Source organism: Phoenix dactylifera, chromosome 4, assembly GCF_009389715.1.
Source record: "Phoenix dactylifera cultivar Barhee BC4 chromosome 4, palm_55x_up_171113_PBpolish2nd_filt_p, whole genome shotgun sequence".
Lineage (NCBI taxonomy): Eukaryota > Viridiplantae > Streptophyta > Magnoliopsida > Arecales > Arecaceae > Phoenix > Phoenix dactylifera.
In genome coordinates this window covers 3,116,378-3,188,466 of record NC_052395.1, presented here as the reverse complement: position 1 = coordinate 3,188,466, position 72,089 = coordinate 3,116,378, and the positions used below count along the sequence as shown (strand labels likewise).

The following is a 72,089-nucleotide window of genomic DNA, read 5'->3' as shown; positions in this document are numbered from 1 at the left end:
TTATCAAAATACTAAAAACAAATTATATATGTATATGGTTAATCTTTTATATATAACAATCTGAAAAACTTGTTAATAATTAGAACCAAAATTGGATTTTTCAGATATGCACTTAATGAAGAAAAATTGATAACTACTAAAAGACTAAATCAAGAAAAGATAGATCTTGATAAGATTTTTGCATGATTAGAAGTAAAGATCACCATTATTATTTGTTTGCTTCATGAGCTTTATAATCTGTCAAATGAATGTGTAGAATTCACTCCTATGTGGTTATTTCATTAAAAAAAAGGAGATCTATGTAAAATAACCACCATATTTAAAGATTACACATTACATATATGATAAAGCAATATGTGATTTGGAACAAGCATCAAAAGCATGATAGAATAATTATTTTATCATATACCTAATAGACCAGATTGTGTGATCATTATGTGCCCTTGTGCAAGACTTCAATCTAACTCTAATGAATCATAATTTATTGATAACAAATGAATCATAATCTGAATTTTGATAGAAACAATTGTTTAAGGCAATTTGATCAAAACTTAGCTAGCATGCCTTATTGACAATTATCTTAAGCAAATAGAATCTAAGCTAAATTGATGTTGAAAATAAGAAATTGATTTGATCTTGATAAATCATTCTATTGTCTCACATGCTTGTACTTGAACCATATTGGTTAATGAAACCATCTCTTTAGTTCAAGTGATATGTGCTTGCTTATACTTAGGGAATCTCTTGAGTAAAGTGACTCAACATTCAACTAGTATCATATCTTATATCGAGTCATCTAGTTAAAAATATGGTGGATGAATGTTTTGTATCTTGAAGAAACTAATAACTTTCTTTCAAGGAAGAAAAGGAGCTTGCAGGATCCTTGAGCAAGAAAATGAGAGATTTCAACTTGAAGGATATCTCCACGTAAGATACAATAAACATTCTCATGCAAACAAGAGAGAGGACCTTCTTCAGCCAAAAGTTCATACATAAGAAATCTAGTAGGTATTTGACTGAAGAATGCAGAATGGATTGGTAATTCTAGATACCTCTCTCATAAATTAATTGAGCAAAGTCAATAACTTAAATCTTAGTATGGCATGGTTAAAATCTTTAATTATTAATTCCTTGATATCATGTCTATATATATGTATTGATTGACTTATGCTTTTAGAAATTGTTTCATGGTTTGCCCAAACTAAAATATATCTTTGCCTATGTCATAACCATGAACTACACAAGTTTATGCTTAAAATTTTTGATTTAAAATGACTTGTGAGAAGCTATGAATTCTTGAGCATAATGAAAATGTTGTTTGCATGATATACCTCTATATGATACATTTGATTATTTCTTTATTCTGCTCTTTCAAGTAAATTACTTGAGAATAACAAAGAGAAAGAGAGATAAAGAAAAGATAATGGATATTATTCAAGAGAAGTAAAATCTAAGTAAAGGCAAATACTCCAATCTTAAGAAAAAGCAAAACAAGCATAATATATTCAGCACTTGTGTGAGCATTCTTTTGGAAGGATAAAATCCGTAATGAATTACACTTAAATAGAGGGAGAGTTTAAAGTAAATAGTTTAACCTTTCTATATTGCTTATCATAGGGATGGTGCCAATGGGGAGGCTAGTGGTAGTACCCGGCACTATTTGACCCAACTATTCGGTGTAGGGCATATTAGGGACGGCACAAGAGGGAGGCTAGTGGTAGTACCTCGTGCCCCTTCCCAACTCCACCGGATAGGGAGCAAATAGAGTATAGAGCATAAGAAAGTTATAAATGAAAAACAAAGTAAATGAAAGTAGAATTAAGTCAAATTTTTAATCACTTGAAAACACACTTTAAGGATGAAATCAGTGCAAAATTATATTTAAATAGGGGGAGTTTATTTGAAAAGAATTGATTTTGATCCTTAACATTCTTACTCTTAATATTCTAATGCATGACTTAACACATAATATATTTTGCATATGGCATGATGCTTTAAATTATGGATTCTCAATATTTTGTAATGCTTCATGCTTGGACAATTTGATTGATTGTTTGAAATACTACATAAAATTTTTGTTTGTTAAGAAAATTCAGATTTGTCATTCACAATCATCGTTAAAATGTGAAAGTTGAAATGAGAAGAGAAAGATATCTCTATTTAGGCAAAATGAATTGATCTTGATCTATCTTTCTACTTGCCTAACTTTGATACATAATATCCTAATACTTGTTAAAATATCCTCCATTTTGTATCGAAACTCAATACTAAATACAAAGATTCTGAAAGTGCTCTAATGTTATTGAAATATGTGTTTTCAATCTTAGTAATTTAAGATGAGCTACAAAGTAGAAGATACATATCTCAAATTTTGAGAGCCTTCTTGAAAATTCTTATGAAAATTCAGAATCTGATTTTGTATAAAAGCTTAAACTCAATATGATTTCTAAATAAAATCTTAATTTAAGAAAAACAGAATTAATTTTGATGTCTTGGCTGATTGCTCCGATACGCATCCGAAACATATCCTTTCTTATCATTAAAATCTACTAATATTGGTCTAAATGATCAATGATCTTGATTGCAAGCAAATATTTTTAAATATATGATTTTATTTTGATATTAAAAATATTTATTATGCTTCATGTATACATTGCTGAAAAACTATGATTAAGAAATTGAGTTCTATAAATATATATATTTCAATGATCATCTATATGTTTTTCTCTCCTACATTATTAAAGATAAAATAGAGTGAATGATCTTAAAGCTAGAAATATTTCAGCTCACTCAAATGATTCTAAAAGAAAGAAAATGTAAATGCTTTTGAAAGAAACTGAGCTTCAAATGAATCATTTTCTGATTAATAATTCTATACATTTTTTCTAAGATTAGGAGAAAGCATAACTTGTTCTTAAAGGATTAGGAAGAGTGACTACTATAAATTTTGAATAATTCTAGATCACTCTACACTCTCGATATCAAAAGAAAAGAATGATTAAAGAGGAATGCATCTTTTGAGGGGGAGCTTTAGATATTCTAAAGATACTTTAATTTGATGCATACCTTGAATTTTATGGATTGATTTTGATGAACCTCCTTATATTGCAAGACATGCTTTAATTACCTTGAGATGAGTTCTATAAAGGTTGTCTTATCTCAAACCTTGAACTTATAGAAAATATATTTTTGAGATTGACAATTTTATTGAACATTATCTTCAAATTCTAAACTCTTAAATGGAATGATCAATTGAGGGGGAGAAAGAAAATTTCAGAAGGAGAGGTCTTATGGAACTTAATCGCATTAATCTATAACTAAAGGAGAGAGGAAGAATACTAAATGAAAAGTGATCTTAATGCTCTCCAATATTTATCATCTGAAATTTAAATCTAAAAATTTTTATGATACACCTTGAGGCGTGTTATTTGGTTAGTATATCTCATGCATCACTCTTGAACCAAATTGCAAATCTTAAGAGCCTCTAATTTAATGAAAAAGGAGGAGAACAATGTATTAAATTTTCTTGAGTATCTCTTAGAAAATCTATTTTGAACCTCACTAATGAGTTTTAATTGGCTTACTTTTTAGAACTTCTATTTTGTGCCAATTCATTATTTTATGTATCAAATTGTGCTTATTTTCTAAAGGAATAAAAGAAAGTCTTTAAAAGAGCTCTAAGATGTATCACAAATTGCATGATTTCATAATTTGGTATTTGTGCTCAAATGCACTTATTATTATAAAGAACCTTTGAAGTCATTAAGAATTAATGACCCAACATGATGATATGTCTTTCACATATATAAGTTTTGATCTTTTACTCTGAAAATTAATCAAAATTGCTCTCATGTTTGATAAAATACTTAATAGATTGGGCAAAAGGTCTTAATTGAACAAGCTTTCATACTTATTATTGAAGAGAGGTTAGATTTCCACTCGTGTTTTCATTGAATATCATTTGTGGTACTTCTTGAATTAACCTAAGAGAGATTCCACCCACACTTGATTAGAAAACTATCTGTGGTATCAAATTAGAAAACTTCTTGAAATCACATTCAATGTGTTCTGCTCTGAAATTATCTTAATTGGCTCTGATCTGTGCTCACTAATCTGATTCCAATATTATTGCCTTGAGTTAAATGATTCATATCCTGGCAATAATATAACATTCAAACCAGAGTACAGTAAGGGAAAGAAATATTTGAGTGTTCTGATCTTTGTGCTTAATGTTTCACTATCTTTTTGATGCTGTCAAAAAGGGGGAGAAATATCTAAGTATATGCTTATAATGCTTTGTGATAATCAGCTTGAACTGAAATATATTGATTGTGTTAAGCTGATTAAATCTAAAGCATTATCATGAAGTATGTTTTGTTTTAAATATACATGTTGTCTACTTCATGCAACTTTGCTATGTAGTGATAATCAGCTTGAACTGAAATATATTGATTGTGTTAAGCTGATTAAATCTAAAGCATTATCATGAAGTATGTTTTGTTTTAAATATACATGTTGTCTACTTCATGCAACTTTGCTATGCATTACTTCTAGAAAACAATATCTTTTATATTGCATATACTCCAAGTTTTGTCATCATCAAAAAGGGGGAGATTGATGACCCAAAGATTGATTCATAGATTGATTTTGATGATCACAACACCTTGAAGTATAGATACTAATGTTTATGTTGCAAGGAGAAAGATATTTATTTTGCAAGGAACATAGCAAGTTGGAAGAACACAAGAAGGCCTCCAAAAGCACTCAAGAAAAGTTAGAAGAAAGCTACAATTCATTGGCCCAACTTTAAAGTTCAAAAGATTCAAATTGGAGGAGCAAATTCAAAGGAAAATTCAAAAGAATAGTCTTCGAGTCGACTCCTAAGGAATTCGAGTCGACTCCAATGGTTGCCGAGTCGACTCCAAAGAAAGCGAGAGTCGACTCTCAGTGGTACACAAGGGAAAACTCAGAGAAGCAGTTTTTGGACACTGAGATTCGAGTCGACTCCCACAAAGTCCGAGTCGACTCCAAAGACAGAACAACCCCAAGACAGAAGACGGTATTTTCGTCTCTGAGAGGGGAGTCGACTCCAAGACAAGTCGAGTCGACTCCAAGGCAGCGCGGCTCCAAAATACAGAGGATCAGTTTTCCGACTCTGAGATTCGAGTCGACTCCCAGACAGCTCGAGTCGACTCCAAGGCAGCGCTACACTAAGATGGCAGAAGACCAACTTTCGGAAACTGAGAGCCGAGTCGACTCCAAGGAAGTTCGAGTCGACTCCAAGACTGGATGAGCCAAAAGACAGAGAATCGGGAGTTCGGGCTCTGAGATTCGAGTCGACTCCCAGGACAGTCGAGTCGACTCGAGTGGACAAAATTCAAATTTGGATCCACGGACTACAGAGGATGAGCCGACTCCAAAATTGCCAGGTCAGCGCCAGAAGTTGGCGAGTCGACTCCGGGTTAAGTCGAGTCGACTCCCAGTCAAGACGGCAACTTTAATTCAAACTTGGAACAGTTGCCGAGTCGACTCCGGAAAAGCTCGAGTCGACTCCTGCTACAGCCGAGCCGACTCCTGATCGCGCGAGTCGACTCCAAACCCAACGGTCATATTGTCAGGAGCTGCAGACTGGTTCCAACGGCTCTATTTTTGGCTCTAACGGCTATATTCTTGTTTCCACGTTATCAAAAGCTATAAAAACAAGAAGAGAGCTAGGAGAGAACGGATGGAAGTGGGAGAAAACATTTAGGAAAGAGATTACAAGGAAAATCTCCCATAAGCACAAAAAGGGCCATCCAAAGAGAAATAGAGAGAAGAAGAGCTTCCAAGTGAATCCCAAAGCTTCCTCTCCATCAGTGTGCTGCCTCGGTGATCCTCTACTTCGTGCCAAATCAGAAGAGGGTCAAGTAAAGAAGAAGTCGAGCTCCTCCATCTTCAAAACTCGTTTGAGGGCTTCTCTTTACTCTGTTTGTTTATATTGTTATATTTGCTTGTTTAAGAAGCTTTGATTTGTTTTAAACTTTGTTTTATTATCTTGTAACTTGATTCAATCACGGGATTGAATCAAGGGGTTAAGGTTTGTTGGTGAGCCAAAGGGAAAACCAACGGTGTAAGGTTTGTTGGTGAGCCGAAGGGAAAACCAACGGAGATAGGTTTGTTGGTGAGCCGAGGGTAAAACCAACGTGAAAGGGTTTGATTGTGAGCCCGGGAAAACAATCGGGGTTGGTTCTAGTCGGTGAGCCTGGGAAAACCGACCGAGTTCGTTGTGATCTCGCAAAACAACAAGTTGGGTTGTGAGCTTGTAAAACAACCGACTGTAATCTGTAGGATTATAGTGAAATTCCCAAGAAGTCTTGGGGAGTGGATGTAGGTGCTGGGGTGCACCGAACCACTATATGTTTGCTGTGTTTGTAATGCTTTTTGTCATTATCTAACTCACACACTTACTCACTTAGATAAATTGCTTGCTTAACTATTATCCGCGAATTCTTTAGTTGCAAGCATACTCAATCAAGTCACATTCTATACATCAAACTGTCGCTAAGTTTAACTTTCACTGCGCATATATACAACTTAGCATAATTAATCAAAAAGTGCTAGAAGTAGCTTAAAAGTTTTAAAAGACCCAATTCACCCCCCCTCTTGGGTTGTATCTACTGGGCAACATATCAGTTATGTACTTGAAATAAGACTTTCATTTCACAAACCAAATTTTATTTTGGGATTGAAGTTTGTGGATAACTTCACTGCAAACCCTCACAAGACAACACTCGTCCACTAGGGTAACCTAGGGGTTTAACGGCTTGTTGCACGTGCTAAGTGCAATCGTAATGCTCTACGAAAATGAGTATTTATCTTAGTATATTTATATAATAAATTACACTTTTGCACTCTTATTTTATCATTTTCGCACTAAATTGCTAGAGACTAGCAATAAGCTAGTTGGGGGGTGTGATGAGAGCACAAAAGTGCGACCCACATGTCACCTAAATTAGTATTATTGCTAACCGATAATGATAAATTCACTGGATTAATATTATATTTGGGTTTGGCACATATTTTCATAAATTAGAAATAAAATGCACATTGAGTTCAAATTTGACTAAAGAAGGATCCCTTCCCAGATTCGACCCGGTTGAAGATCGAGTCGGGTCCGCGTCAGGGTCGGGTCCGAATCGGGTCCATTTTATTTGTGCTTTTGGAAAAGAATTTTTGGGCAAATCTAATTTGGTCATATCATAACTATGAGGTCGGGTGACCCATGACTTGAAACTTGCAATTGACCTCCAGTCAGAACAGGTGACCCGTGATCCAAATCCCAGCAGCCCAAGAGTCCCCTGGCGTCCATTTTTAGCATCCCATCTCCCGTCCGTATCCATCTTCCACGGCGCATCCAAGCCATGAATGCCTCTCCCATGATCCAAGCCGCCCGCGTCCGCATCTTCAACGCCATCATCTCCGCGATTCCTCCCAGCTCCAGCCAGGATGCAAGCCAAGTGACCATGCCAGCAACACCAAAGAAGGAAGCCCGCGTCTCTAGCCCGTCCGCATCTCAAGCTCTTCCGTGATCTTCTCTTCCGCATTCCACTCCAGCCGTCCGCAGTGCATCACCGCCCTCTCCTTCCTCCCGAGATCCCGTGCGAAAGAAGGGGAGAAGAAAGAATTCACCGCGTCCTCCCAGCTCCCTTCCATTTCTTCCTCCCGCAGTGCCCCAGCCACGGATCACCTTCCATTCCCAGCATCCCACACCTCTTGCTCCTTCTTTCATCTCCGCGATCCAAGCAGCATCCCCATCTCCTCTTCTTCCGCCCACAGCAGCGAATTAGCAGGGGATTTTCAGCAACCCCAAGCACCGCGTCCGTGAATGGCGTCCTCCCGTCGATCCCGCATCATCCTCCTTTTCCGTGATCGACGTTCCCAGCGATCACGCATCAAGATCTTCTTCCTTCCGCAATGATTCCAGCATGGCCCGAAGAAGCAAGTCCGGATCCGCATTCTCCTCCTCGTCCCAGCAACCGCGTTCTTCATGCGGTGAAAATGCCCAGATCGCCTTCCATATTCACGGCATCTCCAAGGGCTATAAGAAGAGGGGAAGAAGGCAGGCAGAGGGGAGAAGAGTGCTCGGTGGAGGCCAAGAAACAGAGGAGCTGGGAGGCGAGTGGCCGGCGGGTCCAAGGCTGGTGGTCGGCGGGTCCAAGGAAGAAGAAGGCTCCTCCCTGCTTCGGTCCACAAAGAAAAAAAAAACAGGGGAGGCCCTGTTTTCCGAGAAGAAGAAAGAAAGAAATTCTATTTTAATGTTTTTTTTTCTTCTTTTGTTTAAGTGTTTAACCGAGTTACTTGTTCTTTGTTCTTTATATTTTATTTTATTTTTTTTAATATTTTTCTTTTCTTTCTTACTCTTGTAAGCACTTATCCTTTTATGCAATCCATAAATTTATTTTATGCAATCTATATTCCAGTCTGCAATTTTCCTAGCACTATTTTCATCCAATTTATGTTAAAGCTTTAATTTCTATTGTTTTTAATTTCTGTATTTTTAAGTTCCGTTCTGCAACTTCTGTAATTTTTCTTTTATGCAATACAATTAAATCTTCCTTCATGCAATTTGTGTTCGCTTTAATCTTCTTATTTTCATCTATTTTAATTTATGCCAAAACTCTTCTTTGATTAATTAAATAAATGCTTTTCGAATCTAAGTACCTTTCTTTCTGTTAGTTTCAATTAGAAAATATTCAACATCCTCAACATAATGTTTTTCTTTTGTTATTCAAAAATCGATTTCGAATCCGAGTGAACGTTCTAATTTTTATGCAACTCCAATCGCCTCCCTGTGGATCGACCTCTTACAACTGCTATTCTTCGAGTAGGAAAGGTAAGAGTAGAATTTAAATTTAACTTTTGTTCGTCGGTTCTAACAACGATCTGTCTAGCATATTTTTAGGTAGACAGGAAAGAACGAACAATGACAACCCAAGAGGGGGGGTGAATTGAGTTTTTTAAAAATTATGTTCCCTAATTTTTACTTTGAATTGAATGCAGCGGGATGATAAGATGCTACTTTCTTAAGCTCTAGGCAATTACAAGTAAAGCAGTGAAAAATTAAGCTAGAGCAATTGTACTATGGCTTTAGGGTGCAATTGATCTAAAATTAACTTATAGTTGTATGATCAATTTTAATCTATGTGAATGGTAAGAATGGAGTGGAAGCTAAGCAAGTTCTAAACAATCACTTATAAATCAATAGGAAACAAAGCTAGAGATATTACTCGGCTTCTTCTTTACTTGACCCTCTTCTGATTTCGCACAAGGTAGAGGATCACTGAGGCAGAACACAGTTAGAGATGAAGCTTTGGGATTCACTCGGATGCTCTTCTTTTCTCTCTTTTGCTTTGAATGGCCCTTTTGTGCTTTTGGGAGGTTTCTCTTGAAATCCCTTTGAAATCTCTTCCATATAGTTTTCTCCCACTTCCTTAACTTCTTCCCTAGCTCTTCCCTTGATTTTATAGCTTTGGATGGCGTGGAAACAAAGATCTAGCCGTTAGAGACAAAAATAGAGCCGTTGGAGTTGAGAAAAAACTAGCTGTTATGCCTTCCAGCATGCTCGAGTCGACTCCTGCTTCAGCCGAGTCGACTCGGCTGAAGCAGGAGTCGACTCGTGAATAGGAGTGTGCTGGCACTGTAGCTGGGAGTCGACTCGAGCACTGTAGCGCTGAAAATCAACTCTCTGTCTTTTTATCTGTTCTCAGTCGGAGTCGACTCGCAGAGTCTCGGAGTCGACTCGAGCACTGTTCCTTGAAACTCCAGAGTGCCGGAGTCGACTCTGAACTTCCAGGAGTCGACTCGAGGACTATTCTGTTGAATCTTTTCTTTAAATTTGCTCCTCCAACTTGAATCCTTTGAACTTAAAACTTGGGCCAATGAAGTATAACTTTCTTTCAACTTTTTGAGAGCTTTTGAGGCCTTCTTCTATTCTTCCAATTTGTTATGTTTCTAGCAAAATAAATATCTTTCTTCTTGCAACACAAATATTAGTAATTATACTTCAAGATTTTGTGATCATCAAAATCAATCTTTGGATCAGCAGCATTTAAATTTTTCCAACAACCCTCCATAAAAATTTAAATAATTTTAAAATCAAAATAAAATGTTGGATATCTTATATTATGTAATAGGTGTAGGTACCTTTCAGTTTGAACCTTCACTTAGTGACAATTGATTACATCTGTGGTGCCAAGGTGGTCTTAACCTTGAACCTCAGTCCATGGCTCAGATTAAACCAACAGCATATATAATATAGCCCGATCTAGATTCTAAGCGGGTTGCGCTAATATGGCCATGCGCAGATATCTGTCATGTGCTTTTTAGAAAATTGCCCATTTTCCATAATCACAGCCTCACGACTGCACATATAGGTGAGTCTTAATAAGAAAGCTAGCAAAAAAGCTCCTGCCTCTTGGGTCTTGGACTCATTAAGAGTTATACAAACGAACTCATCCTACCGCTTGCTTTTATGAGTACTAACGCCATAGGAATGAGAAAAATATGAAACAGTGCTCCTCTTAGTCATACTTCGGTTTGTTTCTACCCATTGAACCTTTTAAGGTTAGGTTCCCACCATGGTGATCTATCTTTATGGGCTAAGCTTCATCCCCCTCGACGACTCTAAACTACTGTTCTAGACAAACCTTTTGTAAGCTGATCAGCCAAATTATTTTCTGATTTCACAAAATTCAAAACAATAATGTTATTTTTCAATTTATATCTGAATGATTTATGATGCACTTTTAAGTGCCTGTTCATTTTTACATTAGCATTTTCTTGGTTGCACTTGTCTATTGTAGATTTACAGTCACAATGTTTGAAGACAGGTGGTAAAGGTGACTCATCTACAGGAAGGTCTATTAGTAGATCTCTGAGCCACTCAGCCTCAATGCTAGTGCTATTAGTTCAGACTCCATTGTACTCTTAGATATCAAGATTTGTTTGGTGGGTTTCCAAGACACAGCAACACCTCCTAGAAGAAAGACATATCATGTGGTGGATTTAACATCTAAGGTATCGTTGATCCAATTAGCATCATTATAGCCTTCTAAAATAGCAGAAAACTCATTAAAGTGCAAACTATAGGACTTGGTACCCTTAAGATACCTAAGGATCCTCTTTAATGCTGTCCAGTGATCTCTATTTGGATTAGTAGTATATCTACTAAGTCTATTTACAACGTATACTATATCTGGCCTAGTGTAGTTTGCTAGAATCCTAGTGAGCCTATGATTTGAGCATATAGGCTTTGAAGGATAGGAGTTCTTAAGTTCTTCTTAAGGTTTTTTGAGGGATCAAAGGAAGTAGAAATAGATTGACAATCGGTATAATTAAATTTATTGAGAATCTTGTCAACATAATGACTTTGGGATAACTTAATACTATTTACACTTCTAATTATTTTGGTAATTAAAAATAAATTAGCTTGTCCCAAGTCTTTCATATCAAACTTATGACTTAAGAATTGCTTTACTTCTATTTCTCTTATCCTTATTCTACTAGAGCTATTAGCTATACCACTATCTACTCTAATCCTAAGTGGAAAGGTGTCTTCAAAATATGTTGCATCTTTGGCTTTTATGATAGTGTTGTTACTAATATCACTTTCTTCTGAATTAATTACCAAAAATCTATTGGTATTACTATTGACTGCATATCCTATGGATATGACATCCACTATTTTGGGCCCTATTTTTTTTTCTTAAAATTAGGTATTTTCACTTTTGCCAAGCATCCCCACACTTTCAAATAGCTAAGATTAGATTTTCTATGTTTCTAAACTTCATATGGGGTTAGATCATTATTTTTGGATAAGGCTGAGATGCGGATCCGGAAGCAAGGGACATGGGAGATTGCTGATTATGTAGCCCGATTGAGAGGGATCGGGATCTCTTCCATGCGGGCGGATGCATGGGATTGGACACAGACGGCTGGATCACGATCTTCTTCAAAATGGATGCACGGGATGAGACGGGAAGGAAGCTAGAAGCAGGACTCCGGAAGCTGGAAACGCTACTGATTTCTTTCTTATTTTGAATTCCAATACAGAATTCCAATGCACTCTAGGGACTGTGACGTGTAGACACGTGTTGCTCGGGTGCAAGTGTGCTTGACCAGGTTCAATTATGCTCTAGTGTAATTAAGCTTGAAGTCATGAATCATCACAATCTGTACCAAATACGCATTTAAACTCTGATTTACAATAACCTGTGCCAAATGAAATTATAATATTAAATTAGCAATTTTATTATTATCTGTTGGCAATAATACTAATTTAAGTAGTATGTAGATTGCACTTTTGTGCTCTCATCAATAGCCTTGCTGGACAAGCAAAGAGCCACTAATGAGGTTTCTCCTAACAACCGGAATAAGTTGGACGCCGTGCAGGGACAGAACTTTTCCAGAGGTAAGCTTTAAGTCTACACGTCCCACTCCTAGCACACGTGCCTCCGAGATGTTTGCTATGATCACAGCTCCTTCACTTGAGACTTGGTAAAAAGAAAACCAGGAGCGATCCAAACAAATGTGAATATCAGCTCCGATATCAATCCACCAATCAAGTGTTTGTAAAGTCATGTTAACTTCAGGAGTGAAGGAAACAGACCTGAAAGCAGTCTTAGAGGAGCTAGCGCCGGAAGTCACCATGTTGACTTGAGCACTAGTTGTGTGTGGACCTTTCTTTTTAGATTGAAGATGTGCAGTCTTCTTATAGAAGCACTGGGAAGCCAAATGGTTGGTCCGACCACACACATAATCGAAACGAACACCACCTTCCTCTTTCTTCTTCTTCTGCTCCTGGGATTGGATAGGTTTTCCATTGTGATGGCTAGGGTTTCTTTTTGTAATGCTTATTTTTGAAGGATCGGCTCTAATTTTTCCTAGGTGGGGCCTCTACATTATAAGCATCATTCTTATGTCCAGTAGAGGTTTTACTCCTAAACCTGTGCTGCTCTTCAATCCTAATGAAGTTCAAAACTTGGGTTAGGGTAAGACCTCCTTAGGTATGGTTCAGAGTCATAGCAAAATCGGACCAAGAATTAGATAGTTTATCTATCAAACCGGCTACCTGGAATAATTCATCCAAATTGGTTCTATTAGCCTTAAGCTAGTGGATCAGGATTTCAAAATCATGAATTTGGTCATTCATTTGCTTTGAATCCACCATACTAAAGTTATTGAAGTCGGAGGCCTTGAATCTCTTTACCTCAGCAATATCAAGACCATATTTGCTATCTAGGGTGTCCCAGAGTTCTTTAGCACTCTTGGTTATGTAATAAATATCATTTAGCCTCTCAGAAAGGGTACCTAGGATTCTATGGATGCAATGATAGTCTATCTTATCAGGAGTCCTAGAGGGTGTGCTGCTGAAAGCATAAGGTTCATTGTGGGAGGAGGATGAACTCCGGCTTGGGTTTGAATTTTGGCGAGTGGCAGATCGTGAAGCAGTTGGGTTGGACCCGTTATCAACTTTAGTAGTGCTCTCACCTATGGCTGAGATCAACCCTAATGTGGTGAGCTAGAACTGCATTTGGTTCTGCCACCTCCTAAACTTGTGGCTATCAAAATTTTCAGATTTGGTACTAAGGTGGTCGCTAGTGTTAGAGGCCATAGGATCAGGGTTATAAAATAAAGACAGAAACCTGAATAAAGGTAAAAAATTTATCTCAAAAGATTGCACTAATTTTTATATTGAACTTTGGATGTCTAGTTGTATATCCAAAAATAATAATAGCCAAGTCAACTCCAGATCGGTGGTGGAGTACTAGGCTCACTTAAGTACAAACCTTTCTTAGGCACGTATGCCTTTTTGCCAAGCTTTTCTTTGACACTATTAGTTAGTGGATATAATCACTAAAAATCATACAAATTCAATTTTTAGAAGAGCCTAAGTGCAAACTTAAATTGGTTATTGTGTATCAATCAATTTTCGAATTTTCAGTTTGAATTTTCCAAATTAGTAATAATTAATTATTAATTTAGTGCTAGCTAGATAATTATTGTAATTGAAATTTAATATGTCAATTCAATGAATTATATATTAAAATTGATTTATTGCCTTATTAGACTAATTGATTACTAATTTTGTGCTAGCAAATCAATTATTGTAATTTAAAAATCTAAAATATCAATTCAATGAATTATAAGATTTATTGTCTTATAAGAATAATTGATTACTAATTTTGTACCAGTAAATTAATTATTGTAATTGAGATCTAAAATGTCAATTCAATGAATTATAAGATTTATTATCTTATTAGAATAATTGATTACTAATTTTGTGGTAGCAAATCAATTATTATAATTGAGATCTAAAATATCAATTCAATAAATTATAAAATTATTATCTTATTAGAATAATTGATTGAGATCTAATAAGTCAATTCAATGAATTAATTATTATGTATTGACCAATTTCTGAATGTTTCGTTTGAATGAGATCTGGAAATTACTCCTTGAGGAGTCCAAATGGAGGCATGATAAATCTTTTGGAGGTTAAACAAATTATTATCTTTCTAAAATGATTTACTGAATTATATATTACTAACACAAAAAATATGTCAAACACTTCTTCAGATTGTTTAAATAAATCCAATAATTGTAATTAATAGAAATTCTTAAAAGAAATAATATATACATATTTTATTCGGTATCAAAATAAATCAATTTTATCATAAAAGAAATCTATTCTAGCACAAAATAAATCTATTTTTTTAATAAATTTAAAACATAAAATTGTAAATTCTACAGATCCACTAATATTAAATTTAAAGCAAAAGTAAGAGAAAATAGCCTGATTGAAGGCAGGTCGAAGCGCGTAGATGCTGTCCCAAAAAAGTGTTTGCCCCCACATACGTGTCTCCCAGCAATTCTCCTCAGAGATATGACGACCTTAAACTTCTTCTTCGGTACGTCTCGGAAGAAGCCAAGTCGAACCCGATCGAACTTGCAGATCCAGCGAAGAATGAAATAAAAAGAATAAAATAAACAAAATAGAATTGCAAAATAAAAATCAGAAGTGGCTAAAGGGAAGAGCTTTTCTGCATAATTTTTTTGGTATTTTTCTCTAATTTTTCGTGTCCAGAATAGGATGAAATATGGAGTATTTATAAGGGTATTTGAGCAAGAGTATTTTGGTCTTTTTGCGGATGCGTCCACGCCTTCTGCGGACGCGCTTGCAGTGATTTCGCGAACGCCCCAACGAGCGTTTCGCAAAATTCAAACGCGCACGCGGCCGAATCTCGGGCCGCATGCGTATTTAAATTTTTCCAACAGTACTGAAATACAACTCCCACCGGAACGTATCAAAGTGCCAATATATAGCCCCTACTAGTAGAGTATTAAAGCGCCGACATACATTCATCACTAAAAAGGTATTAAAACGTAATCTAGCTGCAAGTCTAAATCCATCTCAAATCAAAACTTTTTTCTCAAAAATATGCTCAATGTTCTAAATCAAAAAAATATATAAAAACATACAATATTGAAATCAATCGAGCATAATCCATATCAAAAACAACATATTCGATCATGAGTCATATAATATTCTCGAAGAAGGCATATTCCATAATAAAATATCATGCATTAAGTTCATAAATCATGAATAATTCGATTTAGAAAATATTTTATAACTTATCGATAAATCTAGAAAAAAAGTTACATTGCTTACCTTGTAAGTAGAATCAACCAACAAATTCAATTGATTTCAAAAATTCTCCGCATCCTGATATTTAAAAATATATTTTTATCAAAAATTGGCCATAATTAAGTTGAGAATAGAATCCTAGGTCTTAACACCCTCTCTAAGCTAGCCAAGCGGTATTGTCTGATATTCTGGTCAGTCCAAACAAGGTAATTTCATCTAATCAAGATCAAACTATGGTTCATGTGGCTTCATAGAGATTGAGGGTGACCATATTTATTAGTGTCTGACAAGGTGGAGATCGGCGTGCTACCCAACGGCCATGGGTCAAGGCCCTATTCAATAGGATCGATTAAGGTCTTTGAGAAGAGCCTTCTGCTGGATCCAACAACCTTAGAGAGAGAGTAGAGAGAGAAAATGCATGCAAAGAGATAAACAAGTGAGAAAGAGTGAGGAAGAGAGAGAAGAAAGAGAAAGGAGAGAACGGAGCTTCTCTCTCCAACAAAGGAAGAAGAGTACTATTGATAGTGACTGCTGACTGGCGACAACAGATGGCTGGTGGCAAAGAAAATAATTGGAAAAATGTCGGTCCAAGCAAGGAGCGTGGAAGATTTCTTGGCTTCGGTCGCTCGCCGACAACTAGGGCTTCGACAGGGAGCTTGACTGGCAATAGGGACCGCCTGAAATCTTTACTGCAAGCATCGACAGCATGAATGGCCAAAAAAGAAGAAAGAAGCCGGACAAATAGGGGAACTTAAATAGAGCCCCCTTTTCAACCAAAAATCAGCAATTAGTTGGCTATGAACCACGATCTTAGGGCTTGAAAAGATAAGAAGCAAGAATAATTGGAGGGTTAAAGAGTCTCTACTTTTTTTCTTTTTTTTTGGTGGGTGGCTGCTCAAACTGCTCTCGAGTCTTTACCTTCATTTCCGATATCTCAAGGTGGCCCAACCACCATGGCGGATGATGTTTGGAAAGAAGCTCGGCAACACCGACGAATGCCAACCCCAGGTTGCGATCTTCGATGGAGAGGTCAGGGAAAGCTTCAGCCTTTTAAATAGAACCAGAAGGGAACCCCAAAGTCCATCTCGGCAACGTACTTCACCGAAGAAGCGAGTAAGAAGATGACTTCGGCCCTGTTTGGGAGAGCTGTTAGCATTAGAGCATTTGAAAGTAGAGCTTTTATAAAAAGCTATTTGCTGTTTGGTAATTATATTTCTAAAGTATCGTGGTACTTTAACATGTGTTTAGTAAACAAACTGAGAAAGTACTTCTGTATAACAAAATTATCATAAAGGACATTGCATAGTATTATACAATAGAGCATAATAAAATATAACATATATTAATACTTAAATATATGATATAGTATAATATTACTATAATATAATATAATATTATTATAATATAGTACTATAATATTATATACTATAGCATAATAATTTAATATAATATTAAATTATTTAATATAACATATCAATGTATTATGATATAATGTAATATAATATTATATTTATAGTATAATACAATAATAATGGTACAAAATATTATAATTATTAGCATACATTAATTTTTCATAATATAACATAATATTAAATTATTTAACATAACATATTAATATATTATGATATAATGTAATATAATATTATATTTATAGTACAATATAATAATAGAAAACAAGAATATCTTTTTTTTGCACTGAAGAGAGTCTAATCCATAGCTAGGGTTCTTTGTTAGGGCTCCAGCAGATTTTTAGGCTTATAAAGGGACAAAAAATGTAATTGTTATATTTTATTATAGGTATTTTGGTATAAAAAAAGCTTCCTGACAAAGCTCAAAACAACTTTTTCGGAAAGCTCCAAAATGGAATTTTTTTCAAAAACTGTTTTTAGCTTTCTGAAAAAGCTAAAACAATTTTTCGAAACTTTTACCAAACACTTTTTTTATCTAAAAATGCTTTAGAGGGTCAGAAAGTATTTTTTAGCCCTCTAAAAGCTCCCTCAAACGGAGCCTTCATATGGGAGAAGCGAAGAAGAAGATGACACCAGCGAAAGCACATCCTAGGTTTTTTTTGGCTAATTCTTAATCGGACCAGGTCCAACTTTCTGTTGACCCAAATTAGCCTACATATTTAATACAAAGTCGAAAATTGGGTTTGGACCTCAAACGGGTCAATAGATTAGTTGCAGGTTGGTAGGTTGGTAGTGGGTTGCGTTCAAATCAAACATTCCTGCCCCACTATCAGTTATGGTCAGACAGCCCCCGACGGATAAACTTTTTATGTTTACCGTTAGCCACGGGTGTTATACTGAATATCACGACATGTAGAAGAGATATATGAGATAGACTCTAACATGCATGCATGAAAGTTTGGGATCAACTTTTGCGACCCAATAAAAGAAAAAAAAGCTCGATGACTAACACAGGAAACCTATCTCCTGATTCTGTATTCACAAATTAATCGAACCCCACACAGATCAGCATCTTTGACCCCGTTCTTTGGTTGGGCTTTGTCCACCTCAATCCACATCTGACCCAAACCAAGCTTGCACCAGATCCATGCAATCAGCTCAGGGCTGGCCTAATTCTTAGGCTACTAAGACGGTCGCCTAAGGCTCCGGCCCAAAAAAGACTCATCGTAGAAAAGGTCTCAAAGACAAAATATATATATTAAAAAGGCTTTTCTGTGAGTTTGCCTTAAACGGCCTACTACAGAAAAGACCTTAAAGACAAAACAGCGTTAGCCCCCCAAATACATTGGGCCACTTCTGAATCAGTTGCCTTCGAGCCAACTTCGAAACCCAACCTACTCAAACCCCGGTTTAAGTCTAGAGCTAAAACCAACCTGGCCACAAATTCTACTTAGAGCTGCAGCATATCAAATATAACTCCGCATGGCCTCTTAATTCGACAAGGACGATTCTACCTAGGTTGGGAGGAAAAAAATTGGACTGAGAGAGAGACTCAAAACAAATAGCACAGCTAACTGAGTTTGCTTTTTTAACTGCCCACTATTTAGGTGTTTTGTATAAAAAATTAAAAAAAATTATTATTTTTTTAAATTTTGTTGGCCGCATTAAGATGTTTTGAAGGCAAATCCCACGTGCTAATCTGACTTGCAAGCGTTAGTTTCCAAAGACGGCGGGAAAAATGGGTGCACTTGCACTTGGCGTGCAAAGCTCGCCTTCCACGGCGACCGAAATGTTTGACCGGTCAAAATGTCAATACCGATGATGCCAGGTGTGCAGGTGAATTTGTCAATGGGTTTTCTTATCAGGCGGCTGTACGATTTTACTCGTCTCTGAGCTGGAGAGAACGGCTCAAACCGGGGAACGTTTGTGCTACGACTTTCGATCATCCATTATTAGTTGGTGCAAGAACATGGGTGTCTGATCCGAGTCCTCGTAATATTTACATGAGAGATGTTGGTTTGGAGCATAAGTTTTTGCATAGCTAAGATGAACTACTTACTACAAAATTCAAATCATATAACCATCTAGAGTTAGTTTTTTTTTTTTTAATTTATAAAAAATGCATTTGAATTAAATTTGTAGACTACCGTTATCGGAATACAGAACTCGCGCACCTCAGTAAATATTTTTTTTTTTTGACATGATGGTTGCTCATACAGCTCTTGCATAGGTGCAACTAACAGTGTTAAGAGAAGTAAATTTTTTCCCTGATGCAGTTTGGTGACGATGGACACAATTACGTGATAAGCATGCAATTTTGAATGAGATCTCTGAATAAACACAATATTTCAATGACAGCATCCTGATGATATGCCACGTTGTTTGTTTTCATGTATTGGTTTTTCTAGTGTTGGAAAAAAAAATGGATTGCTCAAAGTACGTGGATAAATCGTCGACACTTGAGGGCGTGCACGACGACAGCAACTCTCAAGACGCCCGACCCTAAGGTGCACGATCTCAAGACGCCCGACCTCAACGCGCCCGACCTGAGAGCTTGCAGCCTTGATCTCAGTTAAGTTGAGCCCGATCGACCTCAAGCCCAAAGAAGACCCAGTCAAAGGAAAAAGCAGACCCCCCCACTCTACCGGAAATCAAATCCTCTTCCTCCTCATCCAAGGTCCAATCTCGCAATCTCCGCCTCAACGACTGTCAACGATTAAATGCGCACGATCTCAATGGACCGCCAGCCAGCCCAAAATCTCGGGCCGTCTACGGTAACTCATTAATTCACACGATCACGTCCCATCACTACGGTAACTCATTAATTCGCACAGTCACGTCCAGTCACAGATAACTCCTACACCCCTCTTATAAAAAAGGAACTTCTTTCTTCTCAGGAGGGATCTTTTGAACGTAATCTCTCTGCTTGCTCCACAAAAAACCTCCTCTGACTTAACCATCGGAGGGCTGGCGTCGGAACCCCCCGCCACCGGCTTCTTGCAGGTCCTCCGGAGAAAGCTGTTCGCCGCCGTATCCCCTACCGGAGCTTCTCCTCCTCGGTCTGCGGTCACCTCCGGATCCAATTTCCAGCAACACCTAGCAACACCAATTGGTCTTGCATATGGAAGTTTTGTGTTTCATCGAAACTCGCTCCATGACCTATGTGAAATAGAAAATGCTTTAGACCCCTCTTGGTTTCCAAATAGGTTAGGCATTCATTGCTTGTTTGATATTCAATGGTTAGTAGGATAAGTGTTGTTAGGGTGAAAAACTAAGCGAGGGGAGAGAAAACTCATGATGCAGGCTAAAGGTATTTGACCCTGCGGTTTTTCCAACCATAGTCCCTTTCTCGTCAAACTCTATGATCAATATAACAGGATGAGGGGTCAAAAAAAAAAAAAAAAGGAAGAAATGAACCATCCTTAGATTAGGTAAGAGCAAAATATAAGATAACACTTGACTCACATATGTCCGAGTTTCCTTCGTTCTTGAATATTTTGTAGCAGAGCCAAAATTTGTTGCTTTAAGGTTGCCATCCTCGGCACAATTCCAACTTTTTATTTAACATTGTAAGGGATTAGCTAGTTTTCCTATTTTTATTTAAGTACTGTAGCATTACCTCCTTGGTGCCAACTAGATTTGAACTAGGGATGGCAACGGTTGGATATGGGTCAAGTTGGCCAAGACCTAGATCCACCCTCCAATTAAAAACTTGTGCCCGTGCCCATCCCTGTATGGTCTTGAGTTGAGCTGGGTCGGGTTGGGTAAAGTAGATGGGGCGAGTTGGTAGGTCGGATCGAGTTATGTCAGATAATCATAACTTATAGCTACAACTAATAAGACTATTGCTGCTATATAAATAGGGGAAGCTTATAGCTTGCTTTGTTATGAACTAATTTTTGATTCAGATAGAGAGAATTTTACTGCAGATCAATAACTACAATATTTTCTAATAAAAAACAATTCATACCTAAATCAAATTAGCAAATTGCCATCTCTAAAGTGAACATCTTATCATGGACAAAAATTTTGGTAGGTAAATAAAATGAATCTTCGTGATGTTTGAATGAAAAAGCGTATGCCTAAATTAGTTTGAGATGAAATCAACGGTCTATTCTAATATATATTTTATTTTTTATTGCTGTACGTTTTATTTTAGTAATTCAACAACCAACTCCACGCGGACCTTGTCTTGTTAGGATTAAGATATTCCAAAGGTATCTGTGGTCCGCTGGAAAATAAAATTGCTTGAAAGAATTTGTTCCATGTCTCTCTCTTGGGAGGGCGGTTGGAATTAGTTAACGCCGGAACAAACTGTGGGGGGATCCATCATTCCATATAGTTGGCTAGGGCTGTTAACAAGAGCTCGGCTCGGCTCGTTTCACAGAAGCTCGGGCTCGAGCTCGGGCTCGATAACGAGCTCTATATTGGGCTCGAGCTCAAGCTTGCTTGGCAAAATAAAGGCTCGGACTTGAGCTCGTAAAACTCGTTTCAATTACGAGCTCCAAAACGAGCCCGAGCTCAGGCTCGTAATCGGGCTCGAGCTCGGGCTCGGGCTCGATAACAGGCTATTTTCTCTATGTGGTCAAATTTTTATGAATTATGGTACTGAAATAAGATCTTTCAGTGGGAAACTAGAGCTCGTTTGGGCTCGTAAGCTGCTCGGGCTCGAGCTCGGGCTCGGGCTCGGGTGTAAACGAGCCTCATATTGGGCTCGAGCTCGGGCTCGGGCTCGTTTGACTAACGAGCCGAGCCCGAGCCGAGCTTTTATCGAGCCGAGCCCGAGCAGCTCGGCTCATTAACAGCTCTATAGTTGGCAGGGCTATAAAAAAAAAATGATATGGTGGTTATTTTTCTTAAGAAACAGAGCTCTCTTCATGAAAAGAGCATGTGCAGCTTCGTTCGAAAAAGAAAAGAGCTTGCCCATCCTCTCTAACGGAAATGACGAAACTTATTGGCTTTGTTATGATTAGTTGATTACATTGGGGACGGACGACGTAACCATTTGTAAAAGGAAATGCCGAGAAGGGAATGGACGCCGAAAAGAGGAAGGTTTTAGGGGGAGGCGGTTTTTTCCGCTCTCGCTGAGAAATGCATAGATGTGCCACCCCTGCTTCAAGACTTTCAGACATGGTTAGCGGTAGCGTGGCATTTTAGATTAAGCATATTTTTACAGAGATCAATGGAGCTGCAGATTGGTTGGTTTTGTATGTGGCCAACCACTCCACAGTGCCTAGCGGATTAGAAAAAAAGAGTTGCTCAAAATATATTTTTTTTATATGTGTCCATATTAGAACAGTACGATTTATTCGGTTTAGCAAAAAAAAAAAAAATAAATCTATAAAATAATGCAACTCTGAAGCGCCATTCATGAAAATTGTAGAAATCCTTACCGAAAAAAACTACGTTCAACTCTGGATTTCCGATCTCTAGCAGGCACCACATCAGGTGCCGGTAAAAATCCAGTTAAAATAGACTAAAAGCCATACTAGAACAGAATATTTTAAACCCCACAAGTTTCAACAATTTTTCACATGGACCCTCTCTCCTTCAAAAAATTATAATCGAACCCTCAAGTTAATTTTCGAATGCAATGCGGCATGGTTGTCTGCGTCAGTTAGTCAAATGATCCTCAGGTGGCTAACCTTAATCCGTATGTTCCTAAAATGCCATCGGTTCCTTATATAAACTTAAAATTATACTATAACTAATTGTGGCTTGTTTTTTTGATGACCCAAGTCTTATCTTCCCCTCCCATTACTCTTTCGCCCATGTCAGGGGTCTTCTCTGTTTCTAGTGCGAAGCCACCTCTCATGCTATCAAGCCATTAGCTGGGCTACAGGACAGCATTTGTGATTTTGTTCTCCCAAGCCATCTTCGGTATGAACATCATGTTGGAATAAATGTCACCTCAAAAGAACTCAAATAACTCATAAATAATTTAATTTTACTGAAACAACCGGTTCTGATATGTACCTCTTCGAGGTCGTTTTCTTTCGATCCACAATAAAATAAATAATACCAGTAGTCGTCCAAGGCGTGTAGTTACAATCTTTGAAAGAGATTCGCCTCCTTACGTGCATTGGATTCTGCCGATCTCTCTCCAAGATACAACGGACCGTTGAATTTGTAGACATGCATAGTACTACAAGTTCTCTTGAACTCGGTAGAGTATTTTCTGTATGCTCCTACACGATAGTTTAGTGGGAGATGAAGAAAGAATAAAAAAAAGGAAGAAAATAGGGCTTGAAAGGCCTTCTTTTTTTTTATTTATTTTTCTTTCCGCTTGAAACCATGAAGAAAACCAAGAAAATATCACGGCTAGGAAGATCAGAATGAGAGGGCCTGTCTTTCTTCCTCTCGGTTACTTTTTGGGCTTCACATAAAGAGATGTTGGAGCGCAATGTCCCTCTATTCATGAAGGTTTTGAAACCGCCGTCCGTTGATTTCTTCAACAGGCAGAGCAATCAAGTTGATAGCTGCTGAGTTCTTCAACAATGAATGAACTATTTGGACACTTATTCTCCAATCACTAGGATAACTACAATTCGAGTGTTTATAGTATTGGCAGCATCATATAAACTTGAAATCCACCAGATGGATATGAAAACCACCTTTCTCAATAGCGAGTTAGACGAAGAAATATATATGGAGCAGCCATAAGGTTTTGTAGTTCCTGGTCAAGAAAATAAAGTGTATAAGCTAGTCAAATCTTTATATGGACTAAAACAAGCTCCTGAACAGTGGCATGAAAAGTTCGACCAAGTCATTTTATTATATGGGTTTAACATTTGTGACTTCGATAAATGTGTATATTGAAAAATATTTGATGGGTCTATTATTATCCTATGTTTATACGTAGATGATATTTTAATTTTTAGTATAAACATATCACAATTTTAGAAGTGAAGAAATACTAATGTGACAATTTTGAGATGAAATATTTAGGGTTAGCTAAAGTAATCTTAGGAATCAGAATTATAATGACACAAAATAAGATTGTTTTGAGTCAATCTCACTATGTTGAAAAGGTGTTACAGAAATTTGGGTACAAAAATTGTAAGCCAGTTAGCAACCATATGATCCTAGCATAAAATTAAAGAAAAATGGTGGGGACAGTGTTTCTCAATTAAAGTATTCTTAATTAGTTGGAAGTCTTATGTATTTTTCTAACTGTACAAGACCAGATATCTCCTATGCTGTAGGAAGACTAAGTAGATACACCAGTAACCCCGATAAGACACATTGTGATGCAATAGAAAGACTTCCTAAATATTTGAAGGGTACTATTATATGGGATATATTATTCTGGTTTTTCCATTGTACTAGAAGGGTATAGTGATGCTAATTGGATCTCTGATTCCGAAGACACTAAAGCCACTAGTGAATTTGTTTTTATACTACGTGGTAATGCAGTCGCTTGGAAATCTTCCAAGCAGACCTTGATTACTAGATCCACCATGGAGGCTGAGATGGTAGCCTTAGAGTTAGCTGGTGGAGAAGCAGATTAGCTTAAGGGTATGTTATTAGATATTCCCATGATGGATAAGCCTATTCCTGCTATTCGAATTAACTCTGATAATCAGGCGACTATAGCAAAAGTGAAAAGTAAAAAATCACAACTCGAAGTCGTCTAGGCACATTGAGCTTCAATATAAAATTTTGAGAAAGCTCATCTCTACTAGAGTTATAACTTTAAGTGATATTAAATTAGTAGAGAACTTGGTAGATCATCTGACCAAGGGCTTGTCGAGAGGACAAGTTCAATATGCTTCGAGGAGGATGGGTTTAAAGCCTATTTTTGAGTCATCATCAACGGTAATCCAACTTATCTGACTGGAGATCCCAATTTGTAGGTTTAATGGGACAAACAAGCTGACTGAGAGGCTGGTAGGAGCACCAAATTTAAAATGAACTCGGTTCACTACCCATCTCTATGGAGCAGGTGCTCAACTGCACTAGACAGGAGGATAGCATAATACCTTAATGATATCAAGGCTATTGTAGTAGGTTATAGAGTTGCAATATACCCTTGGAGATATCACCGATGTGAGTGTGACTATGGGGCCGCAGTTAAATAGAGAATTAAGGCTTGCTCTCTAAGAGACACTCGCAAAACAAGATGCCTGCACACGGCCGTAATGCGCTACCCCGATGGAACTCACATGCAAGGTCAATTGTTGTTCAGTATTCTCAAAATCTATACATAAAGTATAAGTTCAAGACTTTGTTCACTTCGGACCGTTGTGGATGGCGAAATATCAACTAGATGAAGGTTCAAGTCCGGAAGACACATTTCATTGAAAGCTAAGTGTACTGATTGCTCATACTTTGAATTTTCAAAATTTCTGTCATTTTCAAAATTATCTCAAAATTTTTCGAAATTTCAAAAATGGTGGCGAATGTAAGAAGTTCTTTTTGAAATTTGAGAACAACTGTTTGATTCAAACACTAATTTAAAGTCTAACTGACTCAAAAGGAAACCACTAACAAGATTTTTGCGAACATCTGGCACATATTGCACGTTATGAAGAGTAAGAATTTTTTTAGATGTAAACTTTATTTTTTACTTCTCCTTCTCTAATCACTTGTGCAACACTGGAGTTACCCATAGTCACAATTCTCCCTTTAACCTCTTGGTAGAAAGAAAAAAAGAAATTATCAGAACAAATATGGACAGTGGCTCCTGTGTCAATCCACCATTCGGTTGGATTGTAGGCCAGATTTAACTCAAATTTCGAGATTACTAACCTGTCCTTGGTTCCAGTAGAGCTAGAACTGGTTATCATGTTTATGGTTATTCCTATGTTTTTCTTCTATTTGAAAAGACACTATTACTTGATCCAAAGAAAGGGTATGTCTCTTATGCTTCAAAGAGACTTTAAAATTTGTCCAAGAAGATGGTAGCTTTTCTATGAGGGTTGCTGCTTGAATTCTCTCATCAATAGGGATTTCCATTGCAATGATCTTCGCCACTATATTCTGAACTTTATGTGCTTGATCAATTACTGATTTGTGATCTACCATTTTGTAAAAAAAATATTCTCCTATGATGAACTTCTCTTCTAATTTGGTTCTCATTACCATATTTCGACTCAAGTTCATCCCACAACATCTTAACTGTACCTTCAACTCTAGAGTAGATGTCATATAGGTTATCATTTAGTGCACTAAATATCATACTTTTGCACAAACGATTATCTCTTTCAAATTTATATTTAGCACTTGATCTATCGAGTTCATGATCTATTGGGTCCTTAGTTGAAGGATCGTTTGACACCACATAGTATAAGTCTAATGTGTCTAACCAAGACTCCATCTTTGTTTGCCATCTAACAAAATTCTTCCCGTCGAATGACTCGGGTTTTACTGGTTGTTTTAGTGAATTAAATTACTTGTGGTTTATTTGAGTTCTTTTGAGGTGATCTTTGTTCCAACAATTTTTGAAAAAAATTCGCCTCCTTATGTGCACTAGATTCTGGCGATCCCTTCTCAAGATACAATGGACTGTTAAATTTGTAGACGTGCACAGTACAATGGCCCCGCCCCCCCCCCCCCCCCCCCCCCCCTCCTTTTTTTTTCCTTTCCGCTTGAAACTGTGAAGAAAACCAAGAAAATATCGCTAGGAAGATCAGAATGAGAGAGCCTGTCTCTCTCCCTCTCGGTTACTTTTTGGGCTGCTAAGTTCTTCAACGAGGAAGACTTTAAGGACCAGTTTAAGTCGCAGGCAATAAAAGTTTGTAACGGGTGTTCTCAAATTTCAAAAAAACTTCTTACACATCATTCATGGCGTTTGATGAAACATGTAGGAAAGTGTAACAACCCAGGACCTCATCCAAAATGGCTAGCCGGAAGGTTTTATTTGGGTTCCTTGATCCTGTATAAGTACCCAAGATCTACCCAGCGAATAACCGATGTGGGACTAAACACACGCCCGCACGGATCCTCACATACTCCCCCCGTTCAAGCCCTGACGTCCTCGTCAGGCTAAGGGTTCAAATTCATTCAAATCTAATCATTAACACCACGATCGGTCCGTGGTCAACCCCAATGGATCCGTGCTGCAGTGTCCCATAGTCCACATAAGTTATGGGCCGGGTCCACTCTGATACCATTTGTAACAACCCAGGACCTCACCCAAAATGGCTAGCCGGAAGTTACTATTTGGGTTCCTTGATCCTGTATAAGTACCCAAGATCTACCCAGCGAATAACCGATGTGGGACTAAACATACGCCCGCACGGATCCTCGTAGAAAGAGACAGCCATGAAGAAGGTATTGCTCCTTTCCTAGTTCCATGTTCTTGTGGCTGATATTTTAGTCCAAATAACCATCCTAAATCCTCTTCGGATGTGAGCTATGGCTGTTCCGGTCTTTTGATGCCCACCATTGTTGTATCACGTTGCGTCAGAAAAATTGAGGGACCTAATTACAAATTTTTAAAGATGAAAGGATCAGCGTGAAAACATTGGAAAGTCGGGGGGCAAGCGATACTTTTCGGATAAAAAGTGAAAAAGTCCAAACGCACCGTCGAAGAGGGCTTGCCTGAAGAATAGAGAAAGAAGGCTTGTGTGGGCGAGAGGGAGAGGGAGAGAGAGAGAGAGAGAGAGAGAGGGGGAAGGGGCTTGTCTTGGCTCCCATGGACGGCCTCAGATCGAAGTCCTTCAACGACGGAAGGATGCAGGTCGAGGTCTACAGCGGCCGGCCGCCACATCCCCCTTCCAGCATCTACGATTTCAGGAGTTACAGCGTGTCCTATGCCTCCTCCGTCCAGCCCGGCGGTGGCTACGGTGGATACGGCTCCAGGGAGGTCAAGTTCGACAAGGGGAAGGGGACCTCCGGATCTTCGAAGAAGGGGTGGGTCTTCAGCGACCCGGAGTTCCAGCGGAAGAAGCGGGTGGCCAGCTACAAGGTCTACGCCGTCGAGGGGAGGATGAAGGGCTCCTTTAGAAGGAGCTTCAGGTGGCTTAAGGATAGATACACCAAGGTGGTCTATGGCTGGTGGTGATCCCTTCATCTGGTATGCTCCTCGCCATCTTTCCTCTTTGATTCGGCTTTCATCCTTTGCAGAAGGGCATCCTTTTATATTTCTATGGTTCTAGTTTTGTCAAAAGTTGAGATTTTTCTTTGTTCATTTCTTTTATGGGTTTTGATCGATACTGGCAAATATTTGATTTCCGATGGCTGTTTACATGGTATCGGAAGTTCTTATTGTTCTCCTTCTTCCCTTATTTTCAGTCATATTCCTGGTCCTCTCTTTGTTTGGACCCCTACTCTTGCGATAGGTTTTCTTCTTGTATTTATGATTATAGCACTAATTCTTATCAGAAGTTTGGGTTTTTTTTCTTTCTTTTAAGATTCTGATATCTGTTTACATATTATCAGCGGTCTACTGCTTGTTCCTGTGTCTGGTCCTCCCTCTCTTAGGCGTGCAATTGGTTTTCCTGCCTCTAGTCTTAATTTCTTCTAAAAAAAATAGATTTTTGTTTTCTTTCAGGTGTTTTGATTGATTCGAAGAGATCTTTAATTTCCTATCGCTGTTTATTTACTAACCGTAGCCTTCTTGTTATTCTTGTTCTTATTCTTGTTGCTGGTCCTCAGTCTCTTGTTTGACTTTCCCTTGCAATAGTTCTTGTTTCTAGGTTTGTCATCCTAGTGTTACTTTCCCATTAAAAGTTTATGTTTTTTTTTTTGTTTTCTTTTATTGGTTTTGATTGATCTGAATAATTTTTCCATTTTCTAAAGTTGTTGACAAAGTATGAGTAACCTTGTTCGTCTTCTTGTTCTCAATGTTTTCATGCATTCTCCATCTTCGGATGCTGCTGATCAAGAAATTTAGGATTTTCTCTAGGTTTAGTTAATATTTCAATTATCCTTCAGCTCTTCTCTCCTCTTCTACCTTCACCTCTTACATGGCTCTTGTCAATGCAAAAGTTTGAATCGCCCCCTCTTTTCCTCTTTGGTTATTTTGACCTCTCTCCTTCATCTTCTTCATGTCAGCTTAATCCTAGGCTCTAAGATAATTTAGTTGTTGATCTTGCTGAAACCCCATATTAACCTTGAGTTCTTCATAAACTCTACTTATCTTTTTCTCCCTTCCCTGTCAAAGGTTTAATTTCTGCTTTTGGTTCTTAAGGTGAGCCTACATCCAGCATCATTTGATGTTGGTTCCCTCTTAAACTTTTTTTCTTTTGGTGAGATGCCTTTGTATGGATTTCTATTTGGGAGCCGTTTAACAGCAAATTTAATAAAGATTAGGGTGAAGACCTTGTTTCTTTTGTAACATGCCTCCCCCCCCCCCCCCCCTAATAAAAATGTGCATTGCTCGATTAATTTAGAGATGTTGGAGATACAAGCAAAGGGAGTTATGGGCTGTTTCAGTAGCAATTCTTTCTTGTGAATAAACCTAAACCTATGGCTTATGACCATGTTATGTGCATGCATGCAGTGAAACTAGAATAAGTAACTATGCTTGAATCATATTTACATTACGCAGGAAAAAAATTATAATGGTATGCATTGTAATCATACATACTGGCACAAACAAAAGGCTGAAAAGCTAATTAACAAATATGTTAAAAATTGTTAATCGAAGGTCCACTGTACTATCCTTTCTGGCATGCGGGCTTGAGATGTTCTAGTATATCAAATATGAATGTGATTTCTCTGACCATTTCTAAGATAGATAGGTTCTAAGCATGGAATTGAGAATTAACATGCTCAAATTATAGTTGGTTTTGATAAATGATAGTTGACTATTTTGTACAAAAAGAACTGAGTATATTGAGAATACTAGATGATGCAAACGTTTGTACATTGGGATCTTCAGCCAAAATTATTAATATTATTAAAGTAGCTACCGAATCTCTCTATGGTATTTTAATGCTCTTGTTATGCTGCAAGCTGCAATCTTTATGGTTATATGATGATGGAGCGTCAAGCATGGAAGTGATGATTCCTTGATTTTGTATCTGTAATGGCTGGTTTTATTAGTCATGAATGTATAATTCTGGTGAAACTTTGAAACCTTAAGCACAACCACTAAGTATGAGGACAGTAGCCTAAGGTATATACTGTTTCGATTAGAAAAATCAAAAACTATGACTTTCAAACATTATCCACCTTGTTTGACCATGTTGATGCCTGATCAATGAAAACCTACTTGTGAGTGTTATAAGAAAACCATGCTAGCAACTTACTGATACAGTCCATTGGAATGAGATTAGGATAGATGTGATTTTTGAATACAGTGTGATATTGTGTTATGCCTTTCCAAACTGCAGGAAATAAGGGTTTTCTGGAGAATGAGCAGTATAAATTTTGTGCAAGTCTTTATCGGAAGCAAACTTTGCTCAGACGATGTTTTTGGAAGCTGTATAGGCTTTTAAAGTCAAGTCTTGTGCAAACATTTGACCATATTGTTGCTTAAACCATGTTTAGCATGCATTGGAAGTTTTCTTGTTGCAATATGATGAGCGGCAAATATCCTCATATTGATTATACTCCAAGTCATTGCAGCCATGTTGCAACTTGACTTTGGAATGGTTCTGATAATTCTTGGTTTCTTCTAGTTCTCTCTCTCTCTCGCACACCCCCCCCCCCCCCCCCCCCCCCCCCCCCCCCCGAGTTCTTCCTCCCTCCCGCAAGCTATCACTGTGCATCATACTGTTGTATGGACTCTTCTATGCAGTTCAATCGGTGATTCAATTGCATTGTGAATTTGTGATAAGACATGCCTTGAATTACAAGTAATACTGGCTTTTCGCATAAACTAGGTCTAGAGTTTGATTCTGTCATTTTTTCTAAGAAGGCCATGTTATTGACTGATGTGAAAAAAAATGTCATACAACTTCTTACTCTTTAAGTCAGCAATTCTGCTTACCACAAGTTTTATGTGAGCTCTGAAAACTAAGATTTATATTAACATGGAATAAATGCCTCTGTGTGTCCATCAGTGGTAACATAAACTCTAAAATATAAGATGTAAATACCAGTATGCTCTTTAAGTATCAAACACTTAAGTAATTATGGCAAAAGATGGAGGTCCTTCACTGTGTTTATCTGCAATGAAGGGAGCAGTATCGTAAGGTGAAGTCTCCTGATGTCATTTATATATTGAAATGCAGCCTCTTAATGGTCCCTCATTCAGTCATCCTATATTACAGCTATCTTCAACTTTTCTTTTTTTTATTTGCATATGCTGGTCCACAACGCTTAGAATCAGAATCTATCATAGTTAAGTTATTCTCTGTGTAGAACCAAATTGCACGAGCCATGAATGACCAGTCAGAATATGACCTTGCAATATTCTATTATCCCTTAGGGTGGGTAGTCTTGAAATGCATATTGCACTTTTGCTTTGTTATGTATACTCATTTCTTTTTGTAAACTGATCAATAATGTTGAAGCTGTGATGGTACTTTCTGACTAGTTTCATTCTGAGCACCAACCTTTTGCTCCAACAATGTGCTGTTCGGTGTTATTGGCAATACTAACATCCATGAAATGCGTTCTTTTCCCCACTGTGGTTGATATGCTTAAAAGTATTAACACTAGAATTATCCATCACGAACTCAACATGTTTTTAGGGATCAAGATCATGGAAATCAGCTCAGGAGTGTATTGACTTTGCATGTTATAAACAAGTTGGAATCACAATAGCTCTGCATTGCAAACAAGTAATTCAAGCATGATTAAGGCATCTCAGAAATGTTTCATTCTAGACTATTTCCCTTCATTTTTCTTCTTTTCTAGCTTTCTTTTTTCGGTTTGGCATTGAAAAAATAATGAATTCTTTACTTTGGATGTTGCCGTACGTTGACAGGGAATAAGTCAACACAGGTTGGTTGCAGTTCGAGTTTTCATCGCAGGAAGGTGATCTGCCTCAAGTTTGTTCCTTGTAACTTCCATTTTGAGAGGGCAAAATATCAGAATAACTTAAACAGCCTTTGTAATCCCATTTGATATATTTGTTTTTACTTTTTAGCCTGATGTTGTATAGGCCATTTAAGATGTGTCTCATGATCTGTATAACTATCAAAGTGCAGGTTCTATGCATTTGCTTTGGTAATCTATGAAGTGCTACATTGTTTATGAACCTAGTAATGTGGGGTAATTCTTATGTGAGCTTATATTTGGTTTGACTAGTTATTCTGTATCTGAGTGAACTGTGATACTTGATAAACTATGTATTTCAAAACTGATGGGTTTTAGATTTGGTTATGGAGCCTAGCATTTGATGTTGCAAGGGACCTGTGCTAGTCAGCAGATGTGTATCTGACAATTTGCAGTGTGGTTCATAAATGTTCAGACGTTCTCCATGCTTGAGTATAGGTTCTGAAATACATTTTAAACTTCTAAGCATATTTTCTGATTGGAAGAAACACCAGCCAGAATTCCTCGTGTTCCTTAATTCACTTGGTTGATTGAAGAGGTCAGCTCTTTTGGCATCTGTGGGCTTGCTTTTTAAGTTTATCTTCAAACTGCAGAGTGAAAATTTATTGGAGAGTGGGTCAAGACACTTATATTTTTTGTGTTTTTTCCATGTAGGACCAAATCGCATGGGCTATGGATCTCCATAGTCAGAATTGCATCTCTTAATATCTGATAATATCTTGTGGTGCAGACATGGTGCTCCAGAATATTTATATATTGCTATCGGGTTTTAAAAATGTCAAGAGTTGTAATGAAATTTAGTTTACATTGGATACCATCCTTATGTTGGAAAAATTTAAATGCGCACGTGGCCTCAGGCGGCGTGCGCATTTGAATTTCGCAAAATGCCTGTTGGCGCATTTGCGAAATCACCGTGGGCGCGTTCGCACAAAACCAATAAGCCCATGTAATCATTTCTATATATACCCCTCAATTTCATCATATTCGGGATGCAAAAAATTAAAGAAAAATATCAAAAAAAATTTGGAGAACACTTCTTCCTCTCAGCCTTTTCTGATTTTTATTTTTGCAATTCTATTCAGTTTATTTTATTCTTTCTATTTCGTTCTTTCGTGGGATCTGCAAATCCGAATGGATTCGATTTGGCTTCTTCCGAGACGTACCGAAGAAAAAGTTTAGGGTCGTTGTATCTCTAAGAAGATTATCCGGAGATCCGTACGTGAGGGTAAACACTTCTTTGGAACAACGTCTACGTGTTTCGACATGCCTTTAATCAGGCTATTTTTTCTTACTCTTGTTTTAAATTTAATATTAGTAGATCTATAGGATGTGCAACTTTATGATTTAAATATATTAAATGAATAGATTTATTTTGTGCTATAATAGATTCTTTTGTGATAAAATAGATTTATTTTGATGCCGTGTGTGTATATATATATATATATATATATATATATATATATATATATATATTTCTATTAATTGTATTTATAGATTTATTTGCTTATTTAGGTGATATATTGCTAACAATCCAAAGAAGTGTTTGGTTTATTTTTTTTTTGTTAGTAATATATAATTCAGTAAATCATTCTAAAAAGGTAATAATTTGTTTAACCTTCAAGAGGTTTATCATACCTCTTTTGAACTCCTCAAGGAATAATTTTCACATTCCATTCAAACGAAAAATTCGGATATTGGTTAATACATAATAATTAATTCATTGAATTGATTTATTAGATCTCAATCAATTATTCTAATAAAGTAATAAATCATTCTAATATATAATTCATTAAACTGACAAATTAGATCTCAATTACAATAATTGATTTGCTAGCACAAAATTAGTAATCAATTATTCTAATAAGGTAATAAATCTTATAATTCATTGAATTGACATTTTTGATCTCAATTACAATAATTAATTTGCTGGCATAAAATTAATAATCAATTATTGTAATAAGATAATAAATCTTATAATTTATTGAATTGACATTTTAGATTTCAATTACAATAATTGATTTGCTAGCACAAAATTAGTAATCAATTATTCTAATAAGGCAATAAATCAATTCTAATATATAATTCATTGAATTGATATTTTAGATTTCAATTACAATAATTGATTTGCTAGCACAAAATTAGTAATCAATTATTCTAATAAAGCAATAAATCAATTCTAGTATATAATTCATTGAATTGACATTTTAGATTTCAATTACCATAATTGATTTGCTAGCACAAAATTAGTAATCAATTATTCTAATAAGGCAATAAATCAATTCTAATATATAATTCATTGAATTGACATTTTAGATTTTAATTACAATAATTGATTTGCTAGCACAAAATTAGTAATCAATTATTCTAATAAAACAATAAATCAATTCTAATAAATAATTCATGGAATTGACATATTAGATTTCAATTAAAATAATTGCCTAGCTAGCACTAAATTAATAATTAATTATTACTAATTCAAAAAATTTAAATAGAAAATTTAAAAATTGATTAATCCATAATAACAAATTTAAGTTTGTACTTGGGCTTTTGTAAAAATTGAATTTGTATGATTTCTATTGATTATATCCACTAACTAATAGTGTTAAAGAAAAACTTGTCAAAAAGGTATACGTGCTTAAGAAAGGGTGGTGTTTAAGTGAGCCTAGTGCTCCACCACCGATCTGTAGCTGATCGGCTATTATTTTTTGGATATATCAACTAGACATTCAAAATTTAATACAAATTTTAGTGCAATCTTTTGACATAAACCTTTTGCATTCATTCAGGTTTCTGTCTCTTTTCTATAATCTTGAACCTATGGCTTCTAACACTAGTGATCATCTTAGTTCCAAACTTTAAAAATTTGATGGCTATAACTTTAGGAGGTGGCAGAACCAAATGCGGTTTTGGCTCACCACATTAGGGTTGATCTCGGCCATAGGTGAGAGCACTACTGAAGTTGATAGAGGGTCCAACCTAACTACTTAACGACTTGCTACTCACGAAAACCCAAACCCAAACCGGAGTTTATCCTCCTCCCAAACTGAACCTTCTGCCTCGACCAGTACACCCTCTAGGACACTTGATGAGATGGACTATCATTGCATCTATAGAATCCTAGGTGCCCTTTTCGAAAGGCTGTATGATATTTATTACCCAACCAAGAGTGCCAAAGAACTCTAGGACACCTTAGATAACAAATATGGTCTTGATGATGCTGGGGTAAAGAGGTTCAAGGCCTCCGACTTCAATAACTCAATTTTGTGAAGATCATGGAATCATTCATGAAGTGATTGCTCCTTATTCTCCCCAATCAAATGGAGTAGCAGAATGGAAGAATAGGACTTTAATAGATATGGTTAACTCCATGCTTATAAATTCAGGAGTATCAGAGAATTTGTGGGGGGAAGCTCTAGTTTCAGCCTGTTATATCTTCAATAGGATTCCCTCCAAAAATTTTGATCTAACCCCATATGAAGTTTGGAAATATAGAAGACCTAATCTTAGCTATTTGAAAGTGTGAGGGTGCTTGGCAAAAGTGAAAATACCTGATTTTAAGAGAAAAAAATAGGGCCTAAAATAGTGGATGCCATATTTATAGGATATGCAACTAATAGTAATGGCAATAGATTTCTAGTGATTAATTTAGAAGAAAGTGATATTAGCAACAACACTATTATAGAAGCCAGAGATGCAACATATTTTGAAGATACCTTTTCACTTAGAACTAGAGTAGATAATGGTATAGCTAGTAGCTCTAGTAGAATAAGGACAAGAGAAATAGTAGTAGAAGCAGAACCTAAGAGGAGTAAGAGATCCAGGATAGAGAAAATATTTGGAGATGACTTTTATACCTTTCTTATAGAGGACTCTCACTCTCCAACTACTTTTAAGGACATAATGAAATTTTTGGATTCACCCTTTTGGAGAGAAGCTGTGGACAATGAGATGCAGTCAATTATCCAAAATCATACTTGAAAACTGACTGATCTTCCTTCTGGCTGTAAAACTATAGAGTGCAAATGGATCTTTAAGAAGAAACTTAGGCCTAATGGGTCTGTAGATAAATTTAAGGCTAGATTAGCTGCCAAGTATTTTACTCAGAGACTTGGGGTAGATTTTTTTGATGTCTATGCACCTATAGTTAGGATTACGACTATTATGATTCTTATAGCATTAGCCTCCATCCATAGATTAGTAATTCATCAAATTGATGTCAAAACAGCTTTTCTAAATGGAGACTTAAATAAAAAAATCTATATGGACCAGCCATTTATAATCTCAGGTCAAGAAAATAAAGTTTGTAGATTAATCAGATCTCTCTATGGTTTTAAATAAGCACCCAAGCAATGGCACTTGAAATTTGATGAAACCATACTGATATTTGGATTTGAAATCAATAGTACAGACGAATGTGTATACCATAAGAGAGTTAAAAATAAACTTGTGATCTTGTGCCTCTATATAGATGATATACTGATCTTTGGGACAGATCTTCAAATAGTTGATAAAGTAAAGCAATTCTTAAGTCATAAGTTTGATATGAAAGACTTGGGACAAACTGACTTAATTTTAAATACCAAAATAATTAAAAGTACAAATAGTATTAAGTTATCCCAAATTTATTATGTTGACAAGATTCTCAATAAATTTAATTATACCGATTTTCAGCCTGTCTCTACTCCTTTTGATCCCTCTACATACCTTAAGAAGAACTTAGGAACTCCTGTCCTTCAAGGCCTATTTGCTCAAATTATAGGCTCACTAGGATTTCTAGCAAACTACACCAGGTCAGACATAACATATGCCGTGAATAGACTTAGCAGATATACTGTTAATCCAAATAGAGATTACTGGACAACATTAGAGAGAATCCTTAGGTATCTTAAAAGTATCAAGTCCTATAGTTTGCACTTTAGTAGGTTTCCTACTGTTCTAAAAGGTTATAGTAATGTCAACTAGATCGGCGATACCTTAGATGTTAAATCTACCACAGGATATGTCTTTCTACTAGAAGGTGCTGCTGTGTTTTGGAAATCTACCAAACAAACCTTGATATCTAGAAGTATCATGGAGTCTGAACTGATAGCTTTAGACACCACTAGCACAGAGACTGAGTGGCTCAGAGATCTATTAATAGACCTTTCTGTAGATGAGTCACCTTTACCATATGTCTCCTTACATTATGACTGTAAATCTGCAATAGATAAGTGCAATCAAGAAAATGCCAATGTAAAAATGAATAGGCACTTAAAAGTGCATCATAAATCATTAAGATATAAATTGAAAAATAACGCACTTTGATATGTTTGGTTAAATGAATGTAGGAGGAAATGGTTTAGAGATATCCAGTCAGTAAATCCTGAGACTAGTTTTACTTCAGACTTTCCCGGCTAGTCTAGGGCCCTAGACCTGGTGAGGAACTACTTCAGCAATAATAAATCCTAATCCATCAGTGCCGTAGATAAATGGGTCATTAGAAGGATTTACTCGGTAAAGCTTTTTCAACTAGGTGATACATGTTCAGATATTATTTTTATGTTAAAAGTCATCCGATAAAAGTTTGACTTTAAGGCAGATATAATCGGATCAAATTTAACCCACTTTGAATTTTGTAAAATCAAAAAAATAATGTAGTTGATCAGCTTACAAAAGGTTTGTCTAGAACAGTAGTTCTAGAGTCATCGAGGGGGATGAGGCTTAGCCTATAAAGATAGATCACCACTGTAGAAACCCAACCTTAAAAGATTCAATGGGTAGAAACAAATCGGAGTGTGACTAAGAGGAGCACTGTTTTATGTTTTCCTCGTCCCTATGGTGTTAGTATTCATAAAAGCAAGTGGTAGGATGAGTTTGTTTATATAACTCTTAATGAGTCCGAGATCCAAGAGGCAGGAACTTTTTTGCTGGCTTTCTTATTAGGACTCACCTATATGTGTAGTCGTGAGACCACGATTATGGAAAATGGGCGATTTTCTAAAAGGCACATAAAAGATATCTGCGCATGGCCATATTAGCACAACCCGCTTAGAACCCAGATCGGGCTATATTATGTGTGCTGTTGATTTAATATGAGCCATGGACCGAGGTTCAAGTTTAAGACCATCTTGGCTCCACAGATGTAATCAATTGTCACTAAGTGAAGGTTCAAACCGAAAAATACCTACACCTATTACGTAATATAAGATATCCAACATTTTATTTTGATTTTAAAATTATTTAAATTTTTGTGGAGGATTGTTGGAAAAATTTAAGTGCGCACGCAGCCTGAGATTTGGCCGCGTGCGCGTTTGAATTTTGCGAAATGCCCGTTGGGGCGTTCATGAAATCAGCGCGGGCACGTCCGCAAAAAGACCAATAAGCCTCTGTAATCACCCTTATATATACCCCTCAATTTCATCCTATTCGGGACACAAAAAATTTAAAAAAAAAAAATCAAAAAAATTCTGGAGAAAAGTTCTTCCTCTTAGCTACTTCTGATTTTTATTTTGCAATTTTATTTAGTTTATTTATTCTTTTTATTTCGTTTTTCGCTGGATCTGCAAGTCCGATCGGGTTCGATTTGGCTTCTTCTGAGACGTACCGAAGAAGAAGTTTAGGGTCGTCGTATCTCTTAGGAGGTTTGCCAGGAGACCCGTACGTAGGGGCAAACGCTTCTCTGAGACAGCGTCTACACGCTTTGACATGTCTTCAATTAAGCTATTTTCTCTTACTCTTGTTTTAAATTTAATATTAGTAGATCTGTAGAATTTGCAACTTTATGATTTAAATATATTAAATAAATAGATTTATTTTGTGCTAGAATAGATTTTTTTTGTGATAAAATAAATTTATTTTGATGCCGAAAAAAATATTATTTCTTTTAAGAATTTCTATTAATTATAATTATAGATTTATTTGCTTATTTAGGTGATATATTGCTAACACCTTAATCCATCGATATTGTTAGCTTTGAATGGCAAATAACTAACAACCCACTTGAAATTTGCATTTATGCTCTATGGCGGCTATGCTTAGAAGTCTAGACAACCATTGTGATAACTAGGTTGAAGGCCTTACATTAACAGGGAATAAGTTTAAGTAGCATCATTTTGGTTCAGCTTCTCTTGTATGGTTTTTTTTTGCCTCATGTCTGCTACGTTTGACTTCAATTCAGGATAAGACAAATAATTTGAAGATGAACAATCTTATTATATGTAGATCAATGTTGTATAGACTCTTTAAAATTTCTCTAGTGAGGCTTTGTTGTATGCGTCCATCCATGCTCATGTTCAACAAGTTTGATTCTTAAATATATGAAACATTACATGTCTGTGAAGTTTGTAATGAGATATAATTTGTTTGTGCAGGTTGATGTTTAGTCCGACTAATACTTTTCATAAGTTTTAGCAAGCTACTAATACTATTTGATGATCCATGTTTTTTGAGATCGGAGACTCGTAGCTGTGGCTGCAGAGTTTTGACTTTTAATGCCGGAAAGGCAGTTAATTAACCTGTGTTTCTGGATGGCAATTTTATCTGATTTGCAGTTTTGGTCTCATAAGCTGTGCACTGTAAGGGTGGTAAAAGTTGACCGTACTAGCAAATCCGTCATGACTTGACCCTATTTGGGTCAGGTTTGGATCAAGAGTTCTTCTGTTAGGATTGGTATGAGTCATTTTTTCTAATCCAAATTTTGGATGGAGGAGATATAAGACAGAGCTTTGGCCTGATTTGTCGGGGCAGAATTATGTTTAAGCTAAACTAATTTAGATTCTTGGATAAGAATTTTGAAGTGTTAAGACTTTTTTTTCTTAATACTAGTTGTTTAAATTATTTTAAAAAATAGCTGGCAAAATTTGTAAGAATTGAATTGAATTTTTAGGTTATATCTATTAGGGTTCAGTCATGCAAAATAGCTTAGGTTATGATGAAATAGGTGATTCAAAATAACCCATGGGTGGGCATCGGTTGAGAGATCTTGACACTGTATCGGTCAGGTCAGGCTATGAGTAAAGGTTTTGTTTCCTTGATATATTGAGTAAAAATCATTCCACTCTTAGTTGGAACATATATGTCTGGAAGCATGTAAAGCATTAAAAGGCTGGTTTTATTTGTTATTTGCTGCTTGGAAAAAGATCACAGGGTTCTTTTTGTGAATAAATTTGTTAAGTTGAAGGAGGCCAGCTCTTGCTCTTGCTGTATCCTTATGGTTAGTTGTGTGAAAGGTCATCATCAAGCTGCAGCCTGCAGGTTAGAAACCTCTTCAGAGCGAGCATTACTCATTTATTAAGATATTACAGAAATTCAGATCATAAGCATGTAGCCAAGACTTAGGTGAATGCTGGAAATTGTTGGAAAAATTTAAATACGCACGTGGCCCGAGACTCGGCTGTGTGCGCGTTTGAATTTCATGAAACGCCTGCTGGGGTGCTCGCGAAATCACCGCGGGCGCGCCCGCGGAAGGTGCGGATGCATCCGCAAAAAGACCAAAAAACTCCTACTCAAATACCCATATAAATATCCCCTATTTTATCTTATTCTGTACACAAAAAAATTAGAGAAAAATATCAGAAAAATTCTGGAGAGAAGTTCTTCTTCTTAGCCACTTCTGTTTTTTTATTTTTGCAATTCTATTCAGTTTATTTTATTTTTTTTATTTCGTTCTTCGCTAGATCTGCAAGTCCGATCGGGTTCTATTTGGCTTCTTCCGAGACGTACCGAAAAAGAAGTTTAGAGTCGTCGTATCTCTAAGGAGGATTGCCGGAAGACCCGTACGTGGGGGTAAATACTTCTTTAGGACAGCGTCTACGCACTTCAACTTGCCTTCAATCAGACTATTTTCTCTTACTTTTGTTTTAAATTTAATATTAGTGGGTCTATAGGATTTGCAATTTTATGATTTGAATTTATTAAATGAATAGATTTATTTTGTGCTAGAATAGATTTCTTTTGCGATAAAATAGATTTATTTTGATACCGAATAATATATATATATTATTTCTTTTAAGAATTTCTATTAATTGCAATTATTAAATTTATTTGCTTAGTTAGGTGATATATTGATAACAATCCAGAGGTGCCACCCAACAGTTTATACCTTCGGCATCCTACCCTTCTGTGTAGATGGACATGCCTAGTAGTAGGGGGCCTGTAGATAGAGGCAGAGGTCAGACACAAGCGTCGCAACAGAGTGCCAGACCATCTCAGTTATCAGCTCCCGTAGGTAGAGGACAAGGAAGGGTGTTCACAGTTAATCCGCAAGAGGCACAGGCATCGAATGCAGCGGTGACAAGTATGCTTCTTATTGATAAGATTAAAGCTAGAGTACTGTTTGATTCTGGAGCTACCCATTCCTTTATATTCCCTTATTTTGCTAAAAAGTTAGCTAAGGATAAGATACTGATGCACATTTCCTTAGCTATTAGTACTCCTGTAGGACAGTATAGAAGTGAGATATGTATATCCTACCTGTGTGGTAGAGATAGAGGGTAAAACACTCCCAGTCGATTTGATTGAGTTGGCAGTGTTAGACTTTGATGTCATTTTAGGCATAGATTGGTTGTCAAACAATCGTGCCACCATTAACTGCCGAGAAAAGAATGTTATCTTCAGGCCTGTAGATGGGGGTGAGTTTGCATATCAAGGGGATAGGAGTGAAGTCCCAATGAATTTGGTGATTGTAATGGAAGCAAAAAGGCTGCTGAGAAAGGGGTGTCAAGGCTATCTAGCTTATGTGATGGATATCCAGGCAGAGTCTGTGGATCTGCAGCAAATTCCTATTGTTAGGGAGTATCCAGATGTATTTCCGGGGGAATTATCAGGATTACCACCTGATAGAGAGATTGAGTTCAGTATTGAACTTCTTCCTGGTACAAACCCCATATCAATTGCTCCCTATCGTATGGCACCCACAGAGCTGAGAGAGCTGAAGGTGCAATTGCAAGATCTACTAAACAAGGGATTTATTAGGCCCAGTACTTCACCGTTGGGTGCCCCAGTTTTGTTTATGAAGAAGAAGGATGGGTCACTAAGACTGTGTATAGATTATAGACAGTTGAATAAAGTGACCATCAAAAACAGATACCCACTTCCCAGAATAGATGACTTGTTTGTTCAACTGCAGGGAGCTGAGTACTTCTCGAAGATTGATCTGCAGTCTGGGTATCATCAGTTGATCAGAAAGGAAGATGTGTTGAAGACTGCATTCAGAATGAGATATGGGCACTATGAGTTTCTAGTGCTTCCATTTGGGCTGACAAATGCCCCAGCAGCATTCATGGATTTGATGAATAGGGTTTTCAAACCCTATCTTGATAGGTTTGTGATAGTCTTTATAGATGACATCCTCATATACTCTAAGAGTCAGGCTGATCATAAAGAGCATTTGAGGATAGCACTACAAACCTTGAGAGAACATGAACTGTATGCTAAACTTACCAAATGCGAGTTCTGGCTCCAGAAAGTTGGATTCTTGGGACACATAATATGCAAGGAAGGAATCAGGGTGGATCTCAAGAAGGTTGAGGCAGTTATGGATTGGCCGAGACCTACAAATGTAACAGAAATCAGGAGTTTTCTGGGTCTGGCTGGGTACTATAGAAAGTTTGTAAAGGACTTTTCAAAAATAGCTATCCCATTAACAAAGCTGACTCGGAAGCAGGTTAAGTTCACTTGGACAGATTCTTATGAACAGAGCTTCCAGAAGCCGAAGGATTGCCTCGCATCAGTTTCAGTTATGACTCTACCCACAGATACAGGCGGGTTTGTAGTTTACTGTGATGCTTCCAGAGTGGGATTGGGAGATGTTTTAATGCAGAATGGCAAGGTGATTGCATATGCATCCAGACAGCTGAGAAAGCATGAGGTAAACTATCCCACTCCTGACTTGGAAATGGCTACTGTCATATTTTCATTAAAGATATAGAGGCATTATTTATATGGTGAGAAATGTGAAATATATACTGATCACAAAAGTCTCCAGTACATTCAGCAGCAAAGAGATTTGAATCTTAGACAGAGGAGATGGAAAGAGCTGTTGAAGGATTATGATTGCCAAATCCTGTATCATCCGGGCAAGGCTAATGTAGTAGCAGATGCATTAAGCCGGAAGTCAATGGGCAGTTTATCTCACATCTCCGTCCAGAGGAGAGAGATAGTCAGAGATCTGGCAGATTTATTTGGTCAGGGACTATCTTTTGAGGTATCAGAGGTTCGTTCTTTGATTGCACAGTTTCAGGTGAAACCAAGGTTGATAGATGAAATCAAGGTTTCACAGGATTTAGATCCAGTCCTTGTGAAACTGAAAGGAGAAGTGCAATCAGGACAATCAGAAAGGTTTCAGATAGTAGATGAGATATTGAGGTGTGGTAGTAGGTTTTGTGTGCCAAATGTGGAAGATCCGAGATAGAAGATTATGCATGAAGCACACAACACTCCCTATAGCATTCATCCTGGTTCCACCAAGATGTATCATGATATCAAAAGCATGTATTGGTGGAACGAATTAAAAAGGGATGTGGCCAAGTATGTGGCTTCTTGTTTGACTTGTCAACAGGTGAAATTTGAACATCAGAAGCCAACAGAACTGTTGCAAGAGTTACCTTTGCCTGAGTGGAAATGGAAAAGGATAACTATGGATTTTGTGGTTGGGCTGCCCAGAACACAGAAAGGATATAATTCTATATGGGTGATTGTAGATAGATTGACAAAATCAGCCCATTTCTTACCGGTGAAAACCACATATTCAGTAGCTCAGTATGTTGAGATATATGTGGATAAGATAGTGTCTTTACATGGGGTACCAGTTTCTATTATATCAGATAGAGGTTCACAGTTTACCTCTAGGTTTTGGTAGAAACTCTATGAGGCATTAGGAACTCAGCTTGATTTCAGTACAACATTTCACCCTCAGACAGATGGGCAATTAGAGAGGACCATTCAAACCCTCGAGGATATGCTCAAAAAGTGTGTACTAGATTTCAGAGGTAGCTGGGACAGATACTTACCTTTAGTGGAGTTTGCATATAATAATAGCTATCCCTCTACTATTGGTATGGCACCTTATGAGGCGCTTTATGGGAGAAAATGTAGATCTCCCTTGTGCTGGTCTGAGATTGGAGAGAAGCACCTAGAAGGGCCAGATTTGATTAGAGAGATATCAGAAAAGGTGTCAGTGATACAGGAAAGGTTGAGGACAACGTTTAGTAGGCAGAAGAGCTACACAGATGTCAAAAGGAGAGATGTACAGTTTGGCACGGGGGATCGTGTTTTCTTAAAGATCTCTCCTATGAAAGGAGTAATGAGGTTTGGAAAGAGGGGCAAGCTTAGTCCCCGATACATTGGCCCCTTTAAGATACTAGACAAGGTTGGCAATGTATCTTACAGATTAGCACTGCCTCCAAACCTCAGCCATGTGCATCCAGTATTCCATATATCTATGCTTATGCTCCGGAAATATGTGCTGGATCCATCCCATGTACTACCAGTGCATGAAGTTACAGTAGAGGGAGACCTTTCTTATGAAGAGCTTCTTGTAGCTGTCCTTGATATTCAGATCAGAAAACTGAGAAATAAGAAAATATGTATGGTGAAGGTCCAATGGCACCGGCACAATGTTGAAGAATGCACTTGGGAGTCGGAGCAAAGTATGAAGAGCAAATACCATCACCTCTTTGAATGATCAGGTAATTTACTTTTTTAAATTCGATGACGAATTTTATATAAGGGGGGAAGGATGTAATAACCCCAAATTTTTTTCTTTTTTTTTCTATATAAAGAAGGATAGAATAGTTCTTAAAATTGATATAAGGGGTAAAATTGGAAGGAATCAAAAGTTAATTGCATAACAGTAGATACGTTGAAGTGTTAGGGGCAAAATGAAAATTCAATAATTTTAAACAAAAGGTGAATAGTGCTTGATGTGATTTAAATGGGGGGTTTGGGGTGCTGTGGCGGTGGGATTAAACAGAGAGGGAGACATAGAGAAAAGAAGAAAAGGAGGTCTCAGGCGGTTTCTATGCTTATGATTGATACATAGATTATGAGTCCTTAATACAAGACTGAATGTATAATTAATGCATGTCACAGTTGGGCAAGAAGCTAGGGAACAAGAGGAATAAGTCCTCCACTGCCTACTGTAGATTTTGGGGTGTATCAGGACTGTGCCGGATTGGCAGGTGAGTGGGAGTTATGTACCTTGCACAATGAGCATTCTTAATTCATTTTCATGAATGTCGGCAAGTGTGAATTGATTCCACTTGAGCATATTGATTGATATTGTAGTAGATTTCTCTATAATCTTGTTTCTCAATGCTTGATTATTTTGTACATGCATGTGAGGGAACATTGAGAGGAATTACAAGGGGTAAAAGAGTAGTCAAATTGGTTCCAAGTTGTGAAATGACTTCTTTTGTAAATTGATTTCATTTCCTCTATTTCAAAGACTTATAGAGTCTTTTCAGTGGTATATTGAGTTGCATTGCATTTCCTTGACTCCTCGCTCCCAACTCTGATATTAGTTTATGATTGGGTCGCGGTCGAGTGAGTGGTAGTCTTGATTATACTCCTTTATAGTTGAGTATTGGGAAGGTGCATTATGTCATTTATGCATGGCTTGGTAGTATCTACAGGATACTTAGAGTCCATGGGTTAGATATCGGCCTATGTACACATAGTTATCCCCTGGGTGGACGCAGCCCAGTCTCTTTCTAGGGGGATACGCCCTAGGCGTAGGATCGGCCGATCCTGCGACTTATATTTGCTTGCCGCCGAGCATAGTAAGACCCCGCGAGGTGCAGTATGGCTTGCCATTGGGCAAAGTAAGACCCCGCGAGGTGTCGTTTAGTATGTAGATGTGAGATGTTTCTATGTATTTTGCGCCCCATTCCTCTTCAGCCATGAAGCATCCTGTGATCGCGTCCGGCTCCACCCTCTTCCGGAAACCCAGCAACCTCCCATGCCCGTCCGTATGCAGCTCCTTCGCCTCTGCTCCCTTCCATTTCTTCATTTCGCAGTGCCCCAGCCACGGATCACCATCAGCTCCCTCCGCCTCTTCCGCATGCGTTCCCCTCTTCCGTGATCCGGCGATCCCGCACCGCGTCCAGCCCCTCTTTCGGATTCCCAGCGTCAACTCGTCCGTCTCAGCGATCCCCGGCAACGACACCAAAATTTTGTTGTCCGATTCCTATTTACCTAAAATATGCTAAACAGATCGTTGTTAGAATCGACAAACAAAGTTTGAATTAATTTTACTCTTATCTTTCTACTCGAAGAATACTGGTTGTAAGAAGTCGATCCACAGGGAGGTGGTTGGAGTTGCATAAAAATTAAAACATTCATTCGGATTCAAAATCAGAATAATAATAGAAAAACATTACGTCGGGGATGTTGAACGTTTTCTAATTGAAAATAAACAAAAGGGGGAAAAAAATTTTGCAATTAAAATTGGATGCAGAGTAGGGGTCGATTTCTAAAGACAGAATATGAATTAAAATCGCCAGTCGAATAGCAAAGATTAATTTCAGAGTTATCTTCAAACTAAGAATTTCAGAATAAATTGCAGAGATTAAACTAAACCTAGAACACGGATTTCATAAAAGAAAATTGATGGATTTCATAAAAAGAAAACTGATTACAAATAAAAATGGAGATTAGAGGCCTAATACTTCTTCTATTTTGCAAATAAAATAAAGAAAATAAAACAAAAACAAATCTCTTCTCCCTCTCTCTCCCACGGTGGACATAAAATATTAATTTCCCTTTTTTTTCTTATTTCCAAAGGAAACAGAGCAATCCCCTGTTTCGTCTTCTCTCCCCACCGAACCGAGCTCCCTCTCTCCTCTGTTCTTTGGCTCAACACCCAGTCGAGAGCTCCCCCTCCCTTCTCCCTCTCCTCGCCCTCTTATAGATCACCAGACCTTGAAGCCAGCCATGGATAGGAGGAGGAACGTGCGCCTGGGATCGCGTGCGGGATCTTTTCTTCGGAACGGACGCGGGATCTTGGGAGGCAGGAGAGGGCGGACGTTGGGGGATCGCTGAGATGGACGGGTTGACGCTGGGAATCCGGAAGAGGGGCTGGACGCGGTGCGGGATCGCCGGATCATGGAAGAGGGGAACGCATGCGGAAGAGGCGGAGGGTGCTGACGGTGATCCGTGGCTGGGGCACTGCGGAATGAAGAAATGGAAGGGAGCAGAGGCGGAGGAGCTGCAGACGGACGGGCATGGGAGGTTGCTGGGTTTCCGGAAGAGGGTGGACCCGAGATGGGAGCTGACTCGGCTGGGTGCTGGATTTTCTTTGCCCTCCTGAGATGGGAGCTGGGAGACACCAAGTTCCGTCCAATTAGTCATATAGATAAAAAAAATAGTGTGATATGAAATTTGGCTTGTAGACGGATGAACTTAGTTCGTCACGGGTCATCTGTTCTGACTGGAGGTCAATTGCAAGTCTTTCAAGTCATGGGTCACCCAGCACCTCATAGTTATGATATGGCCAAATTAGATTTGCCCAAAATTCTTTTCCAAAAGCACAGAAAAATTGGACCCGATTTGGACCCGAACCCGACTCGGACCCGACCCGATCTTCAACCGGGTCGGGTCTGGGAAGGGATCCTTCTGAAGTCAAACTTGTACTCAATGTACATTTTATCTCTAATTTATGATAATCTGTGTCAAACCTAAATATAATATTAATCCAGTGAATTTATCATTATCCGTTAGCAATAACACTAATTTTAGTAACATGTAGGTCGCACTTTTGTGCTCTCATCATATTTCTGTTCTGAAAACTGCGAGCATTTACATTATCAGTATGGTGTCTTATCCTGCATATGCATGTGACAGTAGGAAGTTGTTGTAGTTCGCCTGGAGCGTAAGACCCACCTCTCGACAGTTGTTTAGTGATGACTTCGCATATTGACACCCTGATTTGCATATTTCAGTGTTATAATCTATTGAGCATATTTATGATGTATCATTCATGTTTATTTGATTATTTTATATATATGCTCCAGATGAGTTGATTGTGATTGTGGTGATACTGTGATGATTTACTATATATTTATTATGTTGAGTTTTGTGCACCCTGTTATCGATAACTGCTCATATGCTCTTGAGATTTCATCTCGAGCCATAATTATATCTTGTCTCATGTGCATAGTACTCTCTACTCCACTCACTGAGTATTCATATACTCACTCCCCAGTTAATATCCTTGTTGCAGGGCAGGTGCCGTATAGAGAGGTGCAGGACTAAAGGTTGCGTGCTAGCTGTGCTGCTTCATAGTATAATGTAGAATAGAGGTTTATATATATATATTTTTTGGTGTATTATAAACCTTTCAGTTGTATATAGTGTACAATTATAGACATAGATCCTGTTGTGGATATGGGTCGGCCATGGATGGATTGGGAACCGGGTTTTATACAGATCAGTTGTGTGCCTGTGATAATGTATTGCTATATATTGTCCAGGTTTATTATGTGATAGGTTATGTGATTGCTGCTCTGACAGGTAGAGTGGTTGTATGTTTTGATATATCCTACCAGGTTAACATAGATCAAAAGTGCTCATTTTGTGCATATATCATGCCAAAATGTTTCGAAGGTTTAAGAATATTTGTGTTAGGTTAGTAGGGTTCTACGTGGTGGCTGGTGGCCTTATGCCTACCCGCACCCTAAGACCGTCGCGGCCGCCCGCCGGAAGCGAGGTGGGGGTCGTGACAGATCTGCCTTCAATTATGCTATTTTTTCTTACTTTTGTTTTAAATTTAATATTAGTGGATCTGTAGGATTTGTAATTTTATGATTTGAATTTATTAAATGAATAGATTTATTTTGTGCTAGAATAGATTTCTTTTATGATAAAATTGATTTATTTTGATATCGAATAATATATATATATATATATTATTTTTTTAAGAATTTCTATTAATTGTAATTATTAGATTTATTTGCTTAGTTAGGTGATATATTGAGAACAGAAATTTGGTTTAAAGTCTATGGATAGAGAAGACAGGGTTAAACAAACTATCAAACTGGAATTTACAGTGAGTGGGCAAAGTTTATTCTTAAAATGAAACCATGAGGCACAACTTTAGATGCACTATTTGTTGATATGCCTGCACATCTATCTTCATCTTCCTCAAGAATTAGGGGGGGGTCAAAAAAAAAAAAAATCAAAACTTGTGCAATTTTTTTCTCTTGCAATGAAACAATCTAACACCACACCTCACCTCCTCTTCATTTCATTGGTTTAGTAATGTTTTCTTGGACAATAATCAACACCTTTATGCTTATTTGTTCAGATCAGGGTTGGTCACAAACTGTCAAGCACACAAGCCATGTCAAGCGGGAAGGAGGCATGCTCTCTTGAAGCCACTAGCACAGGCTATGCCGCTCTAACCTTCGGTTGCTACTTGCTAGCCAGCCAAAGCGGGGAAATGCGAGAAGAGAGATGTGAGAAGGGAGGGACAAGCTTTTGGAACTGAGGAGAAGCTGCCAATCTAAGGTGCTACCTCTCCAAGTTAGTGAAGTCATGATTGTACTGGAGAGAGGTTAGAAATATTAAGGATATCCTCATTGTGAAGTCTATTACCTACATCTCTCTTCTTTTATTACAGAAAAAAGGAGGGAGCTACCATCATTTAATATGACAAATCCCATGGCTCCTAAAATCCAACTGAAAAATGTAACATTAATGCAGGTGCATCTGCTTGCTGCTTTGTTAGATTGTAGAAGCTGAGTCTCCAAAAACCCCTTCATTAATAACAAAAAAAAGATCTACATAAATCTTTTAAATCTTGGCGATTCAAGTTCTTGAAATGACTAGTGTCATCGTTTTCCCATCTTTCCTCAATATCACTAGTCTGTGACATCATGTATACATGCAGTGCATGCGATGAGACACATGGAAGGATGTGGTCTTCAAGAGGAAGCATTCATGGATGTGACTCGAGTCCAATGAATGGATTTTAACTTTATCTACTGAACTCCTCTTATTTCTCTCCTTCAAAAAATAATTAAACTAATTGATAAGTATTTTCAATTACAAACGGATATAGATAAAGGGCTCGTTTGGTTCGCGGAAAAAGAAGGAAGAAAAGTGTGGTCAACGAGAAAGTAATAAGATGCCTCTTGTTTGGTTGGAATTTTCAAAGAAGAAAGACGGAAAAGTTGTATTTTTATGGGAATATGATTTCCATGAGAAACATGAAAAAGTTACTTTTCCATGAGGCTGGAACACTCCATTTTTATTTTTTTCTAAAAAGGCCCTTCAGCATTAAAGAGGCATTAAAGACCTAATTTTTATTAAGAGTATAATAGAAATCATACATAACTTTTTCAGAAAAATGGATAGTCAACCAAACATAAGCACTTTGGAAATTTGTCATTTTCCTATAGTCAACCAAATATGCCAAAAATACTTTCTTAGGCATCCTCTTTCTAGGAATCTACCTTGTAGGAATCATATTCCTAGAAAGGAAAATATTTCCCACGAACCAAACGAGCCCAAAGCGCTTTTAGAGGAATACGTAATAAGGGTTAACCACCTTCAAGGTTGGAATAGTTTGTGGGATGGGATACCAGGAGAGAGGAGGAAACTAGAAACCAAAACCAAGGCTAAGGGCATTTATATTTCATATCACAAGGAGGAGGCCAAATTGCTCATCCACTAGGTAGTTAATTACTTGGTCCAAATTGGATCAGACACGTCCCTGAAATTAAGATTCATAAGCCGGTTCCCAGCCTAGACCCGAGCTTAAAATTTTGTGCCGTGAATCCAATTAGGCCGAACAAATATAGATTTAGAAGTTCTTGCACGCGTCCCATAAATATATAACCCATTATGGAAAGGAACCCTGATTGAATCTTTAGACTTTAGACCCGACCGCAGTTCGGGCCGGATCCGGGCCAAGCCGGATCTGAACCCGACCCTACCGGCCGCTTTCATGATCTCTCCCTTGAAGACAACGGAAGTACTCAAAAGTAAATAAGATCCCCGACCGAGGCCGAGGAGCGATCTCTCTCTGTGGCAGCCCTCTCACTCCAGCATTCCGCCGCTCCGTCTCTCTCTAGGGTTTTTCTCTTCGTCACGCAATCGCTCCAAAGATGGTGAGCTCCTCTTCTCCTTGGAGATCTTGATTTCTCTTTTCTTCCTCCCATCGATTAATCCGTCGAGCTAAAGAAATCTAACATCTTTCTCTTTACTGAGAGACATTTTCAAGTTCTTGAATCTGCTAATAAGACTACGATTTGTATTTGCCCTCAGTTTGTTCGCCTGTTCGTGAAATCTTGGTTCTAGGGCTTATTGTAGAAACTAGGGCTTATGCCCATGGATCTGTCAATTATAAGATCCCAATATAGTATCTATATAGGGTTTCAATCAGTTGAATCGGGAAAGGTCTATCGTGTTGTAGAAAAAAAAGGGAAAATTGAATTAAAAAATTTGGTTTTTGGTGAAGAAATTTTGTGAAAACAGTCATTTATGATGTCCAATGTTCCATATACTTGTAGTATGTTCAAGATTTGATCTTGATGCTTGTAAATTGTGGTTGGATGGATTTTTTTAATTTTTTTTATATAATTTGAACTATTTTATGATTTGTTATCTGTTACTTGAATATATAGATGGTGGTATCGGATATTCATACCGTTATTTTCTGTACCAGATGGCTGCTTGCTTCTTTATGTAGGAATCTGACATCATATTAACTTGATGCAGGAAGAGAATCTCGATGCTGCGATAGAATCCCTCTTGAACGTGGAGAAGCAAATGAGGCTTGCCGGTGATGTTGCTGGAACCAAGAAAGCTGTTACTGACATTGTGGAACTTTGTTATAAAGCCCGTGCATGGAAGACTCTGAATGACCAGATAGTTCTTCTGTCAAAAAGGAGGGGTCAACTTAAGCAGGTGGAGTGTTTGAAAGTTGGTCTTCTGTTGAGTTTAGATAGATCTAATTTATTGAATTGTTAGAGCAACCTATTGTTTGGAATTTTTTAGCTGTTGAAGCTATGATACTGGTGAACCTCGTGTTGCAAAGCTAGCTTGCTGATATTTTTGTTAGCTCATGAGTACATGCAATTAAATGCATATCTAGATGTAAGCGAGCTGTGTTTTAGTAAGCCTACTTTGCATGTTTTCTAGTCTGCTAGTGAACTGTTGGTGTTTGTTGTTTATGTACAATGTGCATGGCTTCTCAAAATTTGGATCTCCTGAGGTACCCCTACTTTCTTATGAAGTATAACTTATGTTGACATGTTAAGTGTTTATGCTGTCCACCGTTAGATTTTTATAGGTGCACAATTCATTTGCTCAAAACATTTTTGTGTCAAATATGTATCAAACAAGAGAATGAAGAGAACTAGTTCCGAGGATAGGATAGCAATGCATAGAGAATGTGTTAGTTTCTTGGAAGAGAAAAAAGTGGCTTCTTTTGCAAAGTTGTTATGAAAAAGGAATGTAGCACAATGAAGCAATATTTCCTTTATAAGTGCTGGATGGATGTGATACTAGATGGAAGTAGTGAGATTTATACTATGCTCACCGTTGCTTCGCACATTTGTACTTGAACTTAGTGGTTATTTCCCGACTTCATATAAAAGCTTTATATATATAAGATTTAGGGTTCTTACTGACTGACCATGTTGAATCACCAACTAAGGGGATATGCAGTGCACAAAAATATGGTTTTTGCAGCGGGTCTAGTGTTCATTAGACTTTTGCCACCTTCTTTTAGGGAATATAACGTATCCCATTGTAACCATATTTTGTGCTGCTCGAAACATTTTAGTTTTGTTGTTAGTCTATTCAAGTTTGCTATGGGTCTTGCATTGTTTTTGGTAAAATGATGGATGTGGAATTTTGAGGATAATGCTTTCATTGACCTATTTATACCCTTAAATTAGGGTGCTTTTGACCTTGATGATCTGAAGTATGAATAAGAAATCGGTATCTTAACAAGGTGTTACTGTATATTTGGGGCTTATTTATGCTAGTAGGCTACACCATAACAATCTCTGCACTCAATATGCATGCATGATCATTATACATTCTGAAGTGGCTAAGAAATTGAAAAGGTATGCACTGTTAGAGGGGTCTTAAATTGTTAATAAATGTCTGAAAAATTTTCGTCTCATTGGAATGGTGAGTTAGGGGGTGCTGGGGTGGTCAAGAGAATTGGAAATTATAATCAGCTTCCCTTTGGGAGAAGCCTGATGGTACTAGTTAAGCAATGGTTAATGGAGTTGAAAATTATAATCAGGTTTTCTTTGAGAGGAGCCTGATGTTACAAGTATCCTTTGGAAGTTATCTTCAGATATTTCTGGGATGGTAAGTTAAGGGTTGCTGAGCTGAATGGTGGTGGAATACTTTTTATTGGAAAGGAGAGTAGTTTTTGGTGAAAAGTTACCAAAGCAATTATAGAGAAGAAGCAAGGTTTGGGCATGCAAATAAACTAGAATATATTTTCTTTTCCTAATGCAAAATAATTAGTTTCATTCACTTTTGTGAAGAGACATTGAGATGTTGAAAGGCATGTGAAATGTAAGAAAGCAATAGATGCAATGCTAAGCTTCATTTAGATAAATCCTACTCTGTTTTTCTGGGCCTTCCTTTTGGCAAAATGCTATGTTACAGATCTTCTTCTAAAGTAAAGGAAAAGTTTGCTAGCAAATTAAAAAGATACTCTTGTATCAAGATGATTTGTGAGCAGATGCTTCAATGAAAAATGTATTGGGTGGATACAGGACCTCTCATTTTCTTTCTACTACCATGGTGAGGATCCTTGAGGTTTTGAAGGAATCTGGTTGAAAACCGAAGGAGGCAAGGTCTTGTTAGGAAGATGTATAAGCTAAATATTTATGGAAGCAAGCCATTTATTTCCTAGAGTAATGTAGGTTAGGAAAGCATTTTCTTTTTTCATCCTGAGAAAAGTATAAAAAAAAAAACAATCTGGTTTATGTGATTTGGTAGAAATATCTACATCTGAAGACAAGGGACTGTTTAATTGGTTAGGTGTAGCCATGCAGGGCAATTCTTCTCTCTCTTTGGGAATTTCTTTTTTTTTTTTTTTGCATATACTTCTTCAAGTGACTATTCTCAACATAGACAAAAGTGGTACCCTCCATCTCATGATAACCTATAGTTAGTATATTTCAGGTATCCAATGACTTCATTAATGCAATAATATGTCCCACCTGTGTACCACCATAGACAGAGATTATATGTACGCACATACACACACACACAGAGAGAGAGAGAGAGAGAGAGAGAGAGAGAGAGAGAGAGAGAGAGAGAGAGAGCGATAAATAGTTGAAACATGGTGGTTTTAATTTATATCAGTGGGTCGTTCTCCATGTTTACTGATTGCTTTCTGTGGGGACACTTGGTCCTTGCGGGCACAGATGTGTTGCTGAAAGCCAGTTTGCTTTTGCAGGCAACTAGGGCTTTGGTGGAATAAGGATCAAAAAAGAATGGTGGATACCGGATTTCTGATATTAAACTATTTATATGATCAACTTCTTTTATTCTTCTGCATGGAAAACCGTTATCTGGTTGACCTATGATAAGCTGCCTCTGAGTGCTTTTAGTTTTCTTGGTTATACTTATTCAATTTATTTTTTTGTGGTTGTTTGTTTGCAAGCAGGCAGTCACCGCCATGGTACAACAAGCTATGCAGTATATTGACGAGACACCTGATGTTGATGCACGCATTGAATTAATCAAAACACTGAACAGTGTCTCTGCTGGAAAGGTGGACTTGTGACACATTGAGGATGCCTGATTTAGCTCATGTTATATACTTATGCTTGCAATTTATGTTTCATCTCTGTTTATAGATATATGTAGAGATAGAGAGGGCACGCCTGATAAAAAAACTTGCAAAGATTAAAGAAGAACAGGGCCTTATTGCTGAGGCTGCTGATTTGATGCAAGAAATTGCTGTAAGTTGATGTACTAAGTGTTTCCTGACAATTCTAGTGAGCCTTAGTTTATACTGGGATTCTTGTTGTGTTTGCTTACTGACAGTTAGTGGTTGTAATTATACAATATATTTTCTTTTTGCAACTGACTATTTACTCTTCAGGTGGAAACTTTCGGAGCAATGGCAAAAACGGAAAAGATAGCATTCATTCTTGAACAAGTATGATTTCATGTTTCAACCTTCAGCCATTAGCTCAGTTAGCACAATGCTGTTACAAGACTGACATATGCCTTTACTTACATATATTTCAAATCATCCTATTTCCAGGTTCGTCTGTGCTTAGATCGCCAGGATTATGTACGTGCACAGATTTTATCAAGAAAAATTAGTCCTCGGGTTTTTGATGCAGATGCTTCAAAAGAAAAGAAAAAGCCCAAGGAAGGGGATAATATTGTTGAAGAGGCTCCTGCAGATATACCTTCCCTCTTAGAGTTGAAGCGAATCTACTATGAACTAATGATTCGGTAAGGTGGTGCTTTTTTGCTCATCAAGTTCTTGTGTCTAAGAAGCTTTATTATTCTCTGATGGGGAGAGTTGATTCTTTTGGGCCCAAGGCATCCCCCAAAAGGAAAAATAAAAAATAGAAAAAGCACTGTATTTGGCTATTTGAGGATTTGCTCGTCTCCTTTTTCTTTTCTTTCACCATTCCATTTCAGAATATTTTTGTTATCTTCATAATAATCTCCTGCTTCTTTTCTGACTGTTTACTGAATATTGTTGTTGGCGTTTACTGATGTGTTTTTGTACAACTACAATACACTTAGCTGTTCCTATTTGATTCTGAATGTGAAATATATTCTTTGGTACTTCCCGTGTTCATTACATTTACGGCGTTAATATTTACTCCTCCATTTCTTATCATTAAAATCTGTAAGTGAATGCAGCAGTCACATCAACAGGAGATGTCATTCTTCAAAATAGTCTTTACAATAATTTTGAAAAAGCTATAAAATAATTAATAGCTAGAAGTACAAAATCTTATATGCACCAGGTTAATTTGTTGTGTGCTTGGACACGATGGGTGAGTTCGGATTTTTGTATTGACTTGTGCTTTTGCCTGTGGAAATATGTATTTGATCCTGGGATGTTCTATTATGGCAAGATGTTTGTTTGGAATCTATGCACTACTATTTTATTATAAGATGCTCTATTAAGAAGTGCAGTCTACTTTGATTTTAACATATTACTTGTTTTTGCTCCCATAATGATTGGATAACTATTAATTAGATCATTGTTTTCGTGTAGCTATTACTCTCATAACAATGACTACTTGGAAATTTGCCGTAGCTACAAAGCAATATATGATATTCCATCTGTGAAAGAGGACCCAGCACAGTGGATTCCGGTAAATACCTGCCTTTCAGTTCTTTTTTAATATTGTAATATTTTTCTGAATCATTTTTTTTGTAGGTGCTTAGGAAAATTTGCTGGTATTTGGTGTTGTCGCCACATGACCCAATGCAATCAAGCCTTCTCAACTCTACTCTAGAAGATAAAAATATTTCTGAAATTCCTAATTTCCGGTAGGTGATTCTTTGTATTATTTCATCACATGTTTTCTATCCAATTATTCCTGTCTGATGTAAGATCTTCATATATGCTCTTCTCTGTTGGCCCACCATGTCAGTCTGCTTTTAAAGCAGCTAGTTACCATGGAGGTGATCCAGTGGACAGGTCTTTGGGAGATGTATAAGGATGAGTTTGAGAATGAGAAGAATATGCTGGGAGGATCTTTGGGTGCCAAGGCAGCTGAAGATCTAAAACTGAGAATTATTGAACATGTATTATTCTGATGCTCAGTTTTTTTATTTCTTTTGTTCCATTATTCATTTTTACTTCATCTCAAATTTTATTAATTTGTAAATCTTTCATATTCTCAGAATATTTTGGTGGTATCCAAGTATTATTCAAGGATTACCTTAAAGAGGCTTGCTGATTTGTTGTGCCTGAGTTTACAGGTTTGCTTCCTTTTCCTTTATTCGGCATGATTATTCATGTATATTTGTTTCTTCCGACCTACATGTCTTACATTATTGGTTGTATTGACTACATTTCTAACTCCTAAGGTATGTGAAGTGATTGATTCTAGGCTTTTCCCCTCTTCTTTTTGGTGGCCGTCCTTTGGTGGTGAGGCAAACACAAACATTTCCCACATTTGGGTGTCTTAGGAGCTGCGTTTTGTTTGGTATTCTGTTGAGGTTTTAATAATTCACAGTGCTTATGAATGATATATTAGGTTACATATTTGTATCTCTGACATGGATCAAAGATGCACCAGTGAACTCACATTGTCAGTGAAAGTTTAAGGTAATTAAATAATCATGCTTTTAGAATTACGATGATGGCTGGAGAATTTGAAAAATTAATTTTTTTAAGTTTGTTGACATAAATGCATAATGGAAGCACAAAGTTAAAATTGGGAGGAAAGAACTGAAGTATTTGCTAGGGTCATAATTATGTTCTCCCATTAGCCTTCATAATGTGCTTGTTAGCAGTTGTATGTTTAATATTTCCATAATCTTCTTATGCCCACCTATCATAGTGACACAAGACAAGCTTAGGAGGTAGGGAGAATAGGATGCTCTAATATCGACGTAGGACAAGCTTAGGAGACGAAGAATAGGAAGCTTTGATGCCAACTAACGCAGGACAAAAGAAGAGAGTGGCGAGAGAAGAAGGAAGAAGGAGAAGAAAGTGGAGAGAGAAGAGGAGAAGGAAGAAAGAGAAGATAAAAGGAGAGGATAACTCAATATTCTCCATCTCAAATCTCAATAATGCAAACTTGTGTTCTCAATTGCATAGCCATGGGTTTGTATAGACCCAAAATCCTAATAAGAGTCCATATAGAAATAAAATACTAAAGTCCTCATAAAATTTTAGTTCTAGAGTCCAAATAAAAATAATTTTTTTTAATTTCTATATTTATGCCTAACATAAGTGTGGCTAGATCTCTTATAGGACGGTTCTCCATCATACTCCTCCAGGATGGAAAAAACTTGACTCTGGCGAGGTTGACTATAAGTACCACTTGAAAAGCTCTAGATTCAAGGTGCGAAACTCGTCCTCTATAATCCAAGAAGCATAAGATGAAGGGCGGCCTTTCCATTGGACAAGATAATGATAGAAGCCACCATTAGAAGAAGAAACAATCTCCTTATCTAAAATCGCTTCAATCTCATCTCGTTGTGGAGGAAAATGCAGTGCCTTAGGAACTTAAGTACTTGTAGGACCACTAGATAGCAAAGTAGGAGGCTTAAAGGTGCCTTGGTAGGTAATAAATCCTCCACATTACAAACAAGACTAATATTCATATGATCAGTTTAATCAAGTATATATGCATTAGATCCAAGGTTTTTAATAATAGAGAATGGGCCAATGGCTCGAGCAGGTAGTTTCTTGAAGGAATTTTTAGACAGATGTTTTGGATGAATGTTGTGAGGACCATGTAGGCGTGTATTTAGTCCCACATCGTCTATGCACTGGGTAGATATTAGGTTGTTACAAATGGTATCAGAGTAGATCTGGTCTATAGCACGTAGACTTGATAATACTGCAACATAGGTCCTTAGAGAGTGACCAAGGGCTGGTCATGGTGTTTGTGATTGGATTTGAATAGATTTAGACTTTTAATCTGACAAGGATGCCATGATTTGAATAGGGGGAGTATGTGAGGATCATGTGGGCGTGTGTTTAGTCCCACATCAACTATGCATTGGGTAGATCTTGGGTTATCGCAAAGTTACAAATATGAACTATGACATTATCTTCTACATCAAACTCCTCAGCCCTACGATGCACATCAACAAGTTTATAATCCGTATTACTCATTACAATTTTGCCACTAAATTTATGGTTCAGGATATAGATACCCTTTCTAGTAGGAACACGAGAGTGGCTTATTCTTAGAATTAGAGCCCTTATGGGTTTGGCAGGGATTAAAATGATATTCTTGCCCTTATACTTAAACACATAGGTGTTTTCTCTACCATGGTTAGTCACATCAAGTCATAAAGCTATGGGCATCCCAACAAAATGTTAGGTAACACATCACAATACACCTCATTTTAATAATCTCCCGTTTTGATGGGCACTAAATATCTCTTAGTTATAGGCAAAGTAGTCATATTAACCCAGGCTACCTTAAAAGACTTGGGATGTGGCTCTACCTTAAGGTTCAATTTGGCTATAGCAGCTTTAGAAACCACATTCATAGTACTACCTCCATCGCTGACTAACTTAGCGGATCTTTCATTGCACCTAATGAAGGTGTGAAAAATACTAGTACACTTCTACTCATGACTATCTGCAACAGTGGACAAAACACACCTCACTACATTACAATGATGGTCATCTACTTCTAAATCATCCTCTTACCTCATCTTTAGAGTATTCTATAGAATCTACTACCTGGTCCTCAATCTCTTGTACATCATCAAAATCTTGCTCTAAGGCTAAAGCTTGTTAAGGACAACATGTAGCTATGTGACCCCTATTATGACAATGATGACACTGCACCGAAGAACCACTAGAACGGGGAACACTGACAGAACCACTAGGACGAGTAATATACTGAGGTTTTCGCTTTGTAGCGGTACTATCCCATGAAGCTATCTGGAAAACAATCCTAGATTGGATGGTAGATCTTGACTGGGAAGTAGGTCTAGACTGACGTGACTCACTCACCTGAGAAGAGAACTTACAGGGAGGAGCCTTAAGATACCTCTTTATAGTGGTGGCCTTTGGTAGTAGACCTATTCTAAAGAATTAGGAGCATATAACTCTACTTCACTATTTATATCTTCCTAAGCCCATTGATGAACCTCCTAATTGTATGAAATGGATCTTCCTGTATTCTGGTCCTAAGCATAAGCTTATCAAATCTTTCCATGTATTTTGACATAGTTGAGGTTTGCCTTATGGTTCAGAAGCTGAAACATTGGGTGAAAAGTGGTTCATCTAATGTTGAAGGTTTTGCTGGACGCTTTGCCAATATTTCTTAGCAGCTTTAACTCAATTCATCTTAGCAGCTTTAACCCAATATTTCTTAGCAGCTTTAACTCAATTCATCTTAGCAAAATGAACTCTCTCTATCAGTCATATCATACCAATCAAAGTAATCCTTAAGCTCATTCAACCAATCTAGGAAGATGTCAAGTCTGGTTTACCATCGTAAGATTGCCCATCTACTTTAACCAAGCTAGTAATGCTACTGGTATCCTCTTGTTCGTATCGATGGGGTGGAGGAGAATGCCTCTTGATCCTAGCAGGATATTTGGCATGCTGATCAACTAGCCTATGATGGACTTCACCTAGATGGTCATGAACTGGTTGCCTATGATCCTGTCTATGTTCATGCCTAAGGATATGGTGTTGTTCCTCTAAATTCATCCTCCCATGAACGCCCTCCTTAACCCTAGACTCCATATAATAATAAGGATCCCTAGGTAAGACTCTAACATCATATTTAAGGGTATAAGTCATCCTATCAGTAGCTACTACTGATCCACGAGTAGGGAGGATACCTAGATAGATCCAACTAAATGAGGGAACCCATCAGGTTGCCTCATATACTTGTCTACCTGTAAACCTCTTAGGGCTTGAGCTACTTGCTGACTTAATTGCTCATATTGTTGGCTCATTCGTTCAAATTTTTGGTCTACAGAGTTTGTAAAGGCTTGAGGATCCAATGGTGGTGTAGAAGTGGAGGAAACGACATTTGTCGTAGTTTGGTTTATAGTGGAAAGGAGGTCACTCTTTTGTTCCTGGTCATAGTGTGATATACCAGAGTGTAAAACAATGAAAGTATACAAAGATAGACTAAAAATTATAATAAGTCATTAAGATTCCTAAACTACTACTCAATGCACACACATAAAACTAATAAATTTAATGCAAATGATATGCCAAAGCTTAGAAACTAGGATGAATGCAATAAAAAGAAGGCTAGATGCAAATTAGGGCTTGGTGCAATGAACAAGAATATATCTTTTTTTTTGGTGAAAGAAAATGCATGAAATTAAACTTGGACTAAAGCACTTTACTAGTTCCCTAATCAAATAAATTTCAATCAATCTTTAGAAGGAAAAGATATTACCTTACAAAGAATGCTTTAAACCACAACTTCATCTTATAGCAAAGTAGAATCAACAAAAATGGACATCAAAAATGGAATCAACATGTCAAAATTAGCCAAGAATAAGTTTCTGGAAAATTTCATAGGTGTTGATGTGGCAAAAACCGCTGAAGTGGCACGGACGTGGTGGCGATGTCAACATGTGAGTTGGCGATGATGAAGCAAGGGAAGCTGATGTGGCTGGATTAAATGAAACAGGTAGGATCTTGATTTTGTGATCGGGTCTGGCTTGGGCTTTAAGTTGGGTCAGATCAAATCTGGCTTTGAACCCGAATCCGTGGGGCACCCTTCTTTCTCGCAAAGCTTCGATCCGTTGCCCTAGGCGATGGAGTGTGGTGCATGACCTTTCAGCAGCAGAGATTGGCGGAGCTCGTTGGAGACGGGGTGGAGATCAACGGTGGGCGAGGCTCCTAGCGCTTGAGGAGGAGACGACGACGATGGGGCTCGTCAAAACAGAGAAGCCATGGAAGACAGTCATCGGAAAGTGGGGGCTAGCCTTTCCAAAGCGGCGAGGCGTTGGCACGAGCGAGGAGCCTGTAGCTTGATCTCGGCGAGTGGCAGTAGAGGAGTGGGAGTGGCGGTTGACCAGGGTTTTCGTCCTAAGGCCGTGGCCAAGGCTGGTGGCAATGGTGATGGAGACCCATGGTGAGCGTTCTTCGCTTCGGGGAGCGCTTCGTGGTGTTGAAGCTGGTGTCGGGGAAGAAGGCAGAAGGGCAAATAGAGTCGGATAGGATGGTACGGTGGCAACTTGGGTGCAAGCGGGTGATGATGGAGTCGAGAGATTCGATGAAGCTTCACGTTGGAGTCGCCGAGGATGTGGTGATGCTATGGGAGGAGATCTGATTGTTGGCCTACTTGCGGCAGAGGCGACCGTGGGAGAGATCCGTTGAGGATCAGAGGGGAGGGAGAGGCAGATCTCCAAATAGGGATCAATCAATTTTTTTTGATGGTTGGTGGACTGGTGCAAATCTTGAGGTGGTGTTGCGCGTGGAATGCGGATCTGTGGCTGTAATGGTGCAGGTGAATGTTATGGCAATGGTGGTAAAACGAAGTTTGCTTTGATACCGACGGAGGACAAGCTCAGGAGGTAGAGAGAATAGGATGCTCTAATACCGATGCAAGACAAGCTCAGGAGGCAAGAGGATAGGATGCTCTGATACCAATTGGCGCATGACAGAAGAAAGAGGAGAGAAAAGGAAGAAAGGGGAGAAGAAGAAAGAGTAGAGAGAAGAAGAAGAGGAGAAGAAGATAGAGGGAGAAGGCATTTTTGAATTTCTATTCTCATTAATGCAAACTTGTGTTCTCAATTACATAGTAGTAGGTTTATATAGATGCAAAATCCTAATAAGAGTCCTATAGGAATAGAATACTGAAGTCCTCATAAAATTCTAATCCTAGAGTCCAAATAAAATTCCCTAATTCCAAACTAAAATAAAATTTCCTAATTCCTATATTTACGCCTAACAAAGGTGTTCCTAGATCTCTTATAGGATGGTCCTCCATCACGTAGACTTTCAGATAACTGTATGATTGGTCATATATGAGGTGGGATGCGTTGATTAGGAGTTCACCATGATATTGATGGCAGTAAGATACCAATTTGCAATTTTTTCTAGTGGTTTAAAACTTTAAATGGAAAATGATGGTCAGAAACTCCCAAGTTAAAAATTATTCTGTGAGGGTTTGGATGTAGCTGGTACTGCTAAGGTTGTGCTCTGAAACAACTAGTATAAGATGAATGTTTGTTGGACCTTGTAAGATCTTTTTCATGCTTTTGGCTTCTAAGATATGTTTTACTTAAGTGCTGACTCCAGGCATATGACATCAATATGACAATTCCTTGTTCGCCATCAATATATGCCTACTTTTCAAACCTTAAAATAGGAATTTGTTAAGTCTAACAGGAGCTGCAATGTTAATTTGAATTCATTTCTTGTTTGAGGATCACTGGTTCAATTTTTGCCATTGAATAATTTGTTATAATGCCTTCATGAGGTGTATTGAGGTTAGTTATTTGCTGTGATTTGAATTACTTGACCTTAACATAAAGTGAGTCCACCATATTTGATGGTTATGTTATTAGCTTTTTATGGGTTTTCTTGTACATGATATCTTTATATCCAGAAGCATGTTTTTTATATTACTATTCAACTTGATGAATTAGCATAAAAGAGTTTGTAAATAGACTAGTCGGAAGGTACTGGTGTAGGTTCCCTCCTTAATGTTGAGGTCTATCTGCTTGATCTTTATTTCTATGAGCGCCTTCTGCACTCCCCTTTCAATGTCTCCATATTTCTTTGTGCAGACATTTTCTTATGACCGTGGTTTACAAGCTAAATTATAAGAACATAGAGGATCATTTATGTACATTTTTCCCTTTAACTAGTACTATTTCCAAATCCAAGTTTTAGCCTCAAGCAGGTGCTTGTCTGCAACTTCCCTTCCAAAAAATGCCCATGCAGTAACACTGCTCATTCTCATTCGCTAAGTTTTGGGGAAGGTTTTTCCAAGCACATCTGCAAGCATGCAGTTTACCTTTGTTTGAAACCAGCTTTTTATTGGTTCAGAATGTCCTTTTTGTTTCTACCCCTCATTAAGCTGTTTAGGTAGAGTGAGACCTGTTCTGCTCAAAGTTCTTTTTTTTGTTCCATATGGAATTCATTTTGATAAATAAATAGCTTATTTTGATCAGTGAAGCAAGATTCCTTCCTTTACATGGTTATATTCCACTACAACCTGACTCTTTAAAGCATTAGAAATTCAGCTTCAACTTATTTAAATAGCTTTTCATTTGTCAGCTTATGTTTGGCAAATTTTTTTTATTCCTCCTTTTGTTCCCCAGCAACCTCCAGAGTGGTAGTTTGTACTCAGATCTTTTCATTTAGCAAAAAACTTGCCTAGACACTTGGTTAATGTGTTCTTCTACCTGGAACTCATAGCTGGACATTTGAACTGGTTGGAATTTCTCTAGAATCTTACTTGCATATTGGCTTATTATGTATTTCCTTTTTCTAAATTTCTGAGAGAGCTCTATCCTGCTACTGTACCTCTGCCCACTGCTGGTTCTAGTAATTAAGACCTGTCAGGTACCATATTGCAGTCCATTTGGCACATGAGAATATGGACTGCCAGTCTGGGATACACAGGAGATATTGGACACTAACAATTATCTTGTATCAAACTAAAATTTTAAAATGTTAAACTGCAGTTTGGTTGACTCGCTAAGTCATATTTGCCTACTCTCTAAGATGTTGGATGTATTCGAACATCGTTGCATGTGTAAATGTATTGATTAACTGCATATGCTTAGTTTGACTATAGATGAAATGCATGGGTAAGAACCAATGCTTTGTCATAAATATAGCTCCCAGTTTATGGAGCCTAGAAGGTGGAGGCACTTGAGCATGTAAGTTACCAGGCCTGCTGCCCTCTCTGGCTAAGATGATGCCACCAGTTTTCCCTTTATTGAAAGGGAAAGAAAGGAGGAAAGGAAGGTACCTACTGCTGTTTGCTTAAGCTCAGTTGCATGGCAGGTCAAGTGTGGTTGCTGCTTTGCATGATTGCTACCTCACAGAGTTTCAGCATTGAGGCTTGTAATGATGGGATGTTGTGAGTCCCTTAATAGTATATATGTTATGGCATACATCAAAAATTTGCAGGTGTTACTATAGTTTTAGACAATCTTACTTGTCTTTGTTTCTGTCATTCCTTAGGAAAGATGTAATTTATTTCTGATGGCTGAAAGATACATGGTTGGCCATGATTGTCATTTGTGGACTTCTACATTAGCTTCTTGAAAGTGGTCGGAAGTTTGTTGCCTGTTCCTGCCCTTCATTGATTATCCACACCTTGTCAAAGGGATTCCAAAAGTTGTGTTGAATTGCTAGTTCTTATAGGCCAATTTTGTGGCTAATTACTTGGAGAGGGAAGAACTAAAGCTTACTCTGCTTGACATGTCAAGCATTGTTGCCTTCTTGGTCAGGAATTCTTGTCCCATGGATTAATAATTTCATGATGATAAGGAATAGAAGACCTGCTCATGTCGATCAACTTGTTAGTCATGCTGTCCATAGAATAGCTCAAGTGTGAAATCTTGTTGCGTGGCCCATCTTTGTTCTCAGTAAATTGCCAATTATATTCTAATGTATTCATTACTAATGGAAAATGGTGGAATTGCATGTGTTGAGACCTGCTTTCATTTTTATACCTTTTTGTGGGGCTTCACAAGAGCCAATGGTGTCGTTAATTATCCACAAGTAAGATGATCAGGAATCATGTTTACATCTCCCCTCGTATCCCCAGTGTCAAAGTGTTTCGGACTCATAATATCTTGTAATCAAATTTTTGATTCTCATTATTTTTTACAATAGATCATTTTCATATGATTCTTTGTAACTTGAGAAGGAAGCAGCATGTCTTTCCTCTATATTTATTTCCTCTTCGTCTCGAGTCTGGTTTCACTGATGTCTATCCCATGTATCCTGTGTATATGAATTCTGCAACGAGTTAGCTAGTTGTAGATTTTCTTTTTATGATTTGACTATCAAATTTTTATGGCGTGCTCTCATGTTATTTTTCAGGAAGCTGAGAAGCATCTATCAGATATGGTGGTTTCAAAATCCTTGGTTGCAAAGATAGACAGGCCAATGGGAATTGTTTGCTTTCAGACAGCCAAGGACAGCAACGACATCCTTAACTCATGGGCGATGAACTTGGAAAAGCTGCTTGACCTTGTTGAGAAAAGCTGCCACCAAATACACAAAGAGACTATGGTTCACAAAGCTGTTCTGAAAGCTTAATCACGTATTCTACCATGCCGAAATGAAACTTTCTCCAGGCGTCTGGAAGTCTCGGAGTGGAGCTTCTCCCCTGTTCAATTTCAGTTTTACCATCTTTTTAGCATTTCATAGATTGCTCCATGCTTTTTACAGGGTGCCGCAGCTGAAGGAACTTGCAGTACATTCTCATATACTGATTATATTTGTCATACTAATTCATTTTGCAACAAGCATGCCGTGTTTTGCGGATTAATTATTGCAGAATTTTAAAACCACGGCAAAAATATATTGCTATTGCTTCAAGCTGCTTCTGCGGACATTCGTTCTATTTAACTTTCAAGCAGTAAAATTCTAAGACAACTGAATCATTATTTTGATATGTCTATCTAGTATCCCACATCTTCTGGTAAAATTCTAATTTCTTTCTACGGCAAATTTACTGGAATCACTGCCGAACTCATGCCTCTCCTCCCTTTTTTTGGTGGCGAGCAAGAGAGCCAAACTAGAAGCATTCAAAAGTACAAGCGAGGTCTTTGCCTGGGGGTGTTGTTAAGCCAAATACAAGGTCCATCGCTGTGGGTTCCGAAATTAGCCGACCGGCGGCGCGTTCCTAAGAGCTTAGGTACTCTGCGAATCACAAGTCTCACACCAGCACGATTGCCTTGGACTGAGACCTGGAAATCACATGAAAGTGTAATTGCACTCACTGCCTATTGAGGTGTACAATGCTAAAACACGGGGTTTTACTGGAGGTACAGATGGGCAAAACTGTCGAGCTGTGTGCAAGACAACGATTGCAAAACCCATGCATCTTCAAAATCCCTGCTTCTGAAACGCGTGATGACAAATATTTGCTTTACTCTGTCCTCACTTTTTTGTTCATCACATCATGGTAGCAAGGGAGAACACACCAAGGCTGTCCGTGTATGCGGAAGAACCAGAAGATCAAGTTGGCCAATAGATTCTCAATTTAAAACAAGAAAACGATAATTTCTTTTCAACACTTCCAGATGACAAGAAGACTAGATGAAAATCTTTTCTGCTGAATGTCTTAGAAAAGATTGCATACCATGGCATTCTTAAATTTATTCTGGAGGTACTTTGTCAAGATGACGAGAGGTACCTGGTGGAACAGTAATCCAACATAATGTAAGAACGTATCAAGCACAGTTTCTTCAGATAACCAAGAAAGTAGTTTTCTAACACTTGACACAATAAATTTTCTATTACTTGAACTAGGCACTGTAACAACTTTATTTTACAATCATGCGATAAGACAAGCACTTTACTAAATTTTGACCCATTAGAAATATGGTGGCTCCATAAACTACTGCTATGTTTTCAAAATTTTTAGAGCTGCTTCTCCTCATGTGGGATAAGATCCATAGGGTTTGAAATCCTGGTTCCAAACACAGTATCGGTTAGGGACTCGGTAATTAACTAAAATAGCTTTCCAACATCATTAGTCTTGATTACAACAAATTCAGCCAGCCCCATTCTTCTGATAGGAAGCTAGTCAAATGCATTAAGTCTAAGCCCAAGGGTCAAGCATGTATTTAGTGGTCAACCTTTGTATGATAACCGGGCTGTTATAAGAGGTCCATTAGACCATGTAGATGAGGGAGAAGTAGTAGGAATGCTATATTCCTTTGGCTTATTCCTAGAACATTTGCACTCGGATTTTTTAATTTAAACAAGGAGTCAGATCCAATCTTACTGGACACTTGGCATGGGTGCCAAGCATCCAAGTGTTCTCAATTGGTGGAGACAAGAGGACACAACATATATATTGCTTATTCAAAAAAAAAAGAGAAACTTAAAAAAGGAAGCTATTTTAATTTTAACAAATAAATTAGAAGAACAGCCATAAAAGTTTTTAACTTGTTTAATTTATTTTCTAGGTTCATTTAAGACATTTTGAGATACTTAGATTGATATTTAAAATGTAATTATATTTAGCTTAAAGTATCTATATAATCTTGATAATTTTATATTGAACATATGAGGAGACTTTGCTTGAACAGTCCAAAGAAACTTGGAATGTGGTTATATCCTTCGCGTGAAAGGAGGATGCACCTTCCTTCGCACATGTCCACTCTCTTCGCAAGCAGTGGACAATCCGACATGTGTGAAGGAAAGCGTATCCTTTCAAGCGAAGGATACAACCATTATCCAAGAAGCTCGACGCTTCGTTGAAAATGTCTGACACTTAAAACTAAGAGTACCTTGCATGACCTTCGAAAAAAAAGTGCAAAGTGTTGGACAAGTTATTGATGCAGCAGTACACTTCAAAGTAGAGTGTCTGCTGCAGTGTCCAAGTGTTCAAAAGTGTCTGACAATTCCAAATAGCTTAAAAATAAAGTATCCAAGTAATATATGTCAGATCCATTCAAGAGTACTAAGAAGAGTTTGACGAGCAACCGCTTTGAGAGTTCAATTCCATGACCTTGACTAGTAAGTCGACATAGGTTTCAAAATAGACTTTGCTAAGAGATCCAAGATAAGATGATGAAACACAAATGAAGACTCTAGAAGAAGCCTACCAGGTGTCCAAAAGGATAAAGGAGCCCCTGGTGAGTAGAGCTCGCAAATTGACTATCAAAATAGGAAGGCCGGACCCCCACTTTAAACAAACAACACTAAAGTCAGCTATGAACATTCTTGGTAAAGCAAACATCCTAAAAAGTTTGGGTCCTTAAAGACAGCAATCATCAAGCACACCAAGACCAGGTGTCTCATGCTGCAAGTACCAGGGGTATGAACATAGAGATGGACTACTCTCCAATTGAGAGGAGAGATATCTACTCATCTTAGGTTGAAAATCAATAATTAGCATTCAAATGGAAGATCCACATAGTCGATCATGATCTACACTACTAAAAATGTTGAAAGATAAAAAATCACGTGTTTGGTGGTCTCTAACTTATTTATCAAGTGGATGCAAAGATGTGTGGTTAAAATGATATAAGACCATGTTTTATTATGATCTCACCATTAAAGTTAATTGATTTTCAATCTATAGATGTTTTAACATGTGTAAGTCATGATTAATAACGTGGATTTTCAATTGAAATGCCTCATCATATATTTAGCACACTAGCATAACGAAAACTGTCCATTTTTATATCTACTTGGTGCATAGGTCAGAGACCACCAAAACATGTAATTTTTTTGTTTTTAGGTATTTTTTTCTTTAGTGGTATAGATCATGATTAACAGTGTGGATCTTCGATTTGAACGCATGATTATTGTTTTTTAGACCTGAGTAAGTCACCTTTCGAGAGAAGTGCAGTCCATCACATGAACATACAATTGTAGAGTGTCCACTAGAGCTTTCGAGTACTACCATCAAAGTTGGAAGGAGCACAAAGAGATGCCAAGAGAAGAGTTTGCTGATAAAGACCGCAAGGAAGAGTAGGAGGACGAACCTTTTGTGTATGACAAGGAACCAGACATTTTCACCTAGTCCTTATTACCCCATTGAAAGAGAAAATGGTGGATTGGAGGTGAAAAAACATCTTACCATAACCATGTTGTTTGTTAGGACTTAGGAGTGCTTACTCATTATTATCATTAACAATGATAGTATTTAGAGTCACTCTTTGGAGTTCATGGATAAGCTTGGGCTCAAGACTATCCAATCACCTTTTCTTTTAAAAAAAATGACTCCACTTAATACCGTATTGTGCAGCTTCGTTTAGTGACCAAACCATCCTTATCAAATACGAGTATCTTATCTCTTTAGATGGGACGAGGCAAGATGATGGATGTGATATCCAAGGAGTTTAGGTCACCTCCACGGTTGGCCATGGCTTTATGACTATGATGTTACTTATTGCAGATGAAATAATACCACCTTCACTTTGAATAGGAATTAGGTCTAGAGGGCTAAACAAGGGATCAAAGCCGAAACCCAAAAAGACAACATCAAGTTCTCTTGTTAGAATTTTAGGAAAAGAAGATTGGCTTTGCCTGCACCTTAATAGTCACCAAACTGAGGCACCTCGTGAAGTTGAATAGGAGCACCCACCAGAAATCTAACAACTATTTTCAAACTTTGAAGAATGTGGTCAATGAGGACTTACCAGATGGAACTCCCTCCTATGACAGACATGCAGCACACTATTAACCTAGTCCTAAAAGCTCCATCATGGAATCTAACACATTGCAAGATAAACCCAACCAAGCATGAGAAAATAAAGGCAATAGGTCACAGGGTGACTATAAAAGTCTTTTATTTGAGAGAGACTTGTCTTGTATAGAGTGCTTGTACTACATATCCCCAAGACAGGGTCTTGGATGGTATGCCTTGATCACATGGTATTGGTACTAAATCGGTACCTGGTATGGGGGGTATATTGAGTTTCAGTACATCTAACCAACTTCCACACCAAGCATATCGATATTGTACCAAGATAGTATTGGTATGAGGTTCAGTACTGAGATTACAAACCTTAGCCATAAAATAAAATCACTACGAAGTACCATCAACTAGCTCATCCAACTTTTTCGAAATCAATTTAAGGAGTGGTTACCATTAAATTAGGACAGCCCAGTGCTGAATGGAAGACAACTTTCAAAACTAAGGAGGGGCAATATGAGTGTATAGTGATAGCCTTTGGTCTAACCAATGCACCAAGTACTTTTATATGGGTTACGAAGCAAGTCCTAAAGCCATCTGTTGACAAGTTAGATCTTCTTTGACATTATTCTTGTCTACAGTAAGACACAAGAAGACCTAGGTCATCTTTGGTAAGTTACAAGAATGAAAGAAAAACTTTAAATGAACTTGAAGAAGTGCACTTGGAAGTAGCTAGAGGTGATCTTCTCAGGCTTTCTTGTCTTTGCCAATGGCATCACAAGCAAAAGGTAAAAGTAATTGAATGGTCAACTCCAGCAACATTCATGATGTCAGAAACTTTGATAGGTTGCCTATTTTCTATCATCATTTCATTCATGATTTCAATACCAGTGATGGATGCTATAAGGCCCGACCCATTGGCTTGATGTGGCACTAAATAAAGCCCGATTGAATGGCCAACTAAGCACCAAAAGGACTCAGCCCTAAGGCAGAGTTCTCTGTTCGGATAGAAGACCAACTCTAGCTCCTCCCCGACTCTGCAAAGACTAGGAAGACCTATCCTACACCTCTATTTAAACCCCTTCCCATCTCTTTGATGCACCACCATTGCTGGTCACGAATTCTCCCCTTCTCTTCCCATTTCTCTCAAAAAGATCCCCTCACTCATGTTGCAGCCACAACCTTGCTAGAGCCGACATATCACCCCTTCCCCTCTTTAGCTCTCTCTCTCTCTCTCTCTCTCGCCCCCCTAATCTATCCCTTCATATGGTCATTGCCACCGGCCTGATTTTGTCAAAAAATCATGAGACCTAACCTAGATTTCTACCTCCCTTGTTTCGAATATGGGCTCCTGTTTCAAAGCTATCGCCTCTTCCTCCACCTATCCGATCAAATCCCCACCTCAATAACCCTTCAAGATCGATGCCGGATGATGCCAATGTCAAACCCCTTTGATCCCCTATTTTGCCCGATCCCTTTTCTCTTTCTTATTTCTTCTTTTCTGCCTCCCCCACAGTCATTGTTGACCACCGGTCCTCCAGCCATGACTTACCACCACTACCAGCGGTCCTAAACCATCCCCACCCCTCCACTAGCAGTCGTGATTCACCCCCTCCCTATAAGACCCCTCTATGTTTCTCACTCTCTTTCTCTCTAGTGTTATTCTGGGTGGACCCCAGTAGATAGTCCTTCCCTCTCTTTCTCTCTCTATGCCCCTCATTTGATCCCAATAGTGGATCCATAACCAATGCTTTTGCGATTGCCATCATATCAGCCTCCATGCCGATCTTTGTTAGGCATTACTAGACCCACGTTGATAGCTTCTATCGTGTAATTTTTGTCCTTATAATCTATCGTGCAATCTTCCAGCAAGGGATTTTACACTCTAGTTCTTAAAGTAAGATAAAATCCTAACCCTTTCATATATTTAATTTTGATAATTAGTATGAATCAGGGTAGGATAGAAAAATCTAGTGTTAGAGCTACTATAAGCATCAATATTTAAAATTAGAAAATTAGTAAATAATTAATTAAATTAATAGTATATATGGTTAGTCAATTTCAAGCAAGTTAGGGACATCTTAGTGTCAGATAATTATTAGGTTCGTCTAGATCCTAGGGGTATCGACCGCTTAAGAATTTTATTTT

At 37.7% G+C, this 72,089-nt stretch overlaps 2 protein-coding genes across 3 annotated transcripts; both read left to right on the top strand.

Annotated features, from left to right (window-relative positions):
• Positions 1 to 27,657: 27,657 nt before the first annotated feature.
• LOC103697342 lies at positions 27,658 to 32,242 on the top strand. The gene is made up of 2 exons (XM_017840644.3): positions 27,658 to 28,114; positions 31,919 to 32,242. The coding sequence occupies exon 1, from the start codon at positions 27,734 to 27,736 to the stop codon at positions 28,100 to 28,102; it is 369 nt and encodes a 122-aa protein (XP_017696133.2). The 5' UTR covers positions 27,658 to 27,733; the 3' UTR covers positions 28,103 to 28,114; positions 31,919 to 32,242.
• An 18,695-nt stretch (positions 32,243 to 50,937) lies between these two features.
• Positions 50,938 to 66,188, top strand: LOC103712963 (26S proteasome non-ATPase regulatory subunit 12 homolog A). 2 transcript variants are annotated; one of them, XM_008799687.4, is made up of 11 exons: positions 50,938 to 51,077; positions 51,688 to 51,876; positions 54,611 to 54,718; positions 54,804 to 54,908; positions 55,052 to 55,108; positions 55,217 to 55,413; positions 56,195 to 56,294; positions 56,360 to 56,472; positions 56,577 to 56,730; positions 56,830 to 56,907; positions 65,663 to 66,188. In XM_008799687.4, the coding sequence occupies exons 1-11, from the start codon at positions 51,075 to 51,077 to the stop codon at positions 65,879 to 65,881; spliced, it is 1,323 nt and encodes a 440-aa protein (XP_008797909.1). In that variant the 5' UTR covers positions 50,938 to 51,074; the 3' UTR covers positions 65,882 to 66,188. The 2 variants fall into 2 exon arrangements, with proteins under 2 accessions (XP_008797909.1, XP_008797908.1); XM_008799686.4 differs by lacking the exon at positions 50,938 to 51,077 and having other exon boundaries at positions 51,682 to 51,876.
• Positions 66,189 to 72,089: the final 5,901 nt, after the last annotated feature.

Bases quoted from the DNA above. Each gene is read 5' to 3' on its own strand.
- LOC103697342 (XM_017840644.3), top strand. From the start codon at position 27,734: ATGGACGGCCTCAGATCGAAGTCCTTCAACGACGGAAGGATGCAGGTC.
- LOC103712963 (XM_008799686.4), top strand. From the start codon at position 51,682: ATGCAGGAAGAGAATCTCGATGCTGCGATAGAATCCCTCTTGAACGTG. The intron at 56,295-56,359 runs GTAAATACCTGC...TTTTTTTTGTAG, and splicing joins ACCCAGCACAGTGGATTCCG to GTGCTTAGGAAAATTTGCTG. The intron at 56,731-56,829 runs GTATTATTCTGA...TCATATTCTCAG, and splicing joins AACTGAGAATTATTGAACAT to AATATTTTGGTGGTATCCAA.